This window comes from Oncorhynchus mykiss, chromosome 27 (genome assembly GCF_057628025.1).
Source record: "Oncorhynchus mykiss isolate SJ-2025 chromosome 27, ASM5762802v1, whole genome shotgun sequence".
Taxonomy (NCBI): Eukaryota; Metazoa; Chordata; class Actinopteri; order Salmoniformes; family Salmonidae; genus Oncorhynchus; species Oncorhynchus mykiss.
Window position 1 is genome coordinate 32287835 of NC_143048.1, and position 60948 is coordinate 32348782.

At 45.3% G+C, this 60948-nt stretch overlaps 1 protein-coding gene across 1 annotated transcript; it reads left to right on the forward strand.

Annotated features, from left to right (window-relative positions):
• The first annotated feature begins 25956 nt into the window (after window positions 1-25956).
• LOC110507963 (retinol-binding protein 2) lies at window positions 25957-60737 on the forward strand. Its single transcript, XM_021588390.3, has 4 exons — window positions 25957-26691; window positions 58570-58748; window positions 59470-59571; window positions 60256-60737. The coding sequence occupies exons 1-4, from the start codon at window positions 26619-26621 to the stop codon at window positions 60307-60309; spliced, it is 408 nt and encodes a 135-aa protein (XP_021444065.1). The 5' UTR covers window positions 25957-26618; the 3' UTR covers window positions 60310-60737.
• Window positions 60738-60948: the final 211 nt, after the last annotated feature.

Here is a 60948-nt window from a genome sequence, read left to right on the forward strand (position 1 = left end):
GATTTTCTGGATTTTTTTTCTTTCATTTTGTCTGTCATAGTTGAAGTGTACCTATGATGAAAAGGCCTCTCTCATCTTTTTAAGTGGGAGAACTTGCACAATTGGTGGCTGACTAAATACTTTTTTGCCCCACTGTATGTTGAGTGTGTTTAATTTAATGACCTCATGACGGACAGGAAACACACACAACTATATCTCTGAATGTGTACATTTCTCAATTATGGGGTTTGCATCTAATTCTTGTATACAATGAATGAGTAAAGATGAAACTATTTGTGAGCACAGACATGATCTGGCATCATGGTACTGCCCTTTTCTATTGTTATGAATAAAACCCACTCCTGAGGAAATTCACATCAGACTAAGCAAAACCCAGCGTGAGCTGAGGTTGCAAATGGTTGAATTCCTAAGACTAGAAAACCATACCATGTGAAGAATTGGCTACACGGCTGGAAATAGTTCAACACTGCGACTATCGATCCCTACATAATAAGAGCAAATCTTAGATATTATTACTAGACTGCAGCTAGAAATTATGTAAACCTAGGATGCGAATACCGACAACCGCCGAAACATCTATTCTAAGAACAATGGACGCCTGACCTATCCATTACAACAGACACTATCCGTAGCCACTGATAAAGCTACAACCATGAAAGACATTGTGACTTCTGGGGAAGTAACCAGAGACTCTCTGATGAACTGACTCTTCAGCAGACGGACCGACGATTCTAACAGAGAAGACAACAATGACAGACGGGCGTAAATATATTTATTGGAATTATTCCCGAATGAGCGGCCGTTCATGTGCAAAGGATTAGCATTTCAATGAATATAATTACCCACTGTGTGTAGTCAATCCATTTTGTCCTTCCCTCTCCTTTATCGGTCCACACCCCTTTTCCTTTGTCCACAAAGCCGTAATATCGGCTTAGCCCACTAGGGAATCTTCCCCATCATTGTTAATAACCAATATCTACTGTTTGTTTATGCATTTCTGTGATTATTTAGTTAGTAAATAAATGATCAAGCCAATTGGTGTATGGGTGATTCATGGTTTAGGCTGGGTTCGTGCAGATAACCAATAATTCTACAACGTTTGAAATGAGTCTGATGTAAGGTAAAGAACAATTCATTAATAGAAGACTAATTGATCAGATATTAAAATATCTGAAGAGTTATATGAGGAAAATTATAACTTTGTAATCTGAAGATTTTCCGTGGTGCCCCGAGTTCCTAGTTAATTACATTTACATGATTATTTTAATCACGTAATATTAATTACAGAGAATTTAATTGATAAAATAAGCCTTCACATTTAATGATAGCCAGAGACACGACACACTATATATACAAACGTATATGGACACCCCTTCAAATTAGTGGATTCTGCTATTTCAGACACAGCCTTTGCTGACATGCGTATAAAATTGAGCATATAGCCATGCAATCTCCATAGACAAACATTGGCAGTAGAATGGCCTTACTGAAGAAATCATTGACTTCCAACGTGGCATCATCATAGGATACCACCTTTCCAATAAGTCAGTTTGTCAAATGTATGCCCTGCTAGAGCTGCGCTGGTCAACTGTAAGTGCTGTTAATGTAAAGTGGAAACGTCTAGGAACAACAACGGCTCATCCGTGAAGTGGTAGGCCACACAAGCTCACAGAACGGGACCTTGAGTGCTGAAGCGAGTAGAAATTGTCTGTCCTCGGTTGCAACACTCACTATCAAGTTCCAAACTGCCTCTGGACTCAAAGTAAGCACAATAACTGTTCGTCGGGAGCTTCATGAAAGGAAATTAAATTGGTGACCATGAAATGAAATGGGTTTCCATGTCCGAGCACCTGCACACAAGCCATAGTGCCAACTGTAAAGTTTGGTGGAGGAGGAATAATGATCTGTGGCTGGTTTTCATGGTTCGGGCTAGGCCTCTTAGTTCCAGTGAAAGGAAACCTTAATGCTACAGCATACAATGACATTCTAGACGATTCTGTGCTTCCAACTTTGTGGCAACTGTTTGGGGAAGGCCCTTTCCTGTTTCAGCAAAACAATGCCCCTATGCACAAAGCGAGGTCAATACAGACATGGTTTGTCGAGATCGGTGTGTAAGAACTTGTCTGGTCTGCACAGATCGCTCAACCTCATCGAACACCTTTGGGATGAATTGGAACACCGACTGCGAGCCAGGCCTAATCAACCAACATCAGTGACTAACCTCACTTATGCTCTTGTGGCTGAATGGAAGCAAGACCCTGCAGCAATGTTTCAACATCTAGCAGAAAGCCTTCCCAGAAGATTGGAGGTAGTTATAGCAGCAAAGAGGGGACCAACTCCATATTAATGCCCATGATTTTGGAATGAGATGTTTGACGAGCAGGTGTCCACATACCTTTGGTCATATAGTGTACCTCAGTCCAACAGCACGTTCTGATCCTCAAAGCAACTATTGTGTATTTGACTGACTGGTCAAATAGCTCTAAAGTGCCAAGTACATGTAAAATGTTGCCGATTGTGGCAAGGCTTCGAATCTCACATCAGTTTGCCCCCTTTCGAAATTTAGATTTATATGTATGTTGTGTGTTGAAAAGAGACATAGCCTAAAGCCAATAGCATTAAAATTAAGAATTAATTTAGGAATAGATTTCAAACTTTAAGCCTATTAGGCATCCAGACCTCATGAAAGTTGCAAAGGAAACCCTTAATCTTGTAATAAATCAAATCTAGTGATACATAACTTGACTTGAAGGAGCTACCTCTTTTAGTCTTGCACACAAACAAATTGCTATTCCCTAATTATCATATTGCATAGGCTATTACATGGACGTGTACACCTAAATGTAGGCCTACAACCTTTTATATGCATTCTTATAATCATCTGCTTTGTCACATGTGCGTTATTTGACACAAGGAGTATGCAATTGAGATATTGCCTTCATGCAGCCTCAGCTTCCAGGCCTGTGAGGTGGAAGCCTGGTGGAACCGACCTGTGGAGCCTACCCATGGAGCCTACCCATAGTGATTAAACCCTCTCCTGGCAAAGTGACAATAGTGTAGGATATCATTAATCAATTATTAGGATACACATGTAGGCCTACAATGTTTTATAGGCTATACATTATTTATAATCCTCCACTTCGCCACATGCAGAATGAATCGAGCGTCAAGGACCTGCAGTGGACAGTTTTTTTCCTCAACAAAAAAGCTTGACTCTAGGGGGGCTCGAACCAGTGGTTTAGGTACACTATCAATTGTCAACTGTGCTACCTAGAAGCGATGGTGACAACAGTAGCCTGACAGCTATTTGACAAATCCAGAGGGCTTTTAATTGTTGTTTGTTTTACAATGTACTATAAACTTAATATTGTAAGGACTTTATGTTGTAAGGACCTTGTTTCTTTAAAAGCACATGGATGTTTGTGAAACAGTGGGATTTTGTCATATACTGTATGCAAAAATGGGCAAATGTTGTCAAACGTTAGTAGTAGCTAGTAGGTTAGTCAAGGATGTATCAGTGCAATACTGGCAAACAACATTTCAAATCAAATCAAATTGTATTTATATTTAGCAGATGTTATTGCGGGTGTGGTGAATTACTTGTGTTCCTAGCTCCAACAGTGCTGTAGTATCAAACAATTCACAACAACAAAAATACATCTAAAAGTAAAAGAATGGAGCTAAGAAATATATAAATATTAGGACGACCAATGTCTGAGTGGTATTGACTAAAATACAGTAGAATAGAATACAGTATATACATATGAGATGAGAAAGCAATATATAAACATTTTTAAAGTGACTAGTGTTCCATTATTAAAGTGACTAGTGATTCAATGTCTATGTATATAGGGCATCAGCCTCTAAGGTGCAGGGCTGAGTAACCAGGTGGTAGCCGGCTAGTGATGGATATTTAACAGTCTGATAGCCTTGAGATAGAAGCTGTTTTTCAGTCTCTCGGTCCCAGCTTTGATGCACCTATACTGACCTCGTCTTCTGGATGGTAGCGGGGTGAACAGGCCGTGGCTCTGTGGTTGATGTCCTTGATGATCTTTTTGACCTTCCTGCGACATCGAGTGCTGTAGGTGTCTTGGAGGGCAGGCAGTGTGTCCCCGGTGATGCGTTGGGCAGACTGTGCCACCCTCTGGAGAGCCCTGTGGTTGCAGGCGGTGTAACAGCCCGACAGGATGCTCTCAAATGTGCATCTGTAAAAGTTTGTGAAGGTCTTAGGGGGCAAGCCAAATTTATTCAGTCTCCTGGTAATCAAGCCTGCTACTGTTGTGTTGTCTGAAAACTTGATGATTGAGTAGGAGGTGTGTGTGGCCACGCAGTCATGGGTGAACAGGGAGTGCAGGAGGGGGTTAAGCATGCACCCTTGTGGGGAACCTGTGTTGAGTATCAGTGAAGTGGAGGTGTTTTTTCATACCTTCACCACCAGGGGGCGGCCTATCAAGAAGTCCAGGACCCAGTAGTCAATGAACAGCATTCTTGTCCAGATGGGATAGGGCAGTGTGCAGTGCAATGGCGACTGCATCGTCTGTGGATCTGGTATTTGGTATTTTATTTGGATCTATTAGCTCCCACTATTAGCTGTTGCAAAAGCAGCAGCTACTCTTCCTGGGGTCCAACACAGAACATGAAACATAATACAGAACATCATTACACAAGAACAGCTCAAGGACAGAACTACATACACTTTTAAAAAGGCACACGTGTCTGCTGTCATCATATCTATTCGTTATGGTCATCAAAATGCTAGCTACTAAAATCAGGTCCAATAACAACATTAGAGGTTTAGAAATCCAAGGCTTAAAAACAAAGGTATCCATGTATACCAATGAAGTTTTATGTTAAGTCCGCGACCTAGATCCCTGCAATGTCTCATTGAAGATCTAGATAACTATTCTGTACTCTTTGGACTAAAAAGTAATTATGAAAGGTGTACAATATTACGTATTGGATCTTTAAAAAATACAACTTTTACATTAACCTGCAGTTTACCTATAAAATGGGCGGATGGTGAAGAAGACATACCTGGTATTCATATCACAAAATATATAAATAAGCTCACCACAATGAATTTCATTAGAAAACTTGTAAAAATAGACAAGATCCTGCAACCATGGAGAGGTAAATACCTGTCTATTTATGGAAAAAAATGCCCTGATTAACTCCTTAGTCATATCTCAGTTTACTCACGTACTTATGGAGCTGCCTACTCCTGATGATTCATTTTTCAAATCATATGAGCAAAAAATGTTTAACTTTATCTGGGACGCTAAACCAGACAAAATAAAGCGTACATATCTAAACTCAGCAAAAAAAGAAACGTCCTCTCACTGTCAACTGCATTTATTTTCAGAAAACTTTACATATGTAAATATTTGTATGAACATAACAAGATTCAACAACTGAGACATAAACTGAACACAGACATTTGACTAACAGAAATGGAATAATGTGTCCCTGAACAAAGGGGAGTCAAAATCAAATGTAAGAGTTGCAAAGAAAAAGCCATATCTCAGACTGGCAAATAAAAATAAAAGATTAAGATGGGCAAAAGAACACAGACACTGGACAGAGAAATGGCTTTTTCTTTGCAGCTCTGCCTAGAAGGCCAGCAACCTGGTGTCGCCTCTTCAATGTTGACGTTGAGATTGGTGTTTTGCAGGTACTATTTAATGAAGCTGCCAGTTGAGGACTTGTTACGTGTCTGTTTCTATAAATTAGACACTCTAATGTACTTGTCCTCGTGCTCAGTTGTGCAACGTGGCCTCCCACGGTTTGCTCTCCCTTTCTATTCTGGTTAGAGACAGTTTGCGCTGTTCTGTGACGGGAGTAGTACACAGCGTTGTATGAGTTCTTCAGTTTCTTGGTAATTTCTCGCATGGAATAGCCCTCATTTCTCAGAACAAGAATAGACTGACGAGTTTCAGAAGAAATGGCTTTGTTTCTGGATATTTTGAGCCTGTAATCAAACCCACAAATGTTGATGCTTCAGATACTCAACTAGTCTAAAGAAGGCCAGTTTTATTGCTTCTTTAATCAGTACCACAGTTTTCAGCTGGGCTAACATAATTGCGAAAGGTTTTTGTTTACTGATCAATTAGCCTTTTAAAATTATAAACTTGGATTAGCTAACACAATTTTTAACTTGAATTTGAATTTTTATTTCACCTTATTTAACCAGGTAGACCATTTGAGAAAAGTTCTCATTAACAACTGCGACCTGGCCAAGATAAAGCAGAGCAGTGCGACAAAAACAACAACACATAGTTACACATGAACAATAACAATAACGCAATAGAAAAATCCATGTACAGTGTGTGCAAATGTAGAAGAGTAGGGAGGTAAGGCAATAAATAGGCCATAGAGGCAAAATAATTACAATTTAGCATTAAAACTATATGTGCAGATGATGATGTGCAAGTAGAGACACTGGGGTTCAAAAGAGCAAGAGGAAAAGTAGCAATATGGGGATTAGGTAGTCGGGTGTTGTCACGTCCTGACCTTAGAGAGCCTTTTATTCTCTAATTTGGTTAGGTCGGGGTGTGACTAGGGTGGGTACTCTAGTTTTTGTATTTCTATGTTGGCCTGGTATGGATCCCAATCAGAGGCAGCTGTCTATCGTTGTCTCAGATTGGGAATCATATTTAGGCAGCCTTTTCCCACTGGGTTTTTGTGGGATCTTGTTTGTGTGTGCCTGTGAGCACTCTATGACTTCACGTCTCGGTTTGCTCGTTATTGTTTTTTTGTGAGTTTCATTTTAATTAAACATGTGGAACTACGTACGCTCGCCTCGGTACGAGTATGATTACCACGACGAGTGTGACAGGTGTGCTATTTACAGATTGGCTATGTACAGGTACAGTGATCGGTAAGCTGCTCTGACAGCTGGTGCTTAAAGTTAGTGAGGGAGATATGAGACTGCAGCTTAAGTGATTTTCGCAATTCGTTCCAGTCATTGGCAGCAGAGAATTGTAAGGAAAGGCGGCCAAAGGAAGTGTTGGCTTTGGGGGTTACCAGTGACATATACCTGCTGGAGCGCGTGCTATGGGTGGGTGTTGCTATGGTGACCAGTGAGCTGAGATAAGGCGAGGCTTTACCTAGCCTATAGACTTATAGATGACCTGGAGCCAGTGGGTTTGGCGAAGAAAACGTAGTGAAGGCCAGCCAACGAGAGCGTACAGATCGCAGTGGTGGGTAGTATATGGGGCTTCGGTGACAAAATGGATGGCACTGTGATAAACTACATCCAGTTTGCTGAGTAGAGTGTTGGAGGCTATTTTGTAAATGACATCGCTGAAGTCAAGGTTTGGTAGGATAGTCAGTTTTACGAGGGTATGTTTGGCAGCATGAGTGAAGGATGCTTTATTGCGAAATAGGAAGCTGATTCTAGATTACATTTTGGATTGGAGATGCTTAATGTGAGTCTGGAAGGAGAGTTTACAGTCTAACCAGACACCTAGGTATTTGTAGTTGTCCACATATTCTGAGTCAGAACCGTCCAGAGTAGTGATGCTAGTCGGGCGGGAGGGTGCGGGCAGCGATCGGTTGAAGAGCATGCATTTAGTTTTACTTGCATTTAAAAGCAGTTGGAGCCCTCGGAAGGAGTGTTGTATAGCATTGAAGCTTGTTTGGAGGTTTGTTAGCACAGTGTCCAAAGAAGGGCCAGACGTATACAGAATGATGTCGTCTGTGTAGAGGTGGATCAGAGAATCACCAGCAGCAAAAGCGAAATCATTGATATATACAGAGAAAAGAGACGGCCCAAGAATTGAACCCTGTGGCACCCCCATAGAAACTGCCAGAGGTCCGTTCAACAGGCCCTCCGATTTGACACAGTGAACTCTATCTGAGAAGTAGTTGGTGAACCAGGCGAGGCAGTCATTTGAGAAGCCAAGGCTATTGATTCTGCCGATAAGAATGCGGTGACTGACAGAGTCGAAAGCCTTGGCTGGCCAGGTCGATGAAGACGGCTGCACAGTACTGTCTTTTATCGATGGAGGTTATGATATCGTTTAGGATATTGAGCGTGGCTGAGGTGCACCCATGACCAGCTCGGAAACCAGATTGCACAGTGGGATTTAAAATGGTCGGTGATCTGTTAACTTGGCTTTCAAACATTTTAGAAAGGCAGGGTAGGATAGACATAGGTCTATAACAGTTTGGGTCTAGAGTGTCTCCCCCTTTGAAGAGGGGGATGACCACGACAGCTTTCCAGTCTTTGCGGATCTCAGACTATACGAAAGATAGGTTGAATAGGCTAGTAATAGGGGTTGCAACAATTTCGGCTGATATTTTTAGAAAGAGAGAGTCCACATTGTCTAGCCCAGCTGATTTGTAGGGATCCAGATTTTGCAGCTCTTTCAGAACATCAGCTGTCTGGATTTGGGTGAAGGAGAAGCAGGGGGGGACATGGGCATGTTGCTGCAGGGGGTGCAGAGCTGTTGGCCGGGGTAGGTTTAGCCAGGTGGAAAGCATGGCCAGCTGTAGAAAAATGCTTATTGAAATGATCGATTATTGTAGATGTATCAGTAGTGACAATGTTTCCTATCCTCAGTGCAGTGGGCTGCTGGGAGGAAGTGCTCTTATTCTCCATGGACTTCTGTTCGTCGTGGGCATTTCCTGCCTAAGCTTGCCCACTTTGCCAATTAAATAATCATTAAAATAATTGGCAAGATCAAATGGTTTTGTGATGAATAAGCCATCTGATTCGTTGAAAGACAGAGTTGAATTTATCTTTCTGCCCATAATTTAATTTAAAGTACCCCCCCCCCCCCCCCAAAAAAAAAGGCCATCATTCTTTATATCATTGATCTTGGCTTCATAATAAAGTTTATTCTTCTTCTTGTTGAGTTTAGTCACATAATTTCTCAATTTGCCAGTAAGCCAGTCAGATGTGCAGCCAGACTTATTAGCCACTCCTTTTGCCCCATCTCTTTCAACCATACAGTTTTTAAATTCCTCATCAATTCGTGGAGCCTTAACAGTTCTAACAGTCAGTTTCATAACAGGTGTTTATGTTTATCAATAATTGGAAGAAGCAATTTCATAAATTCATCAAGTGCAGCGTCTGGATGCAAATATTTTTATCATCCACATAAGAGTCACAGCTAAATATTTTGTATGATCTCTTATATACTATTTTAGGCCCTGCTGTTGGAACTTTGGCTTTCCTGGATATAGCCACTATATTGTGATCACTGCATCCAATGGGTACAGATATAGCTTTAGAACAAAGTTCTACAGTATTAGTAAAGATGTGATCAATACATGTGGATGATCCTGTATTGTTTGTCAACACCCTGGTAGGTTGATTAATAACCTGAACCAGATTACAGGCACTGGTTGCAGTAAGAAGCTTGCTATTGAGCGGACAGCTTGATGAAAACCAGTCAATATTTCGGTCCCCAAGAAAGTAGACCTCTCTGTTTACATTACATACACTATCAAGCATTTCACACATATTATTTAGATACTGACTGTTAGCACTTGGTGGCCTATAGCAACACCCCAAAAGAAAAGTCTTTAGATGTGCCAAGTGAACCTGCAACCACAACACTTCAATAACACTTGACATAAGATCTTCTCTAAGCATTACAGGGATATGGCTCTGAATATATACAGCAACACCTCCCCCATAAGCATTTCTGTCTCCTCTATAAATGTTATATCCTTGTATTGCTACTGATGTATCATCAAATTAATTATCTAAGTGAGTCTCAGAAAAGTCTAATATATGAATGTTATCTGATTTTAGCAAGTTATTGATTTCATGAACCTTGTTTCTAAGGCTACATATATTAATATGGGATATTTTCAGCCCTTTCCTGGTTAGCTTATCAGAGGTAGACATAATATTAAAAAGAGCACACAAATCAAGAGAAAAAATAAACATTCAGCAGTCCATTAATCAATGTGTGTGTGTGTGTGTGTGTGTGTGAGTGTGTGTGGTGCGGGGTTGAGGCTACAAACCCATAGGCTTGGCTCTCTCATCCCTTCCAGGCTTCTGGGATGGAGGGTGGACAATGAGCCTGTCATAGAGGATGTATGCAATGCCCTGATGCAGCTTTCATGGCTGGGATCAGTTCTTCCCTCTTCTGGCGCACAGCTTCTGGATAGTCCTCGTTGAGGAAGATATACGTTCCGCTCAAGTTCTTGGCTCTTTCCAGAACAACTACCTTGTCCTTGAACCTCAGGAACTTGACCACTATCGACCTGGGCCTATCGCCTGGGCCGGTGGTGGGTTTTCCAGTCCTGTGGGCACGCTCCACCTCAATCTTCCTGTGGACCACCTTCAATTTCTCAGAGATCATTTCCCTCACTTTGTCCTCAGACTCCATCCGGATCTCATGTGAAGATTTTGCAATTCCGTCCCCAACCATGTTGTTCCGCCTTGATTGTCCCTCGAGATAGTCTGATTTATCTGTCATTGTTATCATGGATTCACACACAGAACTGATGTCCACTCTCAATGACTTACAGATTGCTGTCATCTTGCTGTTCTCCTGCTTCAACTCGTTGAGCTGACCCTGGGAGAACTGCAAACTGTTCTTCAGGTCCTGGACCTCTCTGGTCAGGTCATCCATTATTTTATTAGTAGAATTCATGAGTATTTGGACAAAACAATTGAAGCTATTTTCTTTTTGTTGTAACAACTGCTTGTAGGTCTCTTTATGTTTGTTTAAAAGATCCTTCATGTGTGATAGAGAGACACCACTGGCACTGTACTCAGTGGTACTCCCGCCGGCATTGGTCTTTGTCATGATAGCTAGCAACGTATGTTAGGTTACTCCTCACATTTCCAGATAAGGCAGGAGGCAGAAAATTTAAAACAACAAACAGCAGGGATCTAGACAGCCACAAACCCAGGACAATCCGTGGTCCCAGCCACAATGGCTAACCGCGTCACGGGCTATGTTCAAGAACACCTCGCTAGCTTTTACTTGCAGCTAGCTAGCAGCTAGGCTAGCTGCGATGCCAAATAGCTCCTCACACCCGTTCTTGGTTGGCAGGATCACTGGAAAGATACAAGATACAAGCAGCAACTGATGCCAACTGCGTCGCGGGATCCAAAATAAGAAGCTAGGTAGCTACCAAGAACTTTTCAATATACTTTTAAACAACACACTTTTCAAACAAACAAAACCGAGCTCTTCCTCGTTCGGTGTACAACAGGAAGTGACGTTCACCTACAGATTACCCAGTGGTATATTACTATAGGAGAGACATGTAGATTACCCAGTGGGAAGTGGGTATAGGGTGTCAGGTAAGGAAGAGGTGATATGACCCTTAACTAGCCTCTCAAACCACTTCATGATGACAGAAGAGAGTGCTACAGAGAGATAGTCATTTAGTTCAGTTACCTTTGCTTTCTTCGGGACAGAAACAATGGTGGACAACTTGAAGCAAGTGGAGACAGCAGACTGGGATAGGGAAAGATTGAATATGTCTGTAAACACTCCAGCCAGCTGGTCGGCGCATGCTCTGAGGACGCGACTAGAGAAGCCGTCTGGGCCGGCAGCCTTGCGAGGGTTAACACGCTTAAATGTCTTACTCACGCCGGCCATATAGAACGAGAGACCACAGTACTTGGGAGCGGGCCGCATCGGTGGCACTGTGTTATCCTCAAAGCGGGTGAAGAAGTTGTTTAGCTTGTCCGGGAGCAAGATGTCGGTGTCCTTGACGTGGCTGGTTTTCCCTTTGTAATCTGTGACTGTCTGTAGACCCTGCCACATACGTCTCGTGTCTGAGCCGTTTGTCTCTGTACTGATGTTTTGCCTGTTTGATTGCCTTACGGAAGGAATAACTACACTGTTTGTATTCAACCATATTCCCAGTCACCTTGCCATGGTTAAATGCGGTGGTTCGTGCATTCAGTTCTGCGGGAATGCTGCCATCTATCCACGGTTTATGGTTTGGGTAAGTTTTAATAGTAATAGGGGGAACCACTATACACTTCCTGATGAACTCAGTCACCGTGTCCGTGTTTAAATCAATGTTATTCTCAGAGGCAACCCGGAACATATTCCAGTCCATGTGATCAAAAAAATCTTGAAGCATGGATTCCGATTGGTCAGACCAGCGTTGAATAGACCTTAGCACAGGTATTCATGTTTGAGTTTCTGCCAATAGGAAGGGAGGAGCAAAAAGGATGTTGTGATCTGATTTGCCGAAGGGAGGACTTCTTTCGAGCATGGATTAAATTCCTTATATTATTTTAGCATCTCTGCCTCCTTAGGTTATTAATTTAATGGTTTTGAGTGCGAGTACCTTTTGAACTCTACAGATATTTTCTCTCCCACGCACCGGCTGCCTTTCATTCTAGTCTGAGCACAAACCCTCATACTTTTAAACTCTACAGATATTTTCTCTCCCACGCACCAGCTGCCTTTCATTCTAGTCTGAGCACAAACCCTCATACTTTTGAACTCTACAGATATTTTCTCTCCCACGCACCGGCTGCCTTTCATTCTAGTCTGAGCACAAACCCTCATACTTTTGAACTCTACAGATATTTTCTCTCCCACGCACCGGCTGCCTTTCATTCTAGTCTGAGCACAAACCCTCATACTTTTGAACTCTACAGATATTTTCTCTCCCACGCACCGGCTGCCTTTCATTCTAGTCTGAGCACAAACCCTCATACTTTTGAACTCTACAGATATTTTCTCTCCCACGCACCGGCTGCCTTTCATTCTAGTCTGAGCACAAACCCTCATACTTTTGAACTCTACAGATATTTTCTCTCCCACGCACCGACTGCCTTTCATTTTAGTCTGAGCACAAACCCTCATACTTGCTTTCCATGAATTACAATCAACATAATAATTAAAATTTCCTGCTGCTGCAGAATTATTTTCCTGCTGTAGCAAACTGGCTCAAATTAAGATCCTACATCTGTAGACGCACACACACATAGGCCACTCACCTGGGCTTCACATGAAAAAAAATAAAGACCGTCTCCACAAGTGCCCTCCTGTAAGAAAGGCTGTGATTGTGGTGAACAGAATGGGCATTCAATCATTTTTGTCCTGGCCCTTTTTGTCCTGGGTGCCTGGAAGTGTGTGTGTGTGTGTGTGTGTGTGTGTGTGTGTGTGTGTGTGTATGCACGTGCACGTGCACGTGTACAGGTGTAGGATCCTAATTGGATCACCCTGTTGCAGGTGAAATTTAAAACTTGCAGTGTATTTGTAGTTTAAAAAGGATTCTGAAGTTTGTAAATTCCACTTGACATTTCAGACTTGATTTTCCTTTACGAAAAATGTATCAACCCCTACGAAAATGTCCATGAATTATAATCCACATAATCACGTCTCCTGTTACTGCAGGAATATTTTCCTGCTGTAGCAAACAAATGTGGCTCAAATTACGATCCTACATGTGCATGTACTATGAACATTTTTGCTTTGTACAGCTATGTCAGACTTCTCTGATGGAGCATAGAGTGGTTGAAAGCTGGTGATTTTGGAACAGCCTCCTGCAGTCCTGAGAATGAAAGAAAAGCCATTCTATTGTACTGTACGGGCATATTGGAAACCTTTTGACTGTCTCTGTGACACCTGAGCACAAAGATTTCTATTCAGGAGACCGTGGGTGGCCACAGAACAGCTCTTTAAGAACGTAAAGAACATTTTAAAAATCTTCTAAGTCTTCTACATGTAACAAGTATTTTGGCGTGTAAGGGAAAATGTATGGGTGTAAAAAGTGCATATTTTCTTTAGGAATGTAGTGGAGTAGAAGTAAAAGTTGTCCAAAATATAAATACTAAATTAAATTACAGATACCCAAAAACAATACTTAAGTAGTACTTCAAAGAATTTTTACTTATTTACGTTACACCACTGATCTTTGATGCTTCCAAAACTAAAGCTGCAACACAGCTAGTAAGAAGAAACATAAAGACAGAGAGAGGTACACAGGAAGTGAAGATGGAAAAAAAAGCTTTCTGTAATGGGGTGGCAGGTAGCCTAGTGGTTAGAGTGGAGGGACAGCAGGTAGCCCAGTGATTAGAGCGTTGGGCCAGTAACCAGCAGGTAGCCTAGTGATTAGAGCGTTGGGCCAGTAACCAGCAGGTAGCCTAGTGATTAGAGCGTTGGGCCAGTAACCAGCAGGTAGCCTAGTGATTAGAGCGTTGGGCCAGTAACCAGCAGGTAGCCTAGTGATTAGAGCGTTGGGCCAGTAACCAGCAGGTAGCCTAGTGATTAGAGGGTTGGGCCAGTAACCAGCAGGTAGCCTAGTGATTAGAGCGTTGGGCCAGTAACCAGCAGGTAGCCTAGTGATTAGAGCGTTGGGCCAGTAATCAAAAGGTTGCTAGATTGAATCCCTGAACAGACAAAGTAAAAATCTGTTGTTCTGCCCATGAACAAGGCAGTTAACTCACTGTTTCTAGGCCGTCATTGTAAATCAGAATTTGTTTTTAACTGACTTGACTCGTTAAATTTAAAAAACACACACAAGAGCCGTCATATTTGCAGCCAGCCCATTAGATGGGTTATGAAATCAGTTGTCTAGACTCCTGTGTTCAGGGGCACAACCTTGGTTTTAGAAGTGGGCAGGACATATCCTGGCTGGGGTCCTCCCTCCAAATTTTTGGGGGCATCTAAAGCCAATTTAGGGTACATTTTATTGTAATTAAGAATAGAATATGTTTTTAAACACTTCTACATGAATATGGATGCAACCATGATTATGGATAATCCTGAATGAATTGTGAATAATGATGAGTGAGAAAGTGCTAACCTCCCCTGTGAAGGTAATGGTGAGAGGTTAGCATGTCTTGAGGGTATGATATTTGTGTGTCTGTAACTTTCATTGTTCACGATTCATTCAGGATTATCTGTAATCATGGTAGCATCCACATTAATGTAGATGTGTTTAGAAACATATTCTATCCTTATTTACAATGAAAGTGACTCCAAAATGACACAATACATTATTTACCATTCATTTGTATTGGGCACAAAATAATCTGAAACACAACAAAAATAAATAGCAAATGCATCCAACAAATGTCACAAGTCACAAGCTTGATGCAGTCATTCCGTGCTATGAATATGGTACCAAATACTTAACTTTGTACTACTTTAATATACATAAAAGTGAATTTGTCCAAATACTTTTGCCCCCTTAAAATGGGGAGACTATGTAGAAAAAGTGCCGTTACTTCTAAACGGTTTACCCAAAATTGATTAAAATAACCTCAAATTAAAGCTGACTGTCTGCACTTTAACTTCATAGTCATTGTTTGATTTCAAATCCAAACTTTTAGAGTACAGAGCCAAAAGAAGAACAAATGCTTCACTGTCCCAATAATTACGGAGGGCACTGTAATGCCTATCATAGGCCTAATAGTAATCTAGAGCTCTTTTACTTTCAATCAATATAACTGGATAGCCCTGTCCTGCCCCTAGTCTCCACCAAACTGCAGCGCCAAAGCCACAGTGACAACCAACATAACGGCAGACCAGGACGTGGGCATATTTTCAATACAGACTCCTTTTCAAATCAAATCTTATTTGTAACATGCGTCAAATGCAACAGTGAAATGCTTACTGACAAGTCCTTAATTAACCAACAATGTCGTTTTAAGAAAAATACCATTGTGATTTTGTTATTGTAATTGTTTGTAGGCTTATGTAGCCAAATTGTATCTATGATCGTACGCTATCCATCTATGTTTTTTGTATGCTATTTTAACATATGAGAATTAACCAATGATATCAGAGCTCCTATAGTGTGCAGCTCTCCTTTATTTTTTAAAGAAAAATATCAACACATTTTTTTAAAGATAAAAATATAAGAAATAAAAGTAACAAATAATTAAAAAGCAGCAGTAGAATAACAATAGCGAGGCTATATACAGGTGGACCGGTACAGAGTCAATGTGCGGGGGCACCGGTTAGTTGAGGTAATTGAGGTCATATATACATGTGGATAGAGTTATTAAAGTGACTTATGCATAGTTAATAACAGAGAGTAGCAGCAGCGTAAAATAGGAGGGGGGGGGGGGCTGTTTCCCGTGCGGTAGCAGAAGAAAAGTCTATTTTTATTTTATTTTATTTTACCTTTATTTAACCAGGTAGGCAAGTTGAGAACAAGTTCTCATTTACAATTGCGACCTGGCCAAGATAAAGCAAAGCAGTTCGACAGATACAACAACACAGAGTTACACATGGAGTAAAACAAACATACAGTCAATAATAAAGTATAAACAAGTCTATATACAATGTGAGCAAATGAGGTGAGAAGGGAGGTAAAGGCAAAAAAAGGCCTTGGTGGCAAGGTAAATACAATATAGCAAGTAAAACACTGGAATGGTAGTTTTGCAATGGAAGAATGTGCAAAGTAGAAATAAAAATAATGGGGTGCAAAGGAGCAAAATAAATAAATAAATTAAATACAGTTGGGAAAGAGGTAGTTGATAGGGCTAAATTATATGTGGGCTATGTACAGGTGCAGTAATCTGTGAGCTGCTCTGACAGTTGGTGCTTAAAGCTAGTGAGGGAGATAAGTGTTTCCAGTTTCAGAGATTTTTGTAGTTCGTTCCAGTCATTGGCAGCAGAGAACTGGAAAGAGAGGCGGCCAAAGAAAGAATTGGTTTTGGGGGTGACTAGAGAGATATACCTGCTGGAGCGTGTGCTACAGGTGGGAGATGCTATGGTGACCAGCGAGCTGAGATAAGGGGGGACTTTACCTAGCAGGGTCTTGTAGATGACATGGAGCCAGTGGGTTTGGCGACGAGTATGAAGCGAGGGCCAGCCAACGAGAGCGTACAGGTCGCAATGGTGGGTAGTGTATGGGGCTTTGGTGACAAAACGGATTGCACTGTGATAGACTGCATCCAGTTTGTTGAGTAGGGTATTGGAGGCTATTTTGTAAATTACATCGCCAAAGTCGAGGATTGGTAGGATGGTCAGTTTTACAAGGGTATGTTTGGCAGCATGAGTGAAGGATGCTTTGTTGCGAAATAGGAAGCCAATTCTAGATTTAACTTTGGATTGGAGATGTTTGATATGGGTCTGGAAGGAGAGTTTACAGTCTAACCAGACACCTAAGTATTTGTAGTTGTCCACGTATTCTAAGTCAGAGCCGTCCAGAGTAGTGATGTTGGACAGGCGGGTAGGTGCAGGTAGTGATCGGTTGAAGAGCATGCATTTAGTTTTACTTGTATTTAAGAGCAGTTGGAGGCCACGGAAGGAGAGTTGTATGGCATTGAAGCTTGCCTGGAGGGTTGTTAACACAGTGTCCAAAGAAGGGCCGGAAGTATACAGAATGGTGTCGTCTGCGTAGAGGTGGATCAGAGACTCACCAGCAGCAAGAGCGACCTCATTGATGTATACAGAGAAGAGAGTTGGTCCAAGAATTGAACCCTGTGGCACCCCCATAGAGACTGCCAGAGGTCCGGACAACAGACCCTCAGATTTGACACACTGAACTCTATCAGAGAAGTAGTTGGTGAACCAGGCGAGGCAATCATTTGAGAAACCAAGGCTGTTGAGTCTGCCGATGAGGATGTGGTGATTGACAGAGTCGAAAGCCTTGGCCAGATCAATGAATACGGCTGCACAGTAATGTTTCTTATCGATGGCGGTTAAGATATCGTTTAGGACCTTGAGCGTGGCTGAGGTGCACCCATGACCAGCTCTGAAACCAGATTGCATAGCAGAGAAGGTATGGTGAGATTCAAAATGGTCGGTAATCTGTTTGTTGACTTGGCTTTCGAAGACCTTAGAAAGGCATGGTAGGATAGATATAGGTCTGTAGCAGTTTGGGTCAAGAGTGTCCCCCCCTTTGAAGAGGGGGATGACCGCAGCTGCTTTCCAATCTTTGGGAATCTCAGACGACACGAAAGAGAGGTTGAACAGGCTAGTAATAGGGGTGGCAACAATTTCGGCAGATAATTTTAGAAAGAAAGGGTCCAGATTGTCTAGCCCGGCTGATTTGTAGGGGTCCAGATTTTGCAGCTCTTTCAGAACATCAGCTGAATGGATTTTGGAGAAGGAGAAATGGGGAAGGCTTGGGCGAGTTGCTGTTGGGGGTGCAGTGCTGTTGACAGGGGTAGGAGTAGCCAGGTGGAAAGCATGGCCAGCAGTAGAAAAATGCTTATTGAAATTTTCAATTATGGTGGATTTATCAGTGGTGACAGTGTTTCCTATCTTCAGTGCAGTGGGCAGCTGGGAGGAGGTGTTCTTATTCTCCATGGACTTTACAGTGTCCCAGAACTTTTTTGAGTTAGTGTTGCAAGAAGCAAATTTCTGCTTGAAAAAGCTAGCCTTGGCTTTTCTAACTGCCTGTGTATAATGGTTTCTAGCTTCCCTGAACAGCTGCATATCACGGGGGCTGTTCGATGCTAATGCAGAACGCCATAGGACGTTTTTGTGTTGATTAAGGGCAGTCAGGTCTGGGGAGAACCAAGGGCTATATCTGTTCCTGGTTCTAAATTTCTTGAATGGGGCATGTTTATTTAAGATGGTTAGGAAGGCATTTTTAAAAAATATCCAGGCATCCTCTACTGACGGGATGAGGTCAATATCCTTCCAGGATACCCCGGCCAGGTCGATTAGAAAGGCCTGCTCGCTGAAGTGTTTCAGGGAGCGTTTTACAGTGATGAGAGGAGGTCGTTTGACCGCTGACCCATTACGGATGCAGGCAATGAGGCAGTGATCGCTGAGATCTTGGTTGAAGACAGCAGAGGTGTATTTAGAGGGGAAGTTGGTTAGGATGATATCTATGAGGGTGCCCGTGTTTAAGGCTTTGGGGAGGTACCTGGTAGGTTCATTGATAATTTGTGTGAGATTGAGGGCATCAAGTTTAGATTGTAGGATGGCTGGGGTGTTAAGCATGTTCCAGTTTAGGTCGCCTAGCAGCACGAGCTCTGAAGATAGATGGGGGGCAATCAGTTCACATATGGTGTCCAGAGCACAGCTGGGGGCAGAGGGTGGTCTATAGCAGGCGGCAACGGTGAGAGACTTGTTTTTAGAAAGGTGGATTTTTAAAAGTAGAAGTTCAAATTGTTTGGGTACAGACCTGGATAGTAGGACAGAACTCTGCAGGCTATCTTTGCAGTAAATTGCAACACCGCCCCCTTTGGCAGTTCTATCTTGTCTGAAAATGTTGTAGTTTGGAATTAAAATGTCTGAATTTTTGGTGGTCTTCCTAAGCCAGGATTCAGACACAGCTAGAACATCCGGGTTGGCAGAGTGTGCTAAAGCAGTGAAAAGAACAAACTTAGGGAGGAGGCTTCTAATGTTAACATGCATGAAACCAAGGCTATTACGGTTACAGAAGTCGTCAAAAGAGAGCGCCTGGGGAATAGGAGTGGAGCTAGGCACTGCAGGGCCTGGATTCACCTCTACATCGCCAGAGGAACATAGGAGGAGTAGAATAAGGGTGCGACTGAAAGCAATAAGAATTGGTCGTCTAGAACGTCTGGAACAGAGAGTAAAAGGAGGTTTCTGGGGGCGATAAAATAGCATCAAGGTATAATGTACAGACAAAGGTAAGGTAGGATGTGAATACAGTGGAGGTAAACCTAGGTATTGAGTGATGAAGAGAGAGATATTGTCTCTAGAAACATCATTGAAACCAGGAGATGTCATTGCATGTGTGGGTGGTGGAACTAATAGGTTGGATAAGGTATAGTGAGCAGGACTAGAGGCTCTACAGTGAAATAAGCCAATAAACACTAACCAGAACAGCAATGGACAAGACATATTGACATTAAGGAGAGGCATGCTTAGTCGAGTGATCAGAAGGGTCCAGTGAGTGGAGAGGTTGGTTTAGGGTCACGGCGATTTAGACAGCTAGCCAAGCCAACCGGTAGCAAGCTAGCATAGGATGGAGTCTGTTGTTAGCCACCTCTTGCGTTCGGTCAGTAGATTAGTGGGGTTCCGTGTGGTAGAGGGGATTAATCCAAATCACACAACAACAAAAATAAGAACAATAGATATAGTTATAGAGGCCCGAGAAGAAAACATAATAATTCAAATAAATAAATTGTCCGATTGTCTATTCAGATAGCAGCCGGAAAGACAGCTAACGGTTAGCGGGCAGCAGATGGGCGTTCCGGTAACGTCGCGACAGAGGAGACAGCCGAATCTCCTTCAGGTAGATAACGTCGGCAGTCCGGTTGTGAAGGCCCGGTGGGGCTCCGCGTAGGCAGTGAAACGGGTCCGGATAGGTGACTGCAGCCCAGGAGTGAATGATGGAACTCAGGCGTGATTGACGGAGCTGGCTAGCACCGGAACAATCGATGTTTGCTCCGGAATCGACGAAAGCCGACTGTCACACGGATAGCAGCTAGCTAGCTGTGAGATCCGGGTATGAACGTCCAGAGAGCAGTTGAAAACCAGGGACATGGAGAGAAAAAAATGGTCCGGTATGTTCCGTTCCGAGCCGCGCTGCGCCGTACAAAACTGGCGATAGATTTTCGATAGATTTTCGAACTAAAGGACAGCCGATGACCACAAACCGTGGTTAGCTTCTGATTAGCTTCTGGGCTAGCTCCTGGCTAGCTTCTGGCTAGTTTCTGGCCAGCCTCCTGGAGTTTCTGGCTAGCTTCCTGAAGGATTGCAGATCTGAGGTAAATAATAGTTTTTTATAAATATAAATTGGTGAGGCTGGTTGCAGGAGAGTGTTTAGAAGATGAGTTGATGGAAAATAAAAATAAAATGTATGTGAAAAAAGTTGTAAATATATATATATACAGGACACGACAAGACGAGGACAAAAGACGTCTGAACTGCTATGCGATCTTGGAAGGAAAGAATGACTATGACTAGGGTGGCTGGAGTCTTCGACAATTGATGGGGCCTTCCTCTGACACCGCCTGGTATAGAGGTCCTGGATGGCAGGAAGCTTGGTCCCAGTGATGTACTGGGCCGTACCCTCTGTAGTGTCTTGCGATCGGAGGCCGCGCAGTTGCCATACCAGGCAGTGATGCTTTCGATGGTGCAGCTGTAGAACCTTTTGAGGATCTGAGGACCCATGCCAAATCTTTTCAGTCTCCTGAGTGGGAATAAGATTTGTTGTGCCCTCTTCATGACTGTCTTGGTGTGCTTGGAACATGTTAGTTTGTTGGTGAGGTGGACGCCAAGGAACTTGAAGCTCTCAACCTGCTCCACTACAGCCCTCCTTTTCCTGTAGTCCACAATCATCTTCTTAGTCTTGATCACGTTGAGGGAGAGGTTGTTGTCCTGGCACCACACGACCAGGTCTCTGACCTGCTCACAATAGGCTGTCTCATCGTTGTCGGTGATCAGGCAACAATACTGTTGTGTCATCGGCAAACTTAATGATGGTGTTGGAGTCGTGCCTGGCCGTGCAGTTATGAGTAAACAGGGAGTACAGGAGGGGACTGAGAATGCACCCCTGAGGGGCCCCTGTGTTGAGGATAAGCGTGGCAGATGTGTTGTTACCTACCCTTACCACCTGAAGGTGGCCCGTCACGAAGTCCAGGATCCAGTTGCAGAGGGAGGTGTTTAGTCCCAGGGTCCTAAGCTAAGTGATGAGCTTTGAGGTCACTATGGTGTTGAATGCTGAGCTGTAGTCAACGGGTGAGTGCTACGGGTCGATAGTCATTTAGACAGGTTACCTTAGTGTTCTTGGGCACAGGGACTATGGGACTCTACTTGAAACATGTTTGTATTACAGACTGAGACAAGGAGTCTGTAATACAGTATTCCATATAAGGCATCCAGACCTTTTGAAAGTTGCACAGTATACCCTTAATCTTGTATTAAATCAAATCTAGTGACACATTACTTGACATTTCTGCCATCCATTGTTACATTGTGGGTGGATAACCAACCTTCCAATTAATGGCAATGCATTTCTTAGCTGCTATAAATGCAAGGTTACACAGTTCCTTGTGATAACAATCTCCAGTTTCAACATTTAAAAGCAAACAAAAACAGGGAGAAGGGAGAATCTGTAGACATGCTGAGATAAACGAACATACTCTTTGCCAGAATGCAGCCAGCCTTCACAAGAGCGAGCATAACATATGTCCCCTTGTGTTTTACACCTCCAGCAGAGGAATGACATGTCTGAGTGCATGATATTCTGTTTCACTGGCATATAGTATGTTCTATGGATGGTCTTCAACTGCAGTAATTTATGTCTGAGATTATATGAACATGATGGAGCATTCAAACACATCTGTTTCCATTCATTCATAAAAAAAAAATCACCTTTATTTAACCAGGTAGGAACAGTTGAGAACAAGTTCTCATTTACATCTGTGACCTGGCCAAGATAAAGCAAAGCAGTGCGACAAAAACAACAACACAGAGTTACACATAAACAAAAGTACAGTCAGTAACACAAAATAAAATAAAAATAGAAAAATATATGTGCAGTGTGTGCAAATGTAGAAGACTAGGGAGGTAAGCAAAAAATAGGCCCTAGAGGCGAAAAAATATGGGGATGAGGTAGTTGGGTGTGCTATTTACAGATTGGCTGTGTACAGGTACAGTGATCGGTAAGCTGCTCAGACAGCTGATGCTTAAAGTTAGAGAGGGAGATATAAGATTTTTGCAATTCGTTCCAGTCATTGGCAGCAGAGAACTGGAAGGAAAGGCGACCAAAGGAAGTGCTGGCTTTGGGGATGACCACCATCATCAATAGTGTCTCCCAGGTCTTCCTCATATTTGTATTTTACATTTGTTTTACAGGTTTGTCAGACTGTCTTAATAGAATGGTTTAAATATTTGAAGCTTCTGGCTTGCCCAGTGTTTGCTGCAGAGTCTGAGCATGTGAAGAGCACGCACAAGTAAAAAATGACTTGTTTTCCATGTTACAACACTGCCCTCGTGTTTTTAACACACAATACAATCCATGTTTGGCATAGAAGTTGTTGCTGGTGAGCCCAGTCTATAACAAAAAGTGGGTGGCTATAGCACACGATACTCTCAGGACAGCGAGTAGCCTACTGGTTAGAGAACTGGAGCAGTAACCGTGAGCCAACAAGGTGAAAAATCTGTCTATGTGCCCTTAAGCAAGGCACTAATTGCTCCATGGTTGCCGTTGGCAGATCCTAGCTGTGACCCCACTCTTCAAGGGTGTCTCAAGGAGTTGGGATTTTCAAAATAACGCATTTGAAATAGGCAAATGTAATCACCCACCTACAGTGTCTTGTGAAAGTATTCACCCCCCTTTTTTCCTATTTTGTTGCCTTACAACCTGGAATTAAAATTGATTTTGGGGGGGGGTTGTGTCATTTGATATACACAACATACCTACCACTTTGAAAAACTTGAGCGTGCATAACTATTCAAGTCAGTACTTTGTAGAACCACCTTTTGCAGACATTACAGCTGCAAGTCTCTAGGCATATGTCTGTATAAGCTTGGCAGATCTAGCCACTGGAATTGTTGCCCATTCTTCAAGGCAAAACTGCTCCAGCTCCTTCAAGTTGGATGGGTTCCGCTGGTGTACAGCAATCTTTAAGTCATACCACAGATTCTCAATTGGATTGAGGTCTGGGCTTTGACTAGGCCATTCCAAGACATTTAAATGTTTCCCCATAAACCACTCGAGTGTTGCTTTAGCAGTATGCTTACGATCATTGTCCTGCTGGAAGGTGAACCTACACCCCAGTCTCAAATCTCTGGAACACTGAAACAGGTTTCCTTCAAGAATTTCCCTGTATTTGGTGCCATCCATCATTCCTTCAATTCTGACCAGTTTCCCAGTCCCTGATGAAAAACACCCCCACAGCATGATGCTGGTGTTCTCGGGGAGATGAGGGGTTTTGGATTTGCGCCAGACATAGCGTTTATCTTGATGGCCAAAAAGCTCCCTTTTAGTCTCATCTGACCAGAGTACCTTCTTCCATATGTTTGGGAAGTCTCCCACATGAACACTTTAAGCAATGGCTTTTTTTCTGGCCACTCTTCTATAAAACCCAGCTCTGTGGAGTGTACGACTTAAAGTGGTCCTATGGACAGATACTCTAATCTCCGCTGTGGAGCTTTGCAGCTCCTTCAGGGTTATCTTTGGTCTCTTTGTTGCCTCTCTGATTAAGCCCTCCTTGCCTGGTCTGTGAGTTTCGGTGGGCGGCCCACTCTTGGCAGGTTTGTTGTGCCATATTCTTTCAATTTTTTAATAATGGATTTAATGGTGCTCTGTGGGATGTTCAAAGTTTCGGATATTTTTTTATAACCCAACCCTGATCTGTACTTCTCCACAACTTTGTCCCTGACCTGTTTGGAGAGCTCCTTGGTTTTCATGGTGCCGCTTGCTTGGTGATGCCCCTTGCTTAGTGGTGTTGGAGACTCTGGGGCCTTTCCGTACAGGTGTATATATACTGAGATCATGTGACAGATCATGTGACACTTAAATTGCACACAGGTGGACTTTTAAAAATGAATTATGTGACGTTTGAAGGTAATTGGTTGCACCAGATCTTATTTAGGAGCTTCATAGTAAAGGGGGTAAATACATATGCACACACCACTTTTCAGTTTTTTAAAAACATTTTTTGAAGCAAGTTTTTTCTTTCATTTCACTTCACCAATCTGGACTATTTTGTGTATGTCCATTACATGAAATCCAAAGAAAAACGCCAAGGGGGATGAATACTTTTGCAAGGCACAGTAATAAATATCAACCCTCTACTGCACTCATTTTGGATTACGCTTTTTTTTGGGGGGGGGGGAGATTTTGTCTTTCTGATAATGTATCAATAATATAAAACAATCTTAAATAATATAAAACACTTTTACCCGCACACACATCATCTTTATGGGTTGCCTCAGGGCAATGCTGTGGGTTAAGTAATTGGATTCTGCATTCTGTAGGCTTTTACATAATGAAGGAAGAGCAAGGTTACTCAGCCAGCACTAGTTTTAAGAAACACTTACTCAGGTGCATGACAACATTTCCTTTCCGTGAGACTTTACTCAGTTGCGTGGCAATGATGGGGTGAAAGTTCCGATGATAATAGTGTTATTTTGATCTTATCAGAGGGGTGATAAAACATTTCAGACATCGACCTTTGACCCCTTCAAAGCAACTCAAGAGTTCAATTCACATCACAGTCAAACTGTCAAACTGTTATTTTGATGTGATGCAAATGCAATAATCGTGTGAAATACAGCTCCGTTTAAATTTGAATTAAATTACAACATTTTTGTCCCCGCAGGTAAATTAATTGTGTAGTCAGGAGTACATACAACACAATATATGCAGAGCCGTTGTTCAGCTGTGGTTGGTTGCATGTATTTATGGAATAGGATTGTGGTTTAGGGTAACAGTGAACTCAATCCTGATAAATGAATAACGCTGGGTTCAACCTACACCAAGCTCATGCATGATCTATGTCCTTAATTCAGTGTTGATGAGCTCAAGGTCACATTCGGAATACTAAATGATGCACATTATTCACATTACTGTGAACATACAGTACCATGCAAATTACTGTAAACATACAATGGCAAAAATACTGACCAAATACTTATTTTCCACCATAATTTGCAAATAAATTCATAAAAAATCCTACAATATGATTTTCTGGATTTTTTTTCTCATTTTGTCTGTCATAGTTGAAGTGTACCTATGGTGAAAATTACAGGCCTCTCTCATCTTTTTAAGTGGGAGAACTTGCACAATTGGTGGCTGACTAAATACTTTTTTTGCCCCACTGTATGTGGCAGACAACAAAGTAATCAGCTCATTATCTCTTTCTTTCTCTCTCTCGCTCTCACTCTCACACACACACAAATACACTAATCAACATTGATTATGAGAAGGGATTTCAAGCCAGAAATACGGTAGGTTATTGTAATTCATTAGGGAGAATTAAAGTCTAAGCAAATATAACCACAAACCACTTACAGATATAGAGTTAATTGGCAAATACGCCATCACAACCTGGGAAAATGTACAGAAAGTTGTTTTACTTTCCCTGCAGATTGCATCGAGCGTGGTTGCCAGATCTGTAATACTTTAGCCAGTTTCCCTGGGCTAAAGAATAGGAGTTGGCTAAAGCACCTACACATCTGGCAACCAGAATAGAATGCGGGTTAAATGCAAAGGCCAGTGTGTTGCTTTGACTCCCATTATTTTTCTGTGTCTTAACATGAAGAAAATAGTCAAATGTACACTCTGTGTATTCTGTGTTTGAACTAGAAACCTAGTTTATATTTATTCTTGTTTCAGAAGAGAGAAATAACCTTCTGACCTTCTCCTCAGCATTGCTTTTTAGTGTCTGCGTTGACAGGTGACAGGGGAACTAGCTCTCATTGCTCTAGCTGGTGCTCTCCATATTGTTTCCTTTCTGCATCATTTCGATGAACAAAGGATCTGGCTAGCCTGTTGAGAGGCAGTGGGTTAGCTGATGCTAAGTGCCTCCACACTTGACACACACACACACATACAGACAGACAAACACACATACAGTCACACACACCTGTCCCTTCTCTCTATAAGGAATATAGAGAGTGTTATCAGGCGAACCCTGCCCCTTAGTTCCACACATAAACAGGCTGTATATAAAGGGTTGGGACCATAGAATCTGACTCTACCTCTTGCAGTGTGTGTGTGTGTGTGAGCAAATTCCCCATAGACAGATACAGGGCATATACAATAACACAAACCCGGCCGGTGCCAAGATGCCTGCAGACTTCAATGGACAATGGGTGATGGTCACCAATGAAAACTTTGAGGACATCATGAAGGCTATTGGTAAGCTGTTGTTCTAATGTCTGTTGGAAAATAGCAACATAAGATACAGAGAGAGATACTAGATATGCAGAGAGAGATATTACATATGCAGAGAGATACTAGATATGCAGAGAAACTAGATATGCAGAGAGATATACTGGATATGCATAGAGAGATACTGGATATGCAGAGAGATGCTAGATATGCAGAGACAGATACTAGATATGCAGAGAGAGGTATTGGATATGCAGAGAGAGATACTGGATAAGCAGAGATACTAGATATGCAGAGAGATATACTGGATATGCATAGAGAGATACTAGATATGCAGAGAGACATACTGTATATGAAGAGACATACTGGATATGCAGAGAGAGATACTGGATATGCAGAGATACTGGATATGCAGAGAGAGATACTGGATATGCAGAGAGAGATACTGGATATGCAGAGAGAGATACTGGAAATGCAGAGAGATACTGAATATGCATAGAGAGATACTAGATATGCAGAGAGATATACTAGATATGCAGAGATACTAGATATGCAGAAAGAGATACTAGATATGCAGAGATACTAGATATGCAGAGAGAGATACTAGCTGTGCAGAGAGATACTAGATATGCAGAGATATACTGGATATGCAGAGATACTAGATATGCAGAGAGATACTGGATATGCAGAGATATACTGGATATGCAGAGATACTAGATATGCAGAGATACTAGATATGCAGAGAGAGATACTAGCTGTGCAGAGAGATACTAGATATGCAGAGATATACTGGATATGCAGAGATACTAGATATGCAGAGAGATACTGGATATGCAGAGATATACTGGATATGCAGATATACTAGATATGCAGAGGGATACTGGATTTGCAGAGATACATACTGGATATGTAGAGAGAGATACTGGATATGCAGAGAGAGATACTAGATATGCAGAGAGATAGTAGATATGCAGAGGGAGATACTAGATATGCAGAGATACTAGATATGCAGAGAGATAGTAGATATGCAGAGGGAGATACTAGATATGCAGAGATACTAGATATGCAGAGGGAGATACTAGATATGCAGAGAGATACTGGATATGCAGAGGGAGATACTAGATATGCAGAGAGATACTGGATATGCAGAGGGAGATACTAGATATGCAGAGAGATAGTAGATATGCAGAGGGAGATACTAGATTTGCAGAGAGATAGTAGATATGCAGAGAGAGATGCTGGATATGCAGAGAGATAGTAGATATGCAGAGAGAGATACTGGATATGCAGAGAGAGATACTAGATACGCAGAGAGAGATACTGGATATTCAGAGGGAGATACTAGATATGCAGAGAGAGATACTGGATATGCAGATAGATACTAGATATACAGAGAGATACTAGATATGCAGAGAGAGATACTGGATATGCAGAGAGATACTAGATATGCAGAGAGAGATACTGGATATGCAGAGAGAGATACTAGATACGCAGAGAGAGATACTGGATATTCAGAGGGAGATACTAGATATGCAGAGAGAGATACTGGATATGCAGATAGATCCTAGATATACAGAGAGATACTAGATATGCAGAGAGAGATACTGGATATGCAGAGAGATACTAGATATACAGAGAGATACTAGATATGCAGAGAGAGATACTAGATATGCAGAGAGAGATGGTGGAGAGGGAGGGAGGGAAGGAAGGGGTGGAGACGAGAGAGGGAAATGACAGAGAAAGAGTGTGTTGTGTGTGTGTGTGTGTGTGTGCATATGTCTATGTGTGTGTGTGTGTGTGCATATGTCTATGTGTGTGTGTGCACGAGTGTGTTTGATAGAGAGGGGGATGTCAGACCCAATGTTAGTGTAAATACTTTATTTGAGAGTGTTAGTGAGTGAGATTGTGAGAGAGAGAAAGGATGATGTGGTGCTGCTTCAGTTACTTATTGAGCTTCTGTCATGGCGACTTAACCTCCAATGTTTGTGTGAATGGCTCCCGCTTGTTACCACGTCGAACAAATATTGATTTACTCTTTTAAGCATTTTTATCGTCCCCATTCAAGAGAAAAAAAAATCACATCCCAAGCTCTGCCAAGAGGCGTCGGCATGTCGCTGGAAAGCGAAGGCCCTCGTCCATCCACTCAGCATGGCGTTGATAAAACACAAGTCTTTTATTATTCATGACTTTATCGGCAATTTCAAACTCCCTCCGTGTTATAACTCCCAACGTGTCATAACTCCCTCCATGTTATAACTCCCTCCGTGTCATAACTCCCTCCATGTTATAACTCCCTCCGTGTCATAACTCCCTCCGTGTTATAACTCCCTCCGTGTACTGTACAGATACTGGAAATGCAGAGAGATACTAAATATGCATAGAGAAATACTAGATATGCAGAGATACTGGATATGCAGAGAGAGATACTGGATATGCAGAGAGAGATACTGGATGTGCAGAGATACTGGATATGCAGAGAGAGATACTGGATATGCAGAGAGATACTGAATATGCATAGAGAGATACTAGATATGCATAGAGACATACTGAATATGAAGAGAGTTACTAGATATGCAGAGATACTAGATATGGAGAGAGATACTGGATATCTCATAACTCCCTCCGTGTCATAACTCCCTCCGTGTCATAACTCCCTCCGTCATAACTCCCTCCGTGTCATAACTCCCTCCGTCATAACTCCCTCCATGCCATAACTCCCTCCATGTCATAACTCCCTCCATGCCATAACTCCCTCCATGTCATAACTCCCTCCGTGTTATAACTCCCTCCGTGTCATAACTCCCTCCATGTCATAACTCCCTCCGTCATAACTCCCTCCGTGTCATAACTCCCTCCGTCATAACTCCCTCCGTGTCATAACTCCCTCCGTGTCATAACTCCCTCCATGTCATAACTCCCTCCGTCATAACTCCCTCCGTGTCATAACTCCCTTCGTGTCATAACTCCATCCCTGTTATAACTCCCTCCGTCATAACTCCCTCCGTCATAACTCCCTCCGTGTCATAACTCCCTCCATGTCATAACTCCCTCCATGTCATAACTCCCTCCGTGTCATAACTCCCTCCATGCCATAACTCCCTCCGTGTCATAACTCCCTCCCTGTCATAACTCCCTCCGTGTCATAACTCCCTCCATGCCATAACTCCCTCCCTGTCATAACTCCCTCCATGCCATAACTCCCTCCATGTCATAACTCCCTCCATGCCATAACTCCCTCCGTGTCATAACTCCCTCTATGTCATAACTCCCTCCATGCCATAACTCCCTCCGTGTCATAACTCCCTCCTTCATAACTCCCTCCATGCCATAACTCCCTCCATGTCATAACTCCCTCCGTCATAACTCCCTCCATGTCATAACTCCCTCCATGCCATAACTCCCTCCATGCCATAACTCCCTCCATGCCATAACTCCCTCCATGTCATAACTCCCTCCATGTCATAACTCCCTCCGTGTCATAACTCCCTCCATGTCATAACTCCCTCCGTCATAACTCCCTCTATGTCATAACTCCCTCTATGTCATAACTCCCTCTATGTCATAACTCCCTCCGTCATAACTCCCTCCATGTCATAACTCCCTCCTTGTCATAACTCCCTCCCTGTCATAACTCCCTCCCTGTCATAACTCCCTCCATGCCATAACTCCCTCCGTCATAACTCCCTCCCTGTCATAACTCCCTCCGTGTCATAACTCCCTCCCTGTCATAACTCCCTCCGTGTCATAACTCAATCCGCCATAACTCCCTCCATGTCATAACTCCCTCCATGCCATAACTCCCTCCGTCATAACTCCCTCCGTGTCATAACTCCCTCCATGCCATAACTCCCTCCGTGTCATAACTCCCTCCGTGTTATAACTCCCTCCATGTCATAACTCCCTCCGTCATAACTCCCTCCATGCCATAACTCCCTCCATGCCATAAATCCCTCCGTCATAACTCCCTCTGTGTCATATCTCCCTCCGTGTCATAACTCCCTCCGTGTCATAACTCCCTCCGTGTCATAACTCCCTCCATGCCATAACTCCCTCCATGTCATAACTCCCTCCATGCCATAACTCCCTCCATGTCATAACTCCCTCCGTGTTATAACTCCCTCCATGTCATAACTCCCTCCATGTCATAACTCCCTCCGTGTCATAACTTCCTCCCTCATAACTCCCTCAGTGTCATAACTCCCTCCATGTCATAACTCCCTCCGTCATAACTCCCTCCGTGTCATAACTCCCTCCGTCATAACTCCCTCCGTGTCATAACTCCCTCCATGTCATAACTCCCTCCGTCATAACTCCCTCCATGTCATAACTCCCTCCATGCCATAACTCCCTCCATGCCATAACTCCCTCCATGTCATAACTCCCTCCGTGTCATAACTCCCTCCATGTCATAACTCCCTCCGTCATAACTCCCTCTATGTCATAACTCCCTCTATGTCATAACTCCCTCTATGTCATAACTCCCTCCGTCATAACTCCCTCCATGTCATAACTCCCTCCATGTCATAACTCCCTCCCTGTCATAACTCCCTCCATGCCATAACTCCCTCCATGTCATAACTCCCTCCCTGTCATAACTCCCTCCATGCCATAACTCCCTCCATGCCATAACTCCCTCCGTGTCATAACTCCCTCCATGCCATAACTCCCTCCATGTCATAACTCCCTCCGTCATAACTCCCTCCCTGTCATAACTCCCTCCGTGTCATAACTCCCTCCCTGTCATAACTCCCTCCGTGTCATAACTCAATCCGCCATAACTCCCTCCATGTCATAACTCCCTCCATGCCATAACTCCCTCCATGTCATAACTCCCTCCGTCATAACTCCCTCCGTGTCATAACTCCCTCCATGCCATAACTCCCTCCGTGTCATAACTCCCTCCGTGTTATAACTCCCTCCATGTCATAACTCCCTCCGTCATAACTCCCTCCATGCCATAACTCCCTCCATGCCATAAATCCCTCCGTCATAACTCCCTCTGTGTCATATCTCCCTCCGTGTCATAACTCCCTCCGTGTCATAACTCCCTCCGTGTCATAACTCCCTCCATGCCATAACTCCCTCCATGTCATAACTCCCTCCATCCCATAACTCCCTCCATGTCATAACTCCCTCCGTGTTATAACTCCCTCCATGTCATAACTCCCTCCGTGTTATAACTCCCTCCGTGTCATAACTCCCTCCCTGTCATAACTCCCTCCATGTCATAACTCCCTCCGTGTCATAACTCCCTCCCTCATAACTCCCTCAGTGTCATAGCTCCCTCCATGTCATAACTCCCTCCGTCATAACTCCCTCTATGTCATAACTCCCTCTGTCATAACTCCCTCCATGTCATAACTCCCTCCATGTCATAACTCCCTCCCTGTCATAACTCCCTCCATGCCATAACTCCCTCCATGTCATAACTCCCTCCCTGTCATAACTCCCTCCATGCCATAACTCCCTCCGTCATAACTCCCTCCCTGTCATAACTCCCTCCGTGTCATAACTCCCTCCCTGTCATAACTCCCTCCGTGTCATAACTCAATCCGCCATAACTCCCTCCATGTCATAACTCCCTCCATGCCATAACTCCCTCCGTCATAACTCCCTCCGTGTCATAACTCCCTCCATGCCATAACTCCCTCCGTGTCATAACTCTCTCCGTGTTATAACTCCCTCCATGTCATAACTCCCTCCGTCATAACTCCCTCCATGCCATAACTCCCTCCATGCCATAAATCCCTCCGTCATAACTCCCTCTGTGTCATATCTCCCTCCGTGTCATAACTCCCTCCGTGTCATAACTCCCTCCGTGTCATAACTCCCTCCATGCCATAACTCCCTCCATGTCATAACTCCCTCCATGCCATAACTCCCTCCATGTCATAACTCCCTCCGTGTTATAACTCCCTCCATGTCATAACTCCCTCCGTGTTATAACTCCCTCCGTGTCATAACTCCCTCCCTGTCATAACTCCCTCCATGTCATAGCTCCCTCCGTGTCATAACTTCCTCCCTCATAACTCCCTCAGTGTCATAACTCCCTCCATGTCATAACTCCCTCCGTCATAACTCCCTCCGTGTCATAACTCCCTCCGTCATAACTCCCTCCGTGTCATAACTCCCTCCATGTCATAACTCCCTCCGTCATAACTCCCTCCATGTCATAACTCCCTCCATGCCATAACTCCCTCCATGCCATAACTCCCTCCATGTCATAACTCCCTCCGTGTCATAACTCCCTCCATGTCATAACTCCCTCCGTCATAACTCCCTCTATGTCATAACTCCCTCTATGTCATAACTCCCTCTATGTCATAACTCCCTCCGTCATAACTCCCTCCATGTCATAACTCCCTCCATGTCATAACTCCCTCTCTGTCATAACTCCCTCCATGCCATAACTCCCTCCATGTCATAACTCCCTCCCTGTCATAACTCCCTCCACGCCATAACTCCCTCCATGCCATAACGCCCTCCGTGTCATAACTCCCTCCATGCCATAACTCCCTCCATGTCATAACTCCCTCCGTCATAACTCCCTCCCTGTCATAACTCCCTCCGTGTCATAACTCCCTCCCTGTCATAACTCCCTCCGTGTCATAACTCAATCCGCCATAACTCCCTCCATGTCATAACTCCCTCCATGCCATAACTCCCTCCATGTCATAACTCCCTCCGTCATAACTCCCTCCGTGTCATAACTCCCTCCATGCCATAACTCCCTCCGTGTCATAACTCCCTCCGTGTTATAACTCCCTCCATGTCATAACTCCCTCCGTCATAACTCCCTCCATGCCATAACTCCCTCCATGCCATAAATCCCTCCGTCATAACTCCCTCTGTGTCATATCTCCCTCCGTGTCATAACTCCCTCCGTGTCATAACTCCCTCCATGCCATAACTCCCTCCGTCATAACTCCCTCCCTGTCATAACTCCCTCCGTGTCATAACTCCCTCCCTGTCATAACTCCCTCCGTGTCATAACTCAATCCGCCATAACTCCCTCCATGTCATAACTCCCTCCATGCCATAACTCCCTCCGTCATAACTCCCTCCGTGTCATAACTCCCTCCATGCCATAACTCCCTCCGTGTCATAACTCTCTCCGTGTTATAACTCCCTCCATGTCATAACTCCCTCCGTCATAACTCCCTCCATGCCATAACTCCCTCCATGCCATAAATCCCTCCGTCATAACTCCCTCTGTGTCATATCTCCCTCCGTGTCATAACTCCCTCCGTGTCATAACTCCCTCCGTGTCATAACTCCCTCCATGCCATAACTCCCTCCATGTCATAACTCCCTCCATGCCATAACTCCCTCCATGTCATAACTCCCTCCGTCATAACTCCCTCCATGCCATAACTCCCTCCATGCCATAAATCCCTCCGTCATAACTCCCTCTGTGTCATATCTCCCTCCGTGTCATAACTCCCTCCGTGTCATAACTCCCTCCGTGTCATAACTCCCTCCATGCCATAACTCCCTCCATGCCATAACTCCCTCCATGTCATAACTCCCTCCGTGTTATAACTCCCTCCATGTCATAACTCCCTCCGTGTTATAACTCCCTCCGTGTCATAACTCCCTCCCTGTCATAACTCCCTCCATGTCATAGCTCCCTCCGTGTCATAACTTCCTCCCTCATAACTCCCTCAGTGTCATAACTCCCTCCATGTCATAACTCCCTCCGTCATAACTCCCTCCGTGTCATAACTCCCTCCGTCATAACTCCCTCCGTGTCATAACTCCCTCCATGTCATAACTCCCTCCGTCATAACTCCCTCCATGTCATAACTCCCTCCATGCCATAACTCCCTCCATGCCATAACTCCCTCCATGTCATAACTCCCTCCGTGTCATAACTCCCTCCATGTCATAACTCCCTCCGTCATAACTCCCTCTATGTCATAACTCCCTCTATGTCATAACTCCCTCTATGTCATAACTCCCTCCGTCATAACTCCCTCCATGTCATAACTCCCTCCATGTCATAACTCCCTCTCTGTCATAACTCCCTCCATGCCATAACTCCCTCCATGTCATAACTCCCTCCCTGTCATAACTCCCTCCATGCCATAACTCCCTCCATGCCATAACTCCCTCCGTGTCATAACTCCCTCCATGCCATAACTCCCTCCATGTCATAACTCCCTCCGTCATAACTCCCTCCCTGTCATAACTCCCTCCGTGTCATAACTCCCTCCCTGTCATAACTCCCTCCGTGTCATAACTCAATCCGCCATAACTCCCTCCATGTCATAACTCCCTCCATGCCATAACTCCCTCCATGTCATAACTCCCTCCGTCATAACTCCCTCCGTGTCATAACTCCCTCCATGCCATAACTCCCTCCGTGTCATAACTCCCTCCGTGTTATAACTCCCTCCATGTCATAACTCCCTCCGTCATAACTCCCTCCATGCCATAACTCCCTCCATGCCATAAATCCCTCCGTCATAACTCCCTCTGTGTCATATCTCCCTCCGTGTCATAACTCCCTCCGTGTCATAACTCCCTCCATGCCATAACTCCCTCCGTCATAACTCCCTCCCTGTCATAACTCCCTCCGTGTCATAACTCCCTCCCTGTCATAACTCCCTCCGTGTCATAACTCAATCCGCCATAACTCCCTCCATGTCATAACTCCCTCCATGCCATAACTCCCTCCGTCATAACTCCCTCCGTGTCATAACTCCCTCCATGCCATAACTCCCTCCGTGTCATAACTCTCTCCGTGTTATAACTCCCTCCATGTCATAACTCCCTCCGTCATAACTCCCTCCATGCCATAACTCCCTCCATGCCATAAATCCCTCCGTCATAACTCCCTCTGTGTCATATCTCCCTCCGTGTCATAACTCCCTCCGTGTCATAACTCCCTCCGTGTCATAACTCCCTCCATGCCATAACTCCCTCCATGTCATAACTCCCTCCATGCCATAACTCCCTCCATGTCATAACTCCCTCCGTGTTATAACTCCCTCCATGTCATAACTCCCTCCGTGTTATAACTCCCTCCGTGTCATAACTCCCTCCCTGTCATAACTCCCTCCATGTCATAACTCCCTCCGTGTCATAACTTCCTCCCTCATAACTCCCTCAGTGTCATAACTCCCTCCATGTCATAACTCCCTCCGTCATAACTCCCTCCGTGTCATAACTTCCTCCGTCATAACTCCCTCCGTGTCATAACTCCCTCCATGTCATAACTCCCTCCGTCATAACTCCCTCCATGTCATAACTACCTCCATGCCATAACTCCCTCCATGCCATAACTCCCTCCATGTCATAACTCCCTCCGTGTCATAACTCCCTCCATGTCATAACTCCCTCCGTCATAACTCCCTCTACGTCATAACTCCCTCTATGTCATAACTCCCTCTATGTCATAACTCCCTCCGTCATAACTCCCTCCATGTCATAACTCCCTCCATGTCATAACTCCCTCCCTGTCATAACTCCCTCCATGCCATAACTCCCTCCATGTCATAACTCCCTCCCTGTCATAACTCCCTCCATGCCATAACTCCCTCCATGCCATAACTCCCTCCGTGTCATAACTCCCTCCATGCCATAACTCCCTCCATGTCATAACTCCCTCCGTCATAACTCCCTCCCTGTCATAACTCCCTCCGTGTCATAACTCCCTCCCTGTCATAACTCCCTCCGTGTCATAACTCAATCCGCCATAACTCCCTCCATGTCATAACTCCCTCCATGCCATAACTCCCTCCATGTCATAACTCCCTCCGTCATAACTCCCTCCGTGTCATAACTCCCTCCATGCCATAACTCCCTCCGTGTCATAACTCCCTCCGTGTTATAACTCCCTCCATGTCATAACTCCCTCCGTCATAACTCCCTCCATGCCATAACTCCCTCCATGCCATAAATCCCTCCGTCATAACTCCCTCCATGTCATAACTCCCTCCGTCATAACTCCCTCCCTGTCATAACTCCCTCCGTGTCATAACTCCCTCCCTGTCATAACTCCCTCCGTGTCATAACTCAATCCGCCATAACTCCCTCCATGTCATAACTCCCTCCATGCCATAACTCCCTCCATGTCATAACTCCCTCCGTCATAACTCCCTCCGTGTCATAACTCCCTCCATGCCATAACTCCCTCCGTGTCATAACTCCCTCCGTGTTATAACTCCCTCCATGTCATAACTCCCTCCGTCATAACTCCCTCCATGCCATAACTCCCTCCATGCCATAAATCCCTCCGTCATAACTCCCTCTGTGTCATATCTCCCTCCGTGTCATAACTCCCTCCGTGTCATAACTCCCTCCGTGTCATAACTCCCTCCATGCCATAACTCCCTCCATGTCATAACTCCCTCCATGCCATAACTCCCTCCATGTCATAACTCCCTCCGTGTTATAACTCCCTCCATGTCATAACTCCCTCCGTGTTATAACTCCCTCCCTGTCATAACTCCCTCCATGTCATAACTCCCTCCGTGTCATAACTCCCTCCCTCATAACTCCCTCAGTGTCATAACTCCCTCCATGTCATAACTCCCTCCGTCATATCTCCCTCCGTGTCATAACTCCCTCCGTCATAACTCCCTCCGTGTCATAACTCCCTCCGTGTCATAACTCCCTCCATGTCATAACTCCCTCCGTCATAACTCCCTCCGTGTCATAACTCCCTCCGTGTCATAACTCCCTCCCTGTCATAACTCCCTCCGTCATAACTCCCTCCGTCATAACTCCCTCCGTGTCATAACTCCCTCCATGTCATAACTCCCTCCATGTCATAACTCCCTCCGTCATAACTCCCTCCGTGTCATAACTCCCTCCATGCCATAACTCCCTCCGTGTCATAACTCCCTCCGTCATAACTCCCTCCGTGTCATAACTCAATCCGCCATAACTCCCTCCCTGTCATAACTCCCTCCATGTCATAACTCCCTCCATGTCATAACTCCCTCCGTCATAACTCCCTCCGTGTCATAACTCCCTCCATGCCATAACTCCCTCCGTGTCATAACTCCCTCCCTGTCATAACTCCCTCCGTGTCATAACTCCCTCCGCCATAACTCCCTCCCTGTCATAACTCCCTCCATGCCATAACTCCCTCCATGTCATAACTCCCTCCGTGTCATAACTCCCTCCGTCATAACTCCCTCCGTGTCATAACTCCCTCCATGCCATAACTCCCTCCCTGTCATAACTCCCTCCATGCCATAACTCCCTCCATGTCATAACTCCCTCCATGCCATAACTCCCTCCGTGTCATAACTCCCTCCATGCCATAACTCCCTCCGTGTCATAACTCCCTCCATGTCATAACTCCCTCCATGCCATAACTCCCTCCGTGTCATAACTCCCTCCTTCATAACTCCCTCCATGCCATAACTCCCTCCATGTCATAACTCCCTCCGTCATAACTCCCTCCATGTCATAACTCCCTCCATGCCATAACTCCCTCCATGTCATAACTCCCTCCATGCCATAACTCCCTCCGTGTCATAACTCCCTCCATGTCATAACTCCCTCCATGCCATAACTCCCTCCGTGTCATAACTCCCTCCATGCTATAACTCCCTCCGTGTCATAACTCCCTCCATGCCATAACTCCCTCCGTGTCATAACTCCCTTCGTGTTATAACTCCCTCCATGTCATAACTCCCTCCGTCATAACTCCCTCCATGCCATAACTCCCTCCATGCCATAAATCCCTCCGTCATAACTCCCTCTGTGTCATATCTCCCTCCGTGTCATAACTCCCTCCGTGTCATAACTCCCTCCGTGTCATAACTCCCTCCATGTTATAACTCCCTCCGTGTTTTAAATCCCTCCGTGTTATAACTCCCTCCGTGTCATAACTCCCTCCGTGTCATAACTCCCTCCGTGTCATAACTCCCTCCGTGTTTTAAATCCCTCCGTGTTATAACTCCCTCCGTGTTATAACTCCCTCCGTGTCATAACTCCCTCCCTGTCATAACTCCCTCCATGCCATAACTCCCTCCATGTCATAACTCCCTCTATGTCATAACTCCCTCCGTCATAACTCCCTCCATGTCATAACTCCCTCCATGTCATAACTCCCTCCCTGTCATAACTCCCTCCATGCCATAACTCCCTCCATGTCATAACTCCCTCCCTGTCATAACTCCCTCCATGCCATAACTCCCTCCATGCCATAACTCCCTCCGTGTCATAACTCCCTCCATGCCATAACTCCCTCCATGCCATAACTCCCTCCGTGTCATAACTCCCTCCATGTCATAACTCCCTCCCTGTCATAACTCCCTCCATGCCATAACTCCCTCCATGCCATAACTCCCTCCATGCCATAACTCCCTCCATGTCATAACTCCCTCCGTCATAACTCCCTCTGTGTCATAACTCCCTCCATGCCATAACTCCCTCCGTGTCATAACTCCCTCCGTGTTATAACTCCCTCCATGTCATAACTCCCTCCGTCATAACTCCCTCCATGCCATAACTCCCTCCATGCCATAAATCCCTCCGTCATAACTCCCTCTGTGTCATATCTCCCTCCGTGTCATAACTCCCTCCGTGTCATAACTCCCTCCGTGTCATAACTCCCTCCATGCCATAACTCCCTCCATGTCATAACTCCCTCCATGCCATAACTCCCTCCATGTCATAACTCCCTCCGTGTTATAAATCCCTCCATGTCATAACTCCCTCCGTGTTATAACTCCCTCCGTGTCATAACTCCCTCCCTGTCATAACTCCCTCCATGTCATAACTCCCTCCGTGTCATAACTCCCTCCCTCATAACTCCCTCAGTGTCATAACTCCCTCCATGTCATAACTCCCTCCGTCATAACTCCCTCCGTGTCATAACTCCCTCCGTCATAACTCCCTCCGTGTCATAACTCCCTCCGTGTCATAACTCTCTCCATGTCATAACTCCCTCCGTCATAACTCCCTCCGTGTCATAACTCCCTCCCTGTTATAACTCCCTCCGTCATAACTCCCTCCGTCATAACTCCCTCCGTGTCATAACTCCCTCCATGTCATAACTCCCTCCATGTCATAACTCCCTCCGTCATAACTCCCTCCGTGTCATAACTCCCTCCATGCCATAACTCCCTCCGTGTCATAACTCCCTCCGTCATAACTCCCTCCGTGTCATAACTCAATCCGCCATAACTCCCTCCCTGTCATAACTCCCTCCATGTCATAACTCCCTCCGTGTCATAACTTCCTCCCTCATAACTCCCTCAGTGTCATAACTCCCTCCATGTCATAACTCCCTCCGTCATAACTCCCTCCGTGTCATAACTTCCTCCGTCATAACTCCCTCCGTGTCATAACTCCCTCCATGTCATAACTCCCTCCGTCATAACTCCCTCCATGTCATAACTCCCTCCATGCCATAACTCCCTCCATGCCATAACTCCCTCCATGTCATAACTCCCTCCGTGTCATAACTCCCTCCATGTCATAACTCCCTCCGTCATAACTCCCTCTACGTCATAACTCCCTCTATGTCATAACTCCCTCTATGTCATAACTCCCTCCGTCATAACTCCCTCCATGTCATAACTCCCTCCATGTCATAACTCCCTCCCTGTCATAACTCCCTCCATGCCATAACTCCCTCCATGTCATAACTCCCTCCCTGTCATAACTCCCTCCATGCCATAACTCCCTCCATGCCATAACTCCCTCCGTGTCATAACTCCCTCCATGCCATAACTCCCTCCATGTCATAACTCCCTCCGTCATAACTCCCTCCCTGTCATAACTCCCTCCGTGTCATAACTCCCTCCCTGTCATAACTCCCTCCGTGTCATAACTCAATCCGCCATAACTCCCTCCATGTCATAACTCCCTCCATGCCATAACTCCCTCCATGTCATAACTCCCTCCGTCATAACTCCCTCCGTGTCATAACTCCCTCCATGCCATAACTCCCTCCGTGTCATAACTCCCTCCGTGTTATAACTCCCTCCATGTCATAACTCCCTCCGTCATAACTCCCTCCATGCCATAACTCCCTCCATGCCATAAATCCCTCCGTCATAACTCCCTCTGTGTCATATCTCCCTCCGTGTCATAACTCCCTCCGTGTCATAACTCCCTCCGTGTCATAACTCCCTCCATGCCATAACTCCCTCCATGTCATAACTCCCTCCATGCCATAACTCCCTCCATGTCATAACTCCCTCCGTGTTATAACTCCCTCCATGTCATAACTCCCTCCGTGTTATAACTCCCTCCCTGTCATAACTCCCTCCATGTCATAACTCCCTCCGTGTCATAACTCCCTCCCTCATAACTCCCTCAGTGTCATAACTCCCTCCATGTCATAACTCCCTCCGTCATATCTCCCTCCGTGTCATAACTCCCTCCGTCATAACTCCCTCCGTGTCATAACTCCCTCCGTGTCATAACTCCCTCCATGTCATAACTCCCTCCGTCATAACTCCCTCCGTGTCATAACTCCCTCCGTGTCATAACTCCCTCCCTGTCATAACTCCCTCCGTCATAACTCCCTCCGTCATAACTCCCTCCGTGTCATAACTCCCTCCATGTCATAACTCCCTCCATGTCATAACTCCCTCCGTCATAACTCCCTCCGTGTCATAACTCAATCCGCCATAACTCCCTCCCTGTCATAACTCCCTCCATGCCATAACTCCCTCCATGTCATAAATCCCTCCGTGTCATAACTCTCTCCGTCATAACTCCCTCCGTGTCATAACTCCCTCCATGTCATAACTCCCTCCGTCATAACTCCCTCCGTGTCATAACTCCCTCCATGCCATAACTCCCTCCGTGTCATAACTCCCTCCCTGTCATAACTCCCTCCGTGTCATAACTCCCTCCGCCATAACTCCCTCCCTGTCATAACTCCCTCCATGCCATAACTCCCTCCATGTCATAACTCCCTCCGTGTCATAACTCCCTCCGTCATAACTCCCTCCGTGTCATAACTCCCTCCATGCCATAACTCCCTCCCTGTCATAACTCCCTCCATGCCATAACTCCCTCCATGTCATAACTCCCTCCATGCCATAACTCCCTCCGTGTCATAACTCCCTCCATGCCATAACTCCCTCCGTGTCATAACTCCCTCCATGTCATAACTCCCTCCATGCCATAACTCCCTCCGTGTCATAACTCCCTCCTTCATAACTCCCTCCATGCCATAACTCCCTCCATGTCATAACTCCCTCCGTCATAACTCCCTCCATGTCATAACTCCCTCCATGCCATAACTCCCTCCATGTCATAACTCCCTCCATGCCATAACTCCCTCCGTGTCATAACTCCCTCCATGTCATAACTCCCTCCATGCCATAACTCCCTCCGTGTCATAACTCCCTCCATGCTATAACTCCCTCCGTGTCATAACTCCCTCCATGCCATAACTCCCTCCGTGTCATAACTCCCTTCGTGTTATAACTCCCTCCATGTCATAACTCCCTCCGTCATAACTCCCTCCATGCCATAACTCCCTCCATGCCATAAATCCCTCCGTCATAACTCCCTCTGTGTCATATCTCCCTCCGTGTCATAACTCCCTCCGTGTCATAACTCCCTCCGTGTCATAACTCCCTCCATGTTATAACTCCCTCCGTGTTTTAAATCCCTCCGTGTTATAACTCCCTCCGTGTCATAACTCCCTCCGTGTCATAACTCCCTCCGTGTCATAACTCCCTCCGTGTTTTAAATACCTCCGTGTTATAACTCCCTCCGTGTTATAACTCCCTCCGTGTCATAACTCCCTCCCTGTCATAACTCCCTCCATGCCATAACTCCCTCCATGTCATAACTCCCTCTATGTCATAACTCCCTCCGTCATAACTCCCTCCATGTCATAACTCCCTCCATGTCATAACTCCCTCCCTGTCATAACTCCCTCCATGCCATAACTCCCTCCATGTCATAACTCCCTCCCTGTCATAACTCCCTCCATGCCATAACTCCCTCCATGCCATAACTCCCTCCGTGTCATAACTCCCTCCATGCCATAACTCCCTCCATGTCATAACTCCCTCCGTCATAACTCCCTCCCTGTCATAACTCCCTCCGTGTCATAACTCAATCCGCCATAACTCCCTCCGTCATAACTCCCTCCATGTCATAACTCCCTCCATGTCATAACTCCCTCCCTGTCATAACTCCCTCCATGCCATAACTCCCTCCATGTCATAACTCCCTCCCTGTCATAACTCCCTCCATGCCATAACTCCCTCCATGCCATAACTCCCTCCGTGTCATAACTCCCTCCCTGTCATAACTCCCTCCGTGTCATAACTCCCTCCGCCATAACTCCCTCCCTGTCATAACTCCCTCCATGCCATAACTCCCTCCATGTCATAACTCCCTCCGTGTCATAACTCCCTCCGTCATAACTCCCTCCGTGTCATAACTCCCTCCATGCCATAACTCCCTCCCTGTCATAACTCCCTCCATGCCATAACTCCCTCCATGTCATAACTCCCTCCATGCCATAACTCCCTCCGTGTCATAACTCCCTCCATGCCATAACTCCCTCCGTGTCATAACTCCCTCCATGTCATAACTCCCTCCATGCCATAACTCCCTCCGTGTCATAACTCCCTCCTTCATAACTCCCTCCATGCCATAACTCCCTCCATGTCATAACTCCCTCCGTCATAACTCCCTCCATGTCATAACTCCCTCCATGCCATAACTCCCTCCATGTCATAACTCCCTCCATGCCATAACTCCCTCCGTGTCATAACTCCCTCCATGTCATAACTCCCTCCATGCCATAACTCCCTCCATGCCATAACTCCCTCCGTGTCATAACTCCCTCCATGCCATAACTCCCTCCATGTCATAACTCCCTCCGTCATAACTCCCTCCCTGTCATAACTCCCTCCGTGTCATAACTCAATCCGCCATAACTCCCTCCGTCATAACTCCCTCCATGTCATAACTCCCTCCATGTCATAACTCCCTCCCTGTCATAACTCCCTCCATGCCATAACTCCCTCCATGTCATAACTCCCTCCCTGTCATAACTCCCTCCATGCCATAACTCCCTCCATGCCATAACTCCCTCCGTGTCATAACTCCCTCCCTGTCATAACTCCCTCCGTGTCATAACTCCCTCCGCCATAACTCCCTCCCTGTCATAACTCCCTCCATGCCATAACTCCCTCCATGTCATAACTCCCTCCGTGTCATAACTCCCTCCGTCATAACTCCCTCCGTGTCATAACTCCCTCCATGCCATAACTCCCTCCCTGTCATAACTCCCTCCATGCCATAACTCCCTCCATGTCATAACTCCCTCCATGCCATAACTCCCTCCGTGTCATAACTCCCTCCATGCCATAACTCCCTCCGTGTCATAACTCCCTCCATGTCATAACTCCCTCCATGCCATAACTCCCTCCGTGTCATAACTCCCTCCTTCATAACTCCCTCCGTGTTATAACTCCCTCCGTGTCATAACTCCCTCCCTGTCATAACTCCCTCCATGTCATAACTCCCTCCGTGTCATAACTCCCTCCCTCATAACTCCCTCAGTGTCATAACTCCCTCCATGTCATAACTCCCTCCGTCATAACTCCCTCCGTGTCATAACTCCCTCCGTCATAACTCCCTCCGTGTCATAACTCCCTCCGTGTCATAACTCTCTCCATGTCATAACTCCCTCCGTCATAACTCCCTCCGTGTCATAACTCCCTCCCTGTTATAACTCCCTCCGTCATAACTCCCTCCGTCATAACTCCCTCCGTGTCATAACTCCCTCCATGTCATAACTCCCTCCATGTCATAACTCCCTCCGTCATAACTCCCTCCGTGTCATAACTCCCTCCATGCCATAACTCCCTCCGTGTCATAACTCCCTCCGTCATAACTCCCTCCGTGTCATAACTCAATCCGCCATAACTCCCTCCCTGTCATAACTCCCTCCATGCCATAACTCCCTCCATGTCATAAATCCCTCCGTGTCATAACCCTCTCCGTCATAACTCCCTCCGTGTCATAACTCCCTCCATGTCATAACTCCCTCCATGTCATAACTCCCTCCGTCATAACTCCCTCCGTGTCATAACTCCCTCCATGCCATAACTCCCTCCGTGTCATAACTCCCTCCCTGTCATAACTCCCTCCGTGTCATAACTCCCTCCGCCATAACTCCCTCCATGTCATAACTCCCTCCATGCCATAACTCCCTCCGTGTCATAACTCCCTCCTTCATAACTCCCTCCATGCCATAACTCCCTCCATGTCATAACTCCCTCCGTCATAACTCCCTCCATGTCATAACTCCCTCCATGCCATAACTCCCTCCATGTCATAACTCCCTCCATGCCATAACTCCCTCCGTGTCATAACTCCCTCCATGCTATAACTCCCTCCGTGTCATAACTCCCTCCATGCCATAACTCCCTCCGTGTCATAACTCCCTCCGTGTTATAACTCCCTCCATGTCATAACTCCCTCCGTCATAACTCCCTCCATGCCATAACTCCCTCCATGCCATAAATCCCTCCGTCATAACTCCCTCTGTGTCATATCTCCCTCCGTGTCATAACTCCCTCCGTGTCATAACTCCCTCCGTGTCATAACTCCCTCCATGTTATAACTCCCTCCGTGTTTTAAATCCCTCCGTGTTATAACTCCCTCCGTGTCATAACTCCCTCCGTGTCATAACTCCCTCCGTGTCATAACTCCCTACGTGTTTTAAATCCCTCCGTGTTATAACTCCCTCCGTGTTATAACTCCCTCCGTGTTGTAACTCCCTCCGTGTTTTAAATCCCTCCGTGTTATAACTCCCTCCGTGTTATAACTTCCTCCGTGTTATAACTCCCTCCGTGTTGTAACTCCCTCCGTGTTTTAAATCCCTCCGTGTTATAACTCCCTCCGTGTTATAACTTCCTCCGTGTTATAACTCCCTCCGTGTCATAACTCCCTCCATGCCATAACTCCCTCCGTGTCATAACTCCCTCCATGTCATAACTCCCTCCATGCCATAACTCCCTCCGTGTCATAACTCCCTCCTTCATAACTCCCTCCATGCCATAACTCCCTCCATGTCATAACTCCCTCTGTCATAACTCCCTCCATGTCATAACTCCCTCCATGCCATAACTCCCTCCATGTCATAACTCCCTCCGTGTTATAACTCCCTCCATGTCATAACTTCCTCCGTTTCATAACTCCCTCCGTGTCATAACTCCCTCCATGCCATAACTCCCTCCGTGTCATAACTCCCTCCATGCCATAACTCCCTCCGTGTCATAACTCCCTCCGTGTTATAACTCCCTCCATGTCATAACTCCCTCCGTCATAATTCCCTCCATGCCATAACTCAGTCCATGCCATAAATCCCTCCGTCATAACTCCCTCTGTGTCATAACTCCCTCCATGTCATAACTCCCTCCGTGTCATAACTCCCTCCTTGTCATAACTCCCTCCATGTCATAACTCCCTCCGTGTTTTAAATCCCTCCGTGTTATAACTCCCTCCGTGTCATAACTCCCTCCGTGTCATAACTCCCTCCGTGTCATAACTCCCTCCGTGTTATAAATCCCTCCGTGTTATAACTCCCTCCGTGTTATAACTCCCTCCGTGTTGTAACTCCCTCCGTGTTGTAACTCCCTCCGTGTTTTAAATCCCTCCGTGTTATAACTCCCTCCGTGTTATAACTTCCTCCGTGTTATAACTCCCTCCGTGTTATAACTCCCTCCGTGTTTTAAATCCCTCCGTGTTATAACTCCCTCCATATTATAACTCCCCCTGGGGTTTTAAATCCCTCCGTGTTATGACTCCCTCCGTGTCATAACTCCCTTCTTGTAATAACTCCCTCCGTGTCATAACTCCCTCCGTGTTTTAAATCCCTCTGTGTTATAACTCCCTCCGTGTCATAACTCCCTCCTTGTTTTAAATCCCTCCGTGTTATAACTCCCTCCGTGTCATAACTCCCTCCGTGTTATAACTCCCTCCATGTCATAACTTCCTCCGTTTCATAACTCCCTCCGTGTCATAACTCCCTCCATGCCATAACTCCCTCCGTGTCATAACTCCCTCCATGCCATAACTCCCTCCGTGTCATAACTCCCTCCGTGTTATAACTCCCTCCATGTCATAACTCCCTCCGTCATAATTCCCTCCATGCCATAACTCCGTCCATGCCATAAATCCCTCCGTCATAACTCCCTCTGTGTCATAACTCCCTCCATGTCATAACTCCCTCCGTGTCATAACTCCCTCCTTGTCATAACTCCCTCCATGTCATAACTCCCTCCGTGTTTTAAATCCCTCCGTGTTATAACTCCCTCCGTGTCATAACTCCCTCCGTGTCATAACTCCCTCCGTGTCATAACTCCCTCCGTGTTTTAAATCCCTCCGTGTTATAACTCCCTCCGTGTTATAACTCCCTCCGTGTTGTAACTCCCTCCGTGTTTTAAATCCCTCCGTGTTATAACTCCCTCCGTGTTATAACTTCCTCCGTGTTATAACTCCCTCCGTGTTATAACTCCCTCCGTGTTTTAAATCCCTCCGTGTTATAACTCCCTCCATGTTATAACTCCCCCTGGGGTTTTAAATCCCTCCGTGTTATGACTCCCTCCGTTACATAACTCCCTTCTTGTCATAACTCCCTCCGTGTCATAACTCCCTCCGTGTTTTAAATCCCTCCGTGTTATAACTCCCTCCGTGTCATAACTCCCTCCTTGTTTTAAATCCCTCCGTGTTATAACTCCCTCCGTGTCATAACTCCCTCCGTGTCATAACTCCCTCCGTGTCATAACTCCCTCCGTGTTATAACTCCCTCCATGTCATAACTCCCTCCGTCATAACTCCCTCCGTGTTATAACTCCCTCCGTGTCATAACTCCCTCCGTCATAACTCCCTCCATACCATAACTCCCTCCATGCCATAATTCCCTCCATGTCATAACTCCCTCCATGCCATAACTCCCTCCGTGTCATAACTCCCTCCGTCATAACTCCCTCCATGTCATAACTACCTCCATGCCATAACTCCCTCCATGCCATAACTCCCTCCATGCCATAACTCCCTCCATGCCATAACTCCCTCCGTGTCATAACTCCCTCCATGCCATAACTCCCTCCGTGTCATAACTCCCTCCGTGTTTTAAATCCCTCCGTGTCATAACTCCCTCCGTGTTATAACTCCCTCCATGCCATAACTCCCTCCGTGTCATAACTCCCTCCATGCCATAAATTCCTCCATGTCATAACTCCCTCCGTGTCATAACTCCCTCCATGTCATAACTCCCTCCGTGTCATAACTCCCTCCATGTCATAACTCCCTCCGTGTCATAACTCCCTCCATGCCATAACTCCCTCCGTGTCATAACTCCCTCCATGACATAAATCCCTCCATGCCATAACTCCCTCCGTGTCATAACTCCCTCCATGCCATAACTCCCTACGTGTCATAACTCCCTCCGTGTTATAACTCCCTCCATGTCATAACTCCCTCCGTCATAACTCCCTCCATGCCATAGATCCCTCAATGCCATAAGACCCTCAGTGTCTTAACTCCCTCCATGTCATAAATCCCTCCGTCATAACTCCCTCCGTGTCATAACTCCCTCCGTGTCATAACTCCCTCCGTGTCATAACTCCCTCCGTGTTATAACTCCCTCCATGTTTTAAATCCCTCCGTGTTATAACTCCCTCCGTGTCATAACTCCCTCCGTGTCATAACTCCCTCCGTGTTATAACTCCCTCAGTGTTTTAAATCCCTCCGTGTTATAACACCCTCCGTGTTATAACTCCCTCCGTGTTATAACTCCCTTCGTGTTATAACTCCTTCCGTGTTTTAAATCCCTCCGTGTTATAACTCCCTCCGTGTCAAAACTCCCTCCGTATCATAAGTCCCTCCGTGTCATAACTCCCTCCGTGTTATAACTCCCTCCGTGTTTTAAATCCCTCCGTGTTATAACGCCCTCCGTGTCATAACTTACTCCGAGTTTTAAATCCCTCCGTGTTATAACTCCCTCCGTGTCATAACTCCCTCCGTGTCATAACTCCCTCCGTGTTATAACTCCCTCCGTGTTTTATATCCCTACGTGTTATAACTCCCTCCGTGTCATAACTCCCTCCGTGTTACAACTCCCTCCGTGTTTTAAATCCCTCCGTGTTATAATTCCCTCCGTGTCATAACTCCCTCCGTGTCATAACTCCCTCCGTGTCATAACTCCCTCCGTGTTATAACTAACTCCGTATTATAAATCCCTCCATGCAATAACTCCTCCGTGCCATAACTCCCTCCATGCCATAACTCCCTCCGTGCCATAACTCCCTCCGTGTCATAACTCCCTCAGTGTCATAACTCCCTCCGTGTCATAACACCCTCAGTGTCATAACTCCCTCCGTGCCATAACTCCTCCGTGTTATAACTCCCCCCGTGTCACAACTCCCTCCGTGTCACAACTCCCTCCGTGCCATAACTCCCTCCGTGTTTTAAATCCCTCCGTGTCATAACTCCCTCCGTGTCATAACTCCCTCTATGCCATAACTCCCTCCGTGCCATAACTCCCTCCATGTTTTAAATCCCTCCGTGTCATAACTCCCTCCATGCCATAACTCCCTCCGTGTCATAACTCCCTTCGTGTTATAACTCCCTCCATGTCATAACTGCCTCCGTCATAACTCCCTCCATGCCATAACTCCCTCCATGCCATGAATCCCTCCGTCATAACTCCCTCTGTGTCATAACTCCCTCCGTGTCATAACTCCCTCCGTGTCATAACTCCATCCGTGTTATAACTCCCTCCGTGTTTTAAATCCCTCCGTGTTATAACTCCCTCCGTGTCATAACTCCCTCCGTGTCATAACTCCCTCCGTGTCACAACTCCCTCCGTGTCATAACTCCATCCGTGTTATAATTCCCTCCGTGTTTAAAATCCATCCATGTTATAACTCCCTCCATGTTATAACTCCCTCCGTGTTTGAAATCCCTCCGTGTTATAACTCCCTCTGTGTTAAAACTCCCTCCGTGTTATAACTCCCTCCGTGTTTTAAATCCCTACGTGTTTTGAATCCCTCCGTGTTATAACTCCCTCCGTTTCATAACTTCCTCCTTGTCATAACTCCCTCCATGCCATAACTCCCTCCGTGTCATAACTCCCTTCGTGTTATAACTCCCTCCATGTCATAACTGCCTCCGTCATAACTCCCTCCATGCCATAACTCCCTCCATGCCATGAATCCCTCCGTCATAACTCCCTCTGTGTCATAACTCCCTCCGTGTCATAACTCCCTCCGTGTCATAACTCCATCCGTGTTATAACTCCCTCCGTGTTTTAAATCCCTCCGTGTTATAACTACCTCCGTGTCATAACTCCCTCCGTGTCACAACTCCCTCCGTGTCATAACTCCATCCGTGTTATAATTCCCTCCGTGTTTAAAATCCCTCCATGTTATAACTCCGTCCATGTTATAACTCCCTCCGTGTTTTAAATCCCTCCGTGTTATAACTCCCTCCTTGTTATAACTCCCTACGTGTTTTAAATCCCTCCGTGTTATAACTCCCTCCGTGTCATAACTCCCTCCGTGTCATAACTCCTTCCGTGTCATAACTCCCTCCGTGTTTTAAATCCCTCCGTGTTATAACTCCCTCCGTGTTATAACTCCCTCCGTGTCATAACTCCCTCCGTGTCATAACTCCATCCGTGTTATAACTCCCTCCGTGTTTTAAATCCCTCCGTGTTAAACTCCCTCCGTGTCATAACTCCCTCCGTGTCATAACTCCCTCCGTGTCACAACTCCCTCCGTGTCATAACTCCATCCGTGTTATAATTCCCTCCGTGTTTAAAATCCATCCATGTTATAACTCCCTCCATGTTATAACTCCCTCCGTGTTTGAAATCCCTCCGTGTTATAACTCCCTCTGTGTTAAAACTCCCTCCGTGTTATAACTCCCTCCGTTTCATAACTCCCTCCGTGTCATAACTCCCTCCGTGTCATAACTCCCTCCGTGTCATAACTACCTCCGTGTTATAACTCCCTCCGTGTTATAACTCCTTCCGTGTTTTAAATCCCTCCGTGTTATAACTCCCTCCTTGTTATAACTCCCTACGTGTTTTAAATCCCTCCGTGTTATAACTCCCTCCGTGTCATAACTCCCTCCGTGTCATAACTCCTTCCGTGTCATAACTCCCTCCGTGTTTTAAATCCCTCCGTGTTATAACTCCCTCCGTGTTATAACTCCCTCCGTGTCATAACTCCCTCCGTGTCATAACTCCCTCCATGCCATAACTCCCTCCGTGTCATAACTCCCTCCGTCATAACTCCCTCCGTCATAACTCCCTCCATGCCATAACTCCCTCCATGCCATAATTCCCTCCATGTTATAACTCCCTCCATGCCATAACTCCCTCCGTGTCATAACTCCCTCCGTCATAACTCCCTCCATGCCATAACTACCTCCATGCCATAACTCCCTCCATGCCATAACTCCCTCCATGCCATAACTCCCTCCGTGTCATAACTCCCTCCATGCCATAGCTCCCTCCGTGTCATAACTCCCTCCGTGTTTTAAATCCCTCCGTGTCATAACTCCCTCCGTGTTATAACTCCCTCCATGCCATAACTCCCTCCGTGTCATAACTCCCTCCATGCCATAAATCCCTCCATGCCATAACTCCCTCCGTGTTATAACTCCCTCCGTGTCATAACTCCCTCCGTGTTATAACTCCCTCCGTGTCATAACTCCCTCCTTGTTTTAAATCCCTCCGTGTTATAACTCCCTCCGTGTCATAACTCCCTCCGTGTCATAACTCCCTCCGTGTCATAACTCCCTCCGTGTTATAACTCCCTCCATGTCATAACTCCCTCCGTCATAACACCCTCCGTGTTATAACTCCCTCCGTGTCATAACTCCCTCCGTGTCATAACTCCCTCCATGCCATAACTCCCTCCGTGTCATAACTCCCTCCGTCATAACTCCCTCCGTCATAACTCCCTCCATGCCATAACTCCCTCCATGCCATAATTCCCTCCATGTCATAACTCCCTCCATGCCATAACTCCCTCCGTGTCATAACTCCCTCCGTCATTACTCCCTCCATGCCATAACTACCTCCATGCCATAACTCCCTCCATGCCATAAATCCCTCCATGCCATAACTCCCTCAGTGTCATAACTCCCTCCATGCCATAACTCCCTCCATGTCATAACTCCCTCCGTGTTATAACTCCCTCCGTATCATAACTCCCTCCGTCATAACTCCTTCCATGCCATAACTCCCTCCATGCCATAACATCCTCCGTGTCTTAACTACCTCCATGCCATACATCCCTCCGTCATAACTCCCTCCGTTTCATAACTCCCTCCATGTCATAACTCCCTCCGTGTCATAACTCCCTCCATGCCATAACTCCCTCCGTGTCATAACTCCCTCCATGCCATAAATCCCTCCATGCCATAACTCCCTCCGTGTCATAACTCCCTCCATGCCATAACTCCCTACGTGTCATAACTCCCTCCGTGTTATAACTCCCTCCATGTCATAACTCCCTCCGTCATAACTCCCTCCATGCCATAGATCCCTCAATGCCATAACACCCTCTGTGTCTTAACTCCCTCCATGCCATAAATCCCTCCGTCATAACTCCCTCCGTGTCATAACTCCCTCCGTGTCATAACTCCCTCCGTGTCATAACTCCCTCCGTGTCATAACTCCCTCCGTGTTATAACTCCCTCAGTGTTTTAAATCCCTCCGTGTTATAACTCCCTCCGTGTTATAACTCCCTCTGTGTTTTAAATCCCTCCATGTTATAACTCCCTCCGTGTTATAACTCCCTCCATGTTATAACTCCCTCAGTGTTTTAAATCCCTCCGTGTTATAACACCCTCCGTGTTATAACTCCCTCCGTGTTATAACTCCCTTCGTGTTATAACTCCCTCCGTGTTTTAAATCCCTCCGTGTTATAACTCCCTCCGTGTCAAAACTCCCTCCGTATCATAAGTCCCTCCGTGTCATAACTCCCTCCGTGTTATAACTCCCTCCGTGTGTTAAATCCCTCCGTGTTATAACTCCCTCCGTGTCAAAACTTCCTCCGTGTCATAACTCCCTCCGTGTTATAACTCCCTCCGTGTTTTAAATCCCTACGTGTTATAACTCCCTCCGTGTCATAACTCACTCCGTGTTACAACTCCCTCCGTGTTTTAAATCCCTCCGTGTTATAACTCCCTCCGTGTCATAACTCCCTCCGTGTCATAACTCCTTCCGTGTCATAATTCCCTCCGTGTTATAACTAACTCTGTGTTATAAATCCCTACATGCAATAACTCCTCCGTGCCATAACTCCCTCCATGCCATAACTCCCTCCGTGCCATAACTCCCTCCGTGTCAAAACTCCCTCAGTGTCATAACTCCCTCCTTGTCATAACTCCCTCAGTGTCATAACTCCCTCCGTGCCATAACTCCTCCGTGTTATAACTCCCTCCGTGTCACAACTCCCTCCGTGTCACAACTCCCTCCGTGCCATAACTCCCTCCGTGTCAAAACTTCCTCCGTGTCATAACTCCCTCCGTGTCATAACTCTGTCCGTGTCATAACTCCCTCCGTGTCATAACTCCCTCCGTGTTATAACTTCTTCCCTGTCATAACGCCCTCTGTGTCATAACTCTCTCCCTATCATAACTCCCTCCGTGTTATAACTCCTTCCCTGTCATAACTCCCTCCGTGTCATAACTCCCTCCGTGTTATAACTCCCTCCGTGTTATAACTCCCTCCCTGTCATAACTCCCTCCGTGTTATAACTCCCTCCCTGTCATAAATCCCTCCGTGTTATAACTCCCTCCCTGTCATAACTCCCTCCGTGTATTAAATCCCTCCGTGTTATAACTCCCTCCGTGTCAAAACTCCCTCCGTATCATAAGTCCCTCCGTGTCATAACTCCCTCCGTGTTATAACTCCCTCCGTGTGTTAAATCCCTCCGTGTTATAACTCCCTCCGTGTCAAAACTTCCTCCGTGTCATAACTCCCTCCGTGTTATAACTCCCTCCGTGTTTTAAATCCCTACGTGTTATAACTCCCTCCAGGTCATAACTCCCTCCGTGTTACAACTCCCTCCGTGTTTTAAATCCCTCCGTGTTATAACTCCCTCCGTGTCATAACTCCCTCCGTGTCATAACTCCTTCCGTGTCATAATTCCCTCCGTGTTATAACTAACTCTGTGTTATAAATCCCTACATGCAATAACTCCTCCGTGCCATAACTCCCTCCATGCCATAACTCCCTCCGTGCCATAACTCCCTCCGTGTCAAAACTCCCTCAGTGTCATAACTCCCTCCTTGTCATAACTCCCTCAGTGTCATAACTCCCTCCGTGACATAACTCCTCCGTGTTATAACTCCCTCCGTGTCACAACTCCCTCCGTGTCACAACTCCCTCCGTGCCATAACTCCCTCCGTGTCAAAACTTCCTCCGTGTCATAACTCCCTCCGTGTCATAACTCTGTCCGTGTCATAACTCCCTCCGTGTCATAACTCCCTCCGTGTTATAACTCCTTCCCTGTCATAACGCCCTCTGTGTCATAACTCCTCCCTGTCATAACTCCCTCCGTGTTATAACTCCCTCCCTTTCATAACTCCCTCCGTGTCATAACTTCCTCTGTGTTATAACTCCCTCTGTGTTTTAAATCCCTCCGTGTCATAACTCCCTCCGTGTTATAACTCTCTCCCTATCATAACTCCCTCCGTGTTATAACTCCTTCCCTGTCATAACTCCCTCCGTGTCATAACTCCCTCTGTGTTATAACTCCCTCCGTGTTATAACTCCCTCCCTGTCATAACTCCCTCCGTGTTATAACTCCCTCCCTGTCATAAATCCCTCCGTGTTATAACTCCCTCCCTGTCATAACTCCCTCCGTGTTATAACTCCCTCCCTGTCATAACTCCCTCCGTGTTATAACTCCCTCCCTTTCATAACTCCCTCCGTGTCATAACTCCCTCTGTGTTATAACTCCCTCTGTGTTTCAAATCCCTCCGTGTCATAACTCCCTCCGTGTTATAACTCTCTCCCTATCATAACTCCCTCCGTGTTATAACTCCTTCCCTGTCATAACTCCCTCCGTGTCATAACTCCCTCCGTGTTATAACTCCCTCCGTGTTATAACTCCCTCCCTGTCATAACTCCCTCCGTGTTATAACTCCCTCCCTGTCATAAATCCCTCCGTGTTATAACTCCCTCCCTGTCATAACTCCCTCCGTGTTATAACTCCCTCCCTGTCATAACTCCCTCCGTGTTATAACTCCCTCCCTGTCATAACTCCCTCCGTGTTATAACTCCCTCCCTGTCATAACTCCCTCCGTGTCATAACTGCCTCCCTGTTATAACTCCTCCCTGTCATCACTCCCCCCCATTCAACCCAAAAAATCCCAAATCCGAGGCGTCTCATTCCGTGCCGCTCTCTCATTTCCATGAACGAATTGAAAATCACAGCCATATGGAAACATAGGGAGGGAGAACATATTTGGATGGGTAAGTAATAGAACCTCATCAAAAAGAGAGATGGGTAAAAAGAGAGATGCAATGCAGTGCAGGCTCACAGTTTAACTTATTCAGCTCTATTTCTGGTACAAGGCCATTTTAAAAAGGGTAAATGAGATTGTCAACAGAGCTGGTCTGAGTGGAATAGTAATTCTAGAACTTGAGCTCCAGTCTCATAACTGAAGAGGGGGACTGGTGGCTAATACACAAGGGAACACAACAAAACAGTATACTATACACACCTCACTGTCCAACCAAGGTGAAAAGAGTATATATGAAATTGGTTGGTGGTTTGAGCCCTGAATGCTGATTGGCTGAAAGCTGTGGTATAGCAGAACGTGTAGCACAGGTATGACAAAATATTACTTTCAACTCTTCCAATTTCATTGGTAACCAGTTTATAATAAAGCAATAAGGCCCAAAGGTTGTGGTACATGGCTAATAAACAGTTGAAGTCAGAAGTTTACATACACTTAGGTTGGAGTCATTAAAACTTGTTTTTCAACCACTCCACTAATTTCTTGTTAACAAACTATAGTTTTGTCAATTCGGTTAGGACATCTACTTTGTGCATGACACAAGTAATTTTTCCAACAATTGTTTACAGACAGATTATTTCACTTATAATTCACTGTATCACAATTCCAGTGGGTCAGAAGTTTACATACACTAAGTTGACTGTCCCTTTTAACAGCTTGGAAAATTCCAGAAAAGTATGTAATGGCTTTAGAAGCTTCTGATAGGCTAATTGACATCATTTGAGTCAATTAGAGGTAAACCTGTGGATGTATTTCGAGGCCTAACTTCAAATCAAACAAATCAGCCAAGACCTCAGAAAAACAATTGTAGACCTCCACAAGTCTGGTTCATCCATGGGAGCAATTTACAAATGCCTGAAGGTACCACGTTCATCTGTACAAACAATAGTATAAACACCATGGGACCATGCAGCCGTCATACCACTTAGGAAGGAGACACGTTCTGCCTCCTAGAGATAAACGTACTTTGGTGCAAAAAGTGCAAATCAATACCGGAACAACAGCAAAGGACCTTGTGAAGATGCTGGAGGAAACAGGCACAAAAGTATCTATATCCGCAGTAAAACGCGTCCTACATTGACATAATCTGAAAGGCCGATCAGCAAGGAAGAAGCCACTGCTCCAAAACCGCCATAAAAAGCCAGACTACGGTTTGCAACTGCAATTCGAGATAAATATCATACTTTTTGGAGAAATGTCCTCTGGTCTGATGAAACAAAAATAGAACTGTTTGGCCATAATGGCCAACGTTATGTTTGGAGGAAAAAGGGGGAGGCTTGCAAGCCAAAGAACACCATCCCAACTGTGAAGCACGGGGGTGGCAGCATCATGTTGTGGGGGTGCTTTGCTGCAGGAGGGACTGGTGCACTTCACAAAATAAATCATCATGAGGCAGGATAATGATGTGGTTATATTGAAGCAACATCTCAAGACATCAGTCAGGAAGTTAAAGCTTGGTCGCAAATGGGTCTTCCAAATGGACAATGACCAAAGTTGTGGCAAAATGGCTTAAGGACAACAAAGTCAAGGTATTGGAGTGGCCATCACAAAGCCCTGACCTCAATCCTAAAGAAAATGTGTGGGCAGAACTGAAAAATCATGTGCGAGCAAGTAGGCCTTCAACCCTGACTCAGTTACACCAGCTCTGTTAGGAGGAGTGGGCCAAAATTCACCCAACTTATTGTGGGAAGCTTGTGGAAGGCTGCCCGAAACGTTTGACCCAAGTTAAACAATTTAAAAGGCAATGCTACCAAATATGAATTGAGTGTGTGTAAACCTCTGACCCACTGGGAATGTGATGAAAGAAATAAAAGCTGAAATAAGTCATTCTCTCTACTATTATTCTGACATGGTGTTCTTTGGCTTGCAAGCCTCCCCCTTTTTCCTCCAAACATAACGATGGTCATTATGGCCAAACAGTTTCATCAGACCAGAGGACATTTCTCCAAAAAGTATGATCTTTTCTCAATGTGCAGTTCACATTCTTAAAATAAAGTGGTGATCCTTAACTGGATTAAGACATTTTTACCCATCTGTGCCAGCTACCCGTACCCACCCTGAAGAGCCAGAGACCGTCAGGGAGGCAATGGAGAATTTGGGAGAGAGAGAGATGAGAGAAATGTTATGTAGGTGTGTTCTACACGGCATCCGACCTGAGGAGCCTGTCAACAGTTTGGTCCTGTGCCAGCTCTCCGCACAATTCCTGAAGTGCGTGTCACCAGTCCAGTGCAACCTGTGCCGGCTCCCCAGTCCGGTACGTCCTGTGCCAGCTCCCCGCACTAGCCCTGAAGTGCGTGTCACCAGTCCGGTGCCACCTGTGCCGGCTCCATGCACCAGGCCTCCAGTGCGCCTTTCACCGTAATAAAGATGTGGAACTTCAATCACGCTGCGCCTTGGTCCGCTCATTACGATGATCGTAACAGTATCTAAGGAGTAAATCGAAACTTATTTTGACTTGTTGAAACAAAGTTTAGGGGTAGATTTTCGGATTCCTTTCTCTGCATGTTGAACGAGTGGATTACTCAAATCGATGGCGCCAACTAAACTGACTTTTTGGGATATAAATAAGGATTTTATCTAACACATCGACACTACATGTTATAGCTGGGACCCTTTGGATGACAAATCAGAGGAAGATTTTCAAAAAGTAAGTGAATATTTAATCGCTATTTGTGAATTTATGAAACCTGTGCCGGTGGAAAAATATTTTGATGTGGTGTGCCGTCCTCAAACAATCGCATGGCATGCTTTCACTGTAAAAGCTACTGTAAATTGAACAATGCTGTTAAATCAACAAGAATTTAATATTTTGACCAATATAAGACACTTGTATGTACCCAGCGGGACGCCAAGCCCTAAAAAGTTCATACTTCATACTCACAGTATACACTAAAACATTAGGAACACCTTCCTAATACTGAGTTGCACCCCATTTTGCCCTCAGAACGGCCTCAATACGTCAGGGCATGGACTCTACAAGGTGTCGAAAGCTTTCCACAGGGATGCTGGCCCATGTTGACTCCAATGCTTCCCACAGTTGTGTCAAGTTGGCTGGATGTCTTTCATGTGGTGGACCATTCTGAAAAACCCAGCAGCGTTGAGGTTTTTGACACACTCAAATCAGTGCGCCTGGCACCTACTACCATACCCCGTTCAAAGGCACTTAAATATTTTGTCTTGCTCATTCACCCTCTGAATGGCACACATACACAATCCATGTCTCATTTGTCTCAAGACTTACACATCCTGTTTAACCTGTCTCCTCCACTTCATCTACACTGATTTAAGTGGATGAAACAAGTGACATCAATAAGGGATTGGATTCACCTGGTCAGTCTATGTCATGGAAAGAGCAGAGCATCTTTAAACATTGACATTGTTGTTTCATTGTGTTTCCTCCAGATATTGACTTTGCAACCCGTAAGATCGCCACCCACCTGACCCAGACCAAGGTGATCATCCAGAACGGAGACAAGTTTGAGACCAAGACCTTGAGCACCTTCAGGAACTACGAGGTCAACTTCACCGTCGGGGAGGAGTTTGAGGAGGTCACTAAGGGACTGGACAACAGGACGATCCAGGTAGGACCACAACCAATATGACCACGTCAGAGTGTCACTGCACTTTGTCCTAACTGGTTCCAACCCCTAACCTTTACCCTCTCCATGCTCTCTCCTTTTATTCTATTCCACCATTTTTATTTACATTTCTTATAGGTTTTCATCTCCTACTTTCCCTTGACTCTCAGTTTGTTAATGCATACTGTATGGTCACATAGCCCTCACACACATAGCCCACAATCCAAGCATCTTAAAAGGTTTGGCCCAGTCTCTCTCAGATTAGAATTCAAGAGACAGCCATAAGCACTGCTGTGGGTTGTTGACCCTGGCTTTATGGAAACATACACACATCTTCAGCCTGTACTCAGGGTTAGACGTAACATAGTAAATGAAAATACGGGACACCCAAATTAGTCTGATATTTTACATTTGGTATGGTATGTTTTAATTTGTGGATATACATCATCCACTTTGTATGATATGTTCTGAATTAAAATGTGTATGATATGTTACCAATTACAACTTTGGGGTTGCTAGACGCTCACGTCATCCACCCCGACCAACGTTTTTGCCTTAAGTAACCTTCTGTCTTATGCAACCATACCAAATGTAACATATACTAATTTGAGTTTCACGTATTATCTTTTACTATGTTACGTCTATGATACCAGCCTGATATCTTAGCTGTGGGACATTTGGGTAAATGCTTGTCTACGGTAAGCTAACTGTGTGTGTTCTTCAGACACTGGTTACCTGGAATGGAGATACGTTGGTGGCTGTGCAGAAGGGAGAGAAGGCCAATCGTGGCTGGAAGCAATGGATAGAAGGAGACCTGCTACACCTGGTGAGAGCAAGACAGATGGGGGGAGGGGTTTAGAGACAGAAAAGAGAGAGAAATGTCCTAGACTTCAAGTTGAACATACAGAACGTTACATATTCTTCATATCTAAGACAACAGAAGCTCTATACATTTAGTACATTTCTGAGGAGAGAGATAAAGAGGCAGACAGCTATCAATCCTTCAGCTTTTATACATATCCTCATTCAGACTTACACTCTGGCCTTTTTCATGATAATAAAGTGAGAAGTTGCATGTATGTATGTCAATCAGTACAGTGTAAGTTGTAAAGTCAATCTTGTTTTCGAGCTCTGAGAAAGAGAAGTGGTACTATAATCCCTATAGGGCTTCATGCCAAATGGCACCCTATTCCCTTTATAGTGCACTACTTTTTACCAGAAGTGCACTATATAGGGCACATATGTCAAACCCATTTTATTGAGGGACAAGTGTCTGTGGGTTTTTGCTCCACCCTTGTAATGATGAATTAAGGGTACTAATTAGTAAGGAACTCCCCTCACCTGGTTATCTAGGTCTTAATAGAAAGGAAAAAACTGAAACCCGCAGACAATCGGCCCTCCATGGAATGAGTTTACACCCCTGATATAGGGAATAGGGTGCCGGTTCAGATGCAGACTACATGTTATATGATTGTCTAATTGTCTTTCTGTCCGTCTCTTTTTTTTTCAGGACATCTATGTTGAAGACAAAGTCTGCAAACAAGTATTCAAGAAGAAACCCTAAAACAGTCTTTGTTGTAATGTTTAAAAAATGATTTCACCTTTGTTTAACCAGGTAGGCCAGTTGAGATCAAGTTCTCATTTACAACTGCAACCTGGCCAAGATAAAGCAAAGCAGTGCGACTAAAACAACACAGAGTTACACATAAACAAACATATAGTCAATAACACAATAGAAAAATATATGTACAGTGTGTGCAAATGTAGAAGAGTAGGGAGGTTTAGGGAGGTAATAAATAGGCCTTGGAGGGGAAAAAAATGACAATTTAGCATTAACACTGAAGTGATAGATGTGCAGATGATGATGTGCAGGTAGAGATACTGGGGTGCAAAAGATAAAAGAAGAACATTACATACATGTGTTTCTGCCTGCATAATTATGTTATGTATTTATGATGTGATTACATTTAATAAATACTTAATTCAACCCAAGCAGATGGGATGCATTGACTTTAAGTTAAATTCATATTTATATGGGTGTATATTGACCAGAGTTGACAGTACTTGCAAATAAAAACAAACAGTATGACCTTTTAAAAACATAACATTTCTTCTCAAATTAGCACGTCATTGTGAGAGAACGGAATTGTGTAAATTGGCAAATCAATCGAGTACACTGTACAGTAGATGACCAGAAGAAGGC

What these genes read in the sequence shown, in the direction of transcription:
- LOC110507963 (XM_021588390.3), top strand. Translation starts at nt 26,619, where the DNA reads ATGCCTGCAGACTTCAATGGACAATGGGTGATGGTCACCAATGAAAAC. An exon ending in TGGACAACAGGACGATCCAG is followed by an intron (nt 58,749 to 59,469) that starts GTAGGACCACAA and finishes TGTGTTCTTCAG; the next exon opens with ACACTGGTTACCTGGAATGG. An exon ending in AAGGAGACCTGCTACACCTG is followed by an intron (nt 59,572 to 60,255) that starts GTGAGAGCAAGA and finishes TTTTTTTTTCAG; the next exon opens with GACATCTATGTTGAAGACAA.